We start from the raw sequence: 61,839 nt of genomic DNA, 5'->3' as shown, positions 1-61,839 counted from the left end.
GGAGTGATGTAAAGAACACCGCCACCGGACTTTGGAAATATCAAAATGTGTTCTCTGGAGTGATAAATTAGAGTTCTAGAAGCTGGAAGTCTGATAAATTGGGTTTGGCAAATGGCATGGAAACGCTACCTACCAAAATGTACAGTGCCAATAGCTTGCTAGAAAAAGGATAATGGTATAGGGCTGTTTTTTTTTAGGATTTTTAGGGTTAGCCACTTTGTTCCAGTGAAGGGTAAAATTTATGCTACAGACATTTTCAATAATTGTATGTGTGGCAACAGTTTAAGGAAAGTACAGTTTAATTTCCTGTTCCAGCATGACTGTGTCATCATGCACAAAGTGAGCACAGTAAAGACATTATTTCACAAGGTTTTTGTTGAGTAACTCCACTGATCTGCACATGGTCCCGACCTTAACCACAGTGATCACCATTGGGGTGAATTGGAACATCAACTCCAAGATGCAAAAAGAGGAGGTGAAGTTGCAAATTCATAATAATGTGTATGATTTTGGAACTGGATGTCTAACAAATGGGGGAATGATGGCTTATCATGTTCGCATCACACTTGCAACCTCCAGATACTCCAATTTCCATTTTAATTTGGGTGTCTTACTTTTGGCCATATAGAGTGCCTACCAACCATGTTTCTGGGAGAAGGGAACAAACTAGAGAAGCTAAAGGAAACCCACACAAATCCCACAATCCGAGCTCAGGATCAAAATCTAAACACTAAAATATTAACCTAAACCCTTCGTTTTTATTGCAGAATAAAACACTGAGTACAAAAATGCATTTCCATATTAATGTGCAAGACAAGAAAAGACTTTATAGCATTATGATTTATAGGAAAGCACTTTAGACTGTCTCTTAGTCACTTTAGTTTTCATTTAAGTTTAGTTTTCATCTGTCTTGTATAGTCTGTTTTGTCTTGTCCAGTCTGTTTTGTCGTGAATAGTCTGTTTTGCCTTGTAGTCTGTTTTGTCTTCTCTTGTATAATCTGTGTTGTCGTCTTGTCTGTTTTGTCTTGTCTTGTTTAGTCTAAGCTACATGTATATAGTATAGTGTTATTTATGTCTACGTTTGAGAGTCACAAACAGCTGGAATCAAATTCCTTGTGTGTGTCAATAAACCTGATTCTGAGGATCAGAATCAGACGATTATGATTATGATCTATAGGAAAGCACTTTAGAGGATTATGATCTATAGGCAAAGAGGCATTGTGTGAAGAAATTACGTCACACTTGGCTCATATCTGGCACAGACAGACCACAGATCCGCGCTAAAGCGAAACAAAAACATTCACGGAAGAGAAATGACTTTGAATTGACAGACGTGACACCCGATACTTGGTCTGAATAAATGAATCCATAAAGGATGACCCACGTGTAAAGAGCGGGCTGCAGGGTAACGCGATGCCGCCCCTTTAAAACGCCGCCCGCTTGTATAGAGAGCAGCGCGGATGCTGAAACGCACCTGCTCTCTGTTATCACACCTTCTGACCCTCTTTCATCTTGTCTCAGCTTTAAATAAAGCAGCTTGAAACACGTCGTTCTTATACCTTTCCACCCGTGCGGAAGCAGCAAGGAATTAACCAGGGTCTTATTTATTAGCCTGCACACGACACGCGTGCTGACACGGAGCTGTTTCTGGGGAAGCGCTAATCTTTAAGGCAGGATGCCTGTGCAAATTCCGGACGACGCAGATTTCGCGTCTTTCAAGGAGCAGTGCGAAAGCCATGAGTGCTGGATACAGCGTTACAACAAGTCTGGCGTGTCGGTGTGGTGCAGAGACGAGGAGACCAAAACAGTGCAAAAACTTAAGGCAAGTGCTGCGCAGGGGATTCTGGGTAACCTACATGCGCTGCATTGCGGAGTCACCAAACCTACACGAGGGATACCGTGTATCCTATACTGTACTGCGTAAAACATGTATCACACCAAGTGTTTGGTTGTTTTGTGGTTAATATTTACCGTTTCGGCGTGTTAGATCGTGAGCAGAAATATTCTACAGTGTATCAAAATCGGTCAAATATACCCTTAATTATTAGCATTTCCGTAAACAAAAAAGGGTGATAGACCCAAGGAAGCTCAATAAAATAAACCTTATTGTTCCTTATTGTGCTACACAGACCTCATTTATGTCTTCCTTAAAGTGAAGCAAGATGAATTTATCTATAAGGCAAATATCGATTTGATTTTGTTTGTAAGCATGCACTAGTAGTGACGTCATTATCTTACAATAATTCTACCTTTTCTGTAATGAAAGATAATTCATAGCGTGTCTTCTCTGTAGTTGTCTGACAACATCAAACTGTTCATCTGTGTAATCTTCTCACATCACACACCACCATAGTTTGAATGCACTACAGATTTTGTTTAACCATGATAGTTGAATCTAACTTCCTCAGATTTTGCCATCTATAGATGCCATCTATATATAAAAGAGAACAACCATAGTTCCCAGGACATGGTTCTCCTAAGCTTCAGTTTTTCTGTCCATCTCTTAATCATATAGGGATCCAATGAGTTCATCACATAAATCTGATTACTTGGCTGTGGGATATATTAAGAAATGCAGGAAGTGACTCCTTAAGGGACAGAATAGTCATGACATTTTAGAGACTATGGATAAAACAGAAGCAGGTTGAGTTCTGAATCATTATAATTAATCAGCGGCAAGACAGTGATGGGTGTTTATATACAAGAAAATTGATAAGTGGATGTGCACTGAACTGATAAAGTACTTTGCTTGAGATGCAAAGAGAAACCAATGATATAATTGACAATAGCTTAATTCTGCATTCAGTATCAATTTTCCCCTACAGTGTTAAAAACAATTGATTATGATAGTTTAAATGAACTGTCATTTGATTTGCATACCCTAATTTCATCCTAAACTTAAAATCTTTTTCCTGTGTTGAAAGTCATTACATTTCAACTGATGCAAGCACAAATAGGCTGTGCTTGGTGCTCCAGGATAAGAACTGTATCCTGTGTCAGAATGATAAGATGGAAAGTTAATGAGATTGTCAGGCGAGATAATGGGATTGTCAGACACACTATCATTAACCTTTTTGAATGTCCCGTCTTTCTGCTTTGGGACTTTATATTATCTCAGCTGTGATACAAAATGGTTCCCTACCCAAAAAGAATTATAGACAAACAAACACAAATATGCCCATGGTCTATTAACATTAGTAAAACAAAGTTCAGTGTATACATTTGCAAACAGGTCAGGCTTGACTGATTTAGCTTGTGCCACATTATCACAGATGAAAGGATCATCTCGCAGAGCCAGGCTGCACCCATGAGACACTCTGAAAAATTAAGAGTGGAAAACCGTGGTAACAGCAGGCTCGAATGAGGAAACTTGATTCCATCCTGCTGGTTTACCCAAGTCAGACTTTTTTTTGGACTTGCTTGGCTGCTGACCTCTGTGACTATGGCAGTCAGCCCTGGGAGAGTCACAGGCAATGAGGCAGCTTTCGAATGGACTGAGTACAGCCAAAAAAGGAAGGAAAAATTAAAAGATGACAGATCCCTCTTAATAATTCATTTGACTTTCCGGAGCACTGAAGTGCTCCTCACCATGAATAATTGAGATACTGAAGGCTTTGACGACATTTCATTCATAGACAGCAAATAGAGCTTGTTGTGGAAGCCAGTGGAAATGGGGAGGGCCTGTTCACACTAGGGTTCGAGAGGGGGTGTTGAATGAATTATTTACCTGATGTTAGGGGTAGAGTCGATTGGGTTACATGGTTACTTGCTTTCCAGGCACATGAAATATCTGATCACATTGCTCTCAACGCTCTTAAAGTCTTACATGACTGACAGACCTTCAGAAACCGAGTTAAGGAACAATAGAGGTGAGTTTAGACTAGATAGGTTTCATTGGCTCAAATTAGTTATTAATGCTCTCAGACCAACTATGTCCCAACATATTCAAGATCTGGCCCTTGGTGTCACTAATTCATACTATAACACGGGTCAATGGAAAGCTGCAATTTACTGGCATGATTTGTTAACCATTACAGATGTGTGGCTTAAATTAAACACTTACATTCACCAGAGGGAAAGCAAAAAACAGCAAATACAGAAAAATCTTTATGCAAACCTCTGAAAACAATTCTTCTTTCTAGATGAGTATTTTGTGCAAGGATGTCAGTGCAGAAACGCTGTATGATGTCTTGCATGACACAAGCTACCGGAAGAAATGGGACACCAACATGATTGACACATTTGATATTGCAAGGCTGACGGTCAATGCAGATGTAGGATATTATTCCTGTGAGTCACCACCGAATTTGCTTTCCTCTTTACTCCTCTGTTTATTCCTATTTTGTATTTGTCTGCTCAGGGGCTTACTAAAACATTCATAACTTAGTTTAACATCTTATCCTGGCCTTAAAGGAAAGGAACGGAATACAAATTGTGCACTTGGAATACACTGCAGGGTTTGTAGTAACACATAATTCTGTAATTCATTTGAAAATAGTACCAACAGACAGTTTAATGGCTGAAGTATTCTCAGGAGTGCTTGCTATAACTCAGTTGAGCTTTATCGGATTTCCATTGCATAAAAAGTACACATTTCAAAGGCAGATAAATATAAAATAGTGTTTGAGTTAGAATCAGTAAAAGTAGCTCTACATTATTTCAGCAAAGATTTATAAAAAAAAACCAAATACAATAAATTTGTAACTAATGAGTATTCTGTTATTGTGAAAATGTACCACACAGCATGATATAGCATAATTAATTGTAGCCTTTTTTAATTGTTGGATATGTATGATATAATTAAGATATAGGTGGTTTTAGGGTCAAATAATTCAAATGACTTTCTAATTCATTTTAAAGACTAATTCTGCCGGACACTTGATCTTACTTGACATTTAGTATAACATTAAATCATGTCTTTTCTGTTTAAAGGGAAATGCCCAAGTCCACTGAAGAACAGGGATTTTGTCACCATGCGTTCATGGCTCCCTCTTGGCAATGACTACTTGATAATCAACTACTCAGTCAAACACCCGGTATGTCTGCATGTGATCCTGTCTAGCCTGGGAGCAGTACAGATGTTCCTGCTTTATAAGTGGTTTTGGGAAATCCAAAGTTAGTACTGTGTATTGTGTAAGCTGGCATGTAGAACAGCTGTCTCAGCCTAGAGCAGACTGAAACAGAATATCTGACCCTTGGGAAAAGTTTGAGCTATCGAGTAAATAGTCGGGTGATCTAATCCCTGCGTCTTAATGAATAATTACCTGTCTTGTGTCCTGGGAAAATTTTCTTTGACCTTGGACAAAATTGTTACACTAATGAATTATGTAAACAGGTTAAATTAAACATATTTTGCATAATCTTTGTTGGTGTAATTGTTATTTTTATATTGATGAGCAACATTCAGTTTTTTTTAAATTTTTTTTTGAATAGACATTTCTATTCTATTCAATTCCAAGGGAAAGAAGATATTTCATTTTTTTATTTTCTTTATTTCAGCAATACCCACCAAAGAAAGACTTTGTCAGAGCAGTGTCTTTACTCACGGGATACTTGATCCAGTCTAATGGAGCAAACTGCTGCACTCTTTACTACTTAACACAAGTAGATCCGAGAGGTGAGTGTTTGTTTTTCATGTGCTTCTACCTGTATAATTTCAAACTGTAAATGTGAAGCATTTGCAGTAACAATACAGAGAAGTTGTATTTTTTTTTAAATGTCATTCATTTAAATTAATGAAACTAAACTATAAATGCATTACATTCTCTGGCCAGGTGATGTACATTGTCACTTGTACAGCTTACATAATACAGCTTAAATTGTATAAATATTGTTTTATGTACCAAGGAATACACTGGCCCTCCAAAAGTATTAGAACAGCAAAGCGTTTCCTTTTTGCCACATACCATGGGCATTTGTGTTTCAACTCAAAAGATGAGAGACAATGGATCTTATTTGAAGATCTTATTTTCTTATCCCCCCGATATTTGCATCAAAGTGTGTTAAACAACTTAACAAGTTGTGAACATTTGGTGGCAGACCACCCAATTTTTACGTGAAATTTGGTGGCATATCCCTCGCTTGCAAGGACTGCATCAAGCTGGTGACCTATTGACATCACCAAACTGTTGCATTCTTCTTTTGTGATGCTTTTCCAGGCTTGTAGCACAGCTTCTCTCAGTTGATGTTCTCCTTTGCATGCTCATTAAGGTCTGGTGATTGACTTGGCCTGTGTAAAACCTCCCTTTTGCCCCATTTTGTGTTGACTTTGGTTTTGATCATTGTCATGCTACATATCGAAGTTCTTCCTAATTTGACTGAATGCATTTCTCTGCAAATTGGCAGACTGAATGGTTTGACTTCTGAATTAATTCTGCTTCTACCCTCATGAGTTGAATCAACAATAAAGATTGCCAAACCCATTCCTGAAGCAGCAATGCATGCCCAAGCTTCCCCTTCATCTTTTTTGAACTTGGTTTCAAAAATTTTGTGGCTCATCTGGATTTTTTTATTTTATGAATTCCAATCTGGTTTTAGGTTCTTACTGCTGATAAATGGCTTACATCATGTGGTATGTCCTTTATAATTTTCTTTGAAAGGTTGATCGTGAAACCTTCAGCCCTTCCCTGTGGAGTTGTTGGTGATGTCACTGTTTTTTTGGGGGGAGTTTTCTTCACAGCTTTCAAAGTATTTCTTTCAACAACTGCTGCTGTTTTTTGCATTGACCTGATTAATATCTGGCTTTTTCAGGACGAATTATTGTATTGGTCAAGGCTTTTGCAATGGCGCTGTTTGATTATTTTCCTTCTTTCTCACCTTTAAAATGCCTTGCTTTTCTACCATAGACAACTTTCTGTTGTCAAATCCAATCTTCACACGCAATTCAATACTTTTTAAAAAACTGTATATCCTGGTACATGTCAGGGTAACTAGACAGCATAATTTGAATTGTTGTATTGTCTAAAATATATCAGTATATATCTATATAGAGATTTTTTTTTGTTTACCCTTCCAGGTTCCTTACCTAAATGGGTAGTGAATAGAGTCTCTCAGTTTGTGGGACCCAAGGTAAGACTATTGTGATTCTGATTAACATAATTCTGTAACTAAAACTTATAAACAACAGTTCTTTTAAGTATTAAGAGGTAAATAAACAGTGCGGTTTCTATAAGAAGTCTCTATGGTCCTTTGCTGTCATCTGCTGGCCACGAACCACAATCACTTCACTGTTATTGTTCAGTTTGGTCTTTTTCACTGATTCATGTAAAGCCTGTATTTCAATTTGTAATCCAGTTTTGAGTAAAATTGCAAATGGAGCTTGTAGGCATTTGAAATTAAATGAGGAAGATATACCACACACACACACACACACACACACACACACACACACACACACACACACACACACACACACACACACACACACACACACACACACACGTACAAGTTGACTTTACTACCATAAACCAAAATTTTGTAGGTACAAATGAATCTACATCAAATACTATGTGATGCTGCCATCTTTTGCTATAATGTTTAAAAGTGCAGTCAAACCTCCAAAAAAAAATATATTTTTAGTGTTTGCACATAATAATAATGGTAATTATAATAAAAAATAATGCACCTGGGTTAAGGCTGTGTTCATTAATTGTGTAATATTGAAGTGTGAAATGAAAGGATTAACCAAAATCCTTAAATGTGCTTACATAATTTACTTTACATTGAATTTTTACTTAAACTAAAAAAACTAAAAGTAAAAAAATACTAATGGTTCATTGTTCTCAGTAGTCTCTTTTGCTACTGTAACCCTGACACACCTTTTGTGACACCTAAAAACAATACCATAAAAGATTTATGAAAAAGTTTTAAAAAGTCTCACTTAATATTACAAGGGTGAGATTAATGTAGGAAAGCTTATAGGAATTTAAATTTATTGGATATAAAGAACAATTGGATATAAAGAACAATTAATAGTCTTAGACTCCAGAAAAATAAAACATAATATTCCTTCAAACACCCTCAATGACTGTTCAATATACACTAAGAATTTTATACCTCTAGCTCATCTTCATATAACAATTGGTGGGGAGAAAATTTAAAAATAACGATGATGTAGCAGGTATGCATCAACATAGCCTTGTTTCTGTTCACTTTCTTTTTTATTAAAGTCCATACAAAAATCTGATTTGCACTTTTAGGCCTCAGTCACTTTGGTTGGTTTTTAGTCTTGTAGACTTACTTACTGTATGACTCTGATGACCTTTGAGGTTATAAAATAGAAAACTTTGCCAGGATGCCTTTGAATAACAAACATGTTTGGTGCTCCACAGGCCATGAGGAAGATCTACAAGGCGTGTCTGAAATACCCTGAGTGGAAACGGAAACACAACCCTAACCTGAAGCCGTGGATGTATCCCGAGCAGAACACGCTACCATGCATGAGTGTTTCAGAGCTCACTGTCCAGAGAGCAGATTCCCTTGAGAACATCGATGAGAGCGGCTTGAATGAAGATAAGATCCAAAACCACAGTGAAGATGAGGAAACCTAAACCCTCAGACTTTGCTTTTTGATGAGTGTGCATGTATGCGTGGGAGTGTGAGGAAGTCAGTGCACATTGATTTACACCAGTAGTTCTGCAGAGTATGACTTACCTGTTTTCAGCTGCATCTTATGCATGCTTTGCTATGCACTGCTGATGACCATAATGGTGCTCCTTTCAAGGTTTTGACATATTAATGATCGTGATTGTTTGCACTACCAAACTTAATCTATTAGAATTGCACATATCATTAATACAAGTTTGAGGATTTTATTCTAAATGAGCTCACTTATACATGAAAACAAAGAAATTGGCACATCACAAGTTACATTTTAATTCTATTTGGCTGCAGTTGCAATGTTTTTAAGCCACTTCTTCTGTGAGTGAGCACTGGTTTGTAGTGTGTTTTATGGTTTCAACTCAAGTCTTTTTTCCCCCTGTTATTGCTCAAATCAGTGACTTAAATCAAATGTCCAGTTTCATTTGTCAGTTTTATCTGCACATTTGCAGTCTCATTTCCAGGGCAACCTACCTGTGAGAAGTGAGAGTTCTCCAGAACTCTGTGGCTGGCTACAGGGATTTTCACTTCAATATCTTTACCTATGCATCAATAAGATCTCAGGATTTGTTTAAAAAAAAAAAAAAAACAGTGCTGTCTGCCTTTCTCAAATATACACTGTGTGTTTCTATCTCTCTGGTCACTTTTACCTATTCATTTATGAATAAATATCTTTATCTTGTACTTTGAGAATGATTTATGCATCCATGTATTTGTTCTGTGTTATTCTCATAGTAGATTGGAGCATGCATGCTTTCTATAAGGCTCTGGCATCAATTGTCAAGCATGCTTAGATATTTTTATTTATTTGCATGTACCATTTATATCCATTTTCTGGCTTTTGTTGTACTGTTTTGTGCTAGTCTTGCAGTCTAATTCAGACTTTAAGCGTCTTGGGGGAAAAACTACTTTTTAATCACTTTCGATGACAAAGCATGAGAAGGAATGTTTGAGACTTTCTGGTACTTTGAAATGAGTGTGAAGTGAAACAAAGAGAATTTGCTTTTCTTTTCTCCTCCATTTGGCAAGAAAGAGAGGTCTGTGCCTGCCTCCACTCTTTTCCATCCAAAAGCCTACAGCTGGTCACCACTCCTCAAACTCTCCATTGTCTCGGACACTTCCTGCTTCCCATTTGGAGCAGTTCCTGCCTGCACCAGTCAGATTGTTCTGCAGGGAAGGAAACTGCACAAGTTAAACCTCTCTGGTCTCTCACAACACGCTCCTTTTACATTTACAGCATTTATTAATTTCATTACATCCTATTTTCAGAAGTTCTATTTTCTTAAATAATATGTATTTCCTATGACTGTGTTGTAATGCAGTACTTCTCATTGTTAACATTCGGTCAAATTTGTGGACGGATTTGTACACATTTATACAAAGTACATTTTCAAAGCTATGTGTTTGTGTGATTATCAGTTTAACCAAAGAATATAAGTACTTACTACTGATTGCATATCATTTGTTTGCTCCTGAATATTCTACTCCAAACACATTTACTGTGGTGGCCTTTTGACAGGAGGAAATAAATGTGTCATTTTGTCTAGTTTGATATCCGGCTACTACTTTATAGAATGTCATTATCTGTAGTATACCATTTTCTAACTGCATATTGTCATACTAAACCTTCTGATATCAGTGCCAGTGGGATTTAACCCTTGCATTTTCTCTTAACTAATGAAAGTGATGCAGAAGTGTTTCAGATCTTCAAAAGCAAAACCTGACCATTATCTCTTGTTTGAAAAAAAAGATGATGAAATAAATACAGCATCTTATAACAAATTAGCACATGAATCTTTAAGCACATCACTAATATATCAATCTAAATATTTTACTCTTTATGGGTTGTTTTCCTTTAAGGTCTGGAAAAAAAAAACAATACTTGTTTTAAACCCAAACCCATTATATCAGTGGTGAGAACTTTATATGATTAATGAAATGAACGTTTGGATAATTCAGGGTAATTTAATATTATAACTATATTGGTTCCTCTGCTTTTATGCGGATACAGAGATGACAACCTGCGCATGCGCACCTCCCTCTAGAGCGCACGCTAACAGCAGAGTTTGAGGAACAGCAGCCGATTTTACGCGACTTAAATTTGTGGATTTTGTCAAGTTCTACAAAAGCTCGGCTCCGAAAATGTAAAACGATCAAAGAAAATAAGGTAAGAGAGAAGAAGCAACTCTATCGAAGTCGTATTTTAAATGACAACAGGCGAATTGAGAAAACTGGAGCTGTGTGTATCGGGTGTTTTGATAGTGTCCCATAAAGACCTACTGTTTCTGACCTGCTTCCTTAACCCGTAATCTGAGATTTTCTCACGGTATTAACATTAATATGGGAGCTTTTCTTACAGTTTTATCTTTAACATTAATTATGTAAATGTAAATAGCTTGGCTTCTGTTATTTAGTTATTTAATTGTTGCTTCCCAAAATCTACCAAAACATTCAAAGAAAATGTAGTTAAATGATACAGGAATTAGGTTCAAGGGACATTATTAATCAGACCAGAATCTATTTACAGTTTATACATATTTCCAGCTTTGATACTTTTGTTGCCCTTTTCATTCAAAAGTCTTGACATGAGGGATTTGGTAGCCTAGTGCCAATCGGAAGGTTGTGAGTTCGATTTTCACGTCCACCAAGCTGCCACTGCTGGGCCCCTGGGCAAGGCCCTTAACCCTCAATTGCTCAGTTGTATGAAATGAGATAAAATGTATGTCCTGGATAAGGGTGTCTGCTACATGCTGGAAATGTGAATGTAAAAATGCACCATTGCTTTCAAGAGGCTTGTTTTATTAGACTGCTCGTGATAAACACTGACTGGTTGATGATAAGTAATTTACATGCACTGCAAATTCAAAAAGGTTGGATCACATTATGAATGCAAATTAAACCCTGTATACTAGACTGTCTCTTAGAGTACAGTTTGGCATCAGAGCTCAGAGTAGAAACCGAGGGATGAGGAATGTTTTCAGATCCTGCTGAGATATGACTCTCACAATGGATCACTGCAGCGGTTCTCCCGTGATAAGGGTTCGCGTGGAATAAACAGATCTGTAGGTCTCAGTGGAAAAAAGCATGAAGCTCAAAAGAATCTAATCATTTTCTGTCATCTTGACTTGAGTTTGAATACTTTGTTTGTGACATGTCACAACAAGTGTTTGTGTCAGGGTGTGTTCCTGGAGCAAGCACGTATTGCCATTAAATGTATTTAGTGGAAGCGTTTTCTTTATTTAATGTTGCATTTTAAAATGCTGTTTAATCTATGGGACCTTACGATACCCAAACTGTGGGCATCAGTTTTACACTCTTATTTTTTAGAGGGTTTGTTAGCAATGTCATGACCTCTTGCCAGACTCTTAAACCAGGTGTTTTGGCATGTTATGTGTTTTGAACTGAGATGTCAGTGGTTTCAATAAATTCCTGTTTGAGAACCTGTTCTTTAGAAATGTGTTGCAAGACACTTGAAATACAAGATGAAGATGAAATACAAGTGCAATGGTATTACATAAAAAGCAGACTGATGCTATTCGTATTTCATTGTACCAATATAAACAATACAAACAAACAATTTTAAGTCAATAACTAAATGTGTAATTATAAACCATTACAAATAATATATAGAATAATAATAAATTTTAAAAATTTGTTAATGCCCTCAAAACGTAATTTAAACAAAAAGAATTGTTAATAGAAATCTGTAAAATCTTATTAAATTAACAGGATGTATCAATATTCAATTTGGAAATGCCACCCTGTCTTCCAAGGAGATAACCAGCTAATGTACTAAATTTAAATGATAAACATAACTTTGTCACAGGTAGACACAAGCAGGAACATATTAATCCACCATCTCATGGTTATAGCCCAGGGTCATGCTCCCTGGGGGCCTCTAAATAAAACATAATATTAGCCATAATTGTATTGTCAGTATTGTCATTAAAATGATATTAATTAATTACATAAGCAAGGATGATTACAGCTGCAGGGTACCAGATAAATATTAACGATTGGGTTTATGTGGAATTTTCTTTTTTCACATTTTCTTTCTGTCTGTGTTGTTTCCTCCACGTTCTCCTGTTTTCTCTCACTTCTAAAAAGCATGCGGGTAGGTGGATTGGCAATGTTGTATTGTCCTTGGGTATGAATGAACGTGAGAGCTTGTGTAAACATGGTGCACTGCAGTGGACTATAGTGCCCCTTCCAGGGTGTATACCCACATTATGAACATTAGACTATAATAACCTACAATATGGTGGTCAGTGCAAACTGAATTTCTTTGTCTGCTCTGGTTGCACTGCTATAATGCTTCTCTGCTACTGTGCTGCATGTGCTAGCTTTCTGTTATCTGATAAATAACTTCTGCTTTGTTGTCTCAAATTGAAATGGCACTTTTCAAGTGCAAATGAAATGCAAGATAAACAAATAGTATGCATACCAAGTGAGTCAAGCTACACAAAGTTTTTATTTAAGTTAATCTTTTTTTTTGTCTTCTAAACTAATAAAAAGCATCGATTTTTAAAGATATTATGGTTCGAGGCATTTAGTGGCATCTTTTAAGATTTTTTCAAATGATGAATATTTCATAACATTTTACCCATATTTAAGAGTCAGGCTTGTAATGTGCAATGCTATAATTGTGCTACGTATTCAAATCCACATACAGTTGGTGTTACTATAAGAATGTGCAAACATTTTCACAAAGTTCACAAAGTCTTGCACTCACTGATCTTGCATATATGTCAACCCACCAGTGGTATGACACTCCTGGTCTGACTTGTTAAAAAGTGTGCTTCCCAAGCTGCTATATTTGGCAGCAGTTTTCTTTCACTTCCTGTCAACATTGTACTGTTTAAACAACATTATGTAATCTGTACAATTGGCTTGTAATTATGTTTTGATTAAGGGTATCCTTCATACACTAGTGTAGACCCCTGGTGTGTGTGGAAAGAGTGTAGAGATTCTATAAATATTCAATTAATAAAATAATTTAAAAAAAGGTTCAAAACCCTGGCTAATTTCCAGTAAGAGAATAAATATGTTATTGGGGGGGCACGGTGGCTTAGTGGTTAGCACGTTCTCCTCACACCTCCAGGGTTGGGGGTTCGATTGCCACCTCCACCTTGTGTGTGTGGAGTTTGCATGTTCTCCCCGTGCCTCGGGGGTTTCCTCCGGGTACTCCGGTTTCCTCCCCCGGTCCAAAGACATGCATGGTAGGTTGATTGGCATCTTTGGAAAATTGTCCATAGTGTGTGAGTGAATGAGAGTGTGTGTTTGTGCCCTGTGATGGGTTGGCACCCCATCCAGGGTGTATCCTGCCTCGATGCCCGATGACGCCTGAGATAGGCACAGGCTCCCCGTGACCCGAGAAGTTCGGATAAGCGGTAGAGAATGAATAAATGAATGAATGAAAGTATGTTATCTACTTATCAGTAGTGATCTGTTATGTAACCTTATACTGTTACTGGGTTTAGGACCAATCGAAAATTCTAGTTTTTGATTTCGACACTTTAGATTTAGCAACTTTCTAAATCTAAAGTGCCAAAATCAAAAACTAGAATTTTTGATAAGCTTAGATTTTTTAGATAGATTTTTTTGATAAGCTTCCATAATTCCTGGAAACATTAGCACAAGGCTATGACTATGTTTATCTCATCTGGTTACATCCTACAATGTATGTTAATTCAAGATTCAAGATTCATTTTATTCAAGATAAAAAAAAATCTTGAATCTTGAATCTTTTTGACAGAATCTCCTGTAAGGGTGTTGAACGATCAGAGTGACATGGCTGAGCAAAAGGCTAGCATACATACACACAAGTGTGTTCAGTCAGCTCAGCAGCGCTGCTTTGGCCAGATACGAACAATGACATATTGTGTTTCACAATAGTGCTTCACTGTTATTTATACACACCCCCAGCACCCTGCATCCCAAACGCCTCCTGTAGTCCTCCGTTTCAGCAACGACTTTGGACTCTACAGCTTCCACTAATTGTTCACACTGGAAGCCCTGCAGTGTTTGAATAGGATGTGCAAGAGGAAGATCTTTATGGATGTTTTTCTTCTTTCAGTTATTTGAGCACTGACAGCGCAGCAGCGTCAGGTTATATAGAGTATGCCATCTGAAGCATGTGAGCTTGACTCATTGTTAATACAGAGGAAGAGAAGACTGTGATTTATTTCACGTCTATGTGTCACTGGAATACTGGAGACCATGTCTTTGCCAAGTGTTTAGTGAAGTGTACAGTGAAGTAGCATCACTTTGATTATGTGACTCTATGACCGTCTTCTTATTTAGGACTGCAAAGTATTGTGTGTGATGACATATTGCAACATTTTTGATTAAACATATTAACAAGCCATGTGAACATGTTTACTTGGAGTTGACATGGTTAAAGTTTTGCCTGGATGCTGGGATACATAGCTATCTCTGTAGCTATGAAAACGTTTTCCAATATTAGAGTTTTTCCAAACGACATAAGTATTAATTGTTACTAAGATATTTATTATCAGATCCATTTTCTTGCCTTCCAAAAAAGGAAAAAAAAAGCTTTCTTAACCAGAGCTTATCTCGTAAACCCAGTGGATACACTATAATCCAGGTCAAGATAATGCAGTGAATATATGGAATGATGGACGAATTAGTACGTTATCTACAATATTGTTTATGTTGGACATTTTCTTAATTTGATAAAACATTAGATGAAGATAAACTGAAGTAAATAGAAATACATTAAATAAAAATATGCAAAATTGCTAGACTTGTGTAATGCCTTGTAATATATTAACGATGTGTAAACCCTTGATGTGTCATGGTTAAAGATTGACCAGGCTTATTTTGGCTAAATTTTTCATTTGTTGGATCTCATGAATGCTCTGATTCTTTTCTGCCTGCACATAATACTTAACTGGAATACTGATACCAGTATTTCAAAGACCAATTATTCACTAAGGATGAACAAATTACAGATGGTTAGCAAAGTAAAGAAAAAAAACTACACAGAGTGTCTTAGTAATGAGCCATGAGCCACCAGTTTTAATGCACCTTGGCTTAGCTTCTCTAGAACTTTACTGGAGGGATGAATAAAAAAAATCTCAAAAGGTGTGTTGATGGGGTGGAAAGTCTCTAATATCTCACTCCAAATACTCCAATAAACATTCAGTTGGATTGAAATTTGGTGACCGTGAAGGCCATTGCTGTGAATTGAGGGCCAATTGTGAAGGCCATGGAATTTGGAGCATAATGAAGTGTTATTTGGTATCTTTAAACCACTCCTAAAAGGATAGAAATGTTTCATTTTAGGGTAAAGATGATCAATCAGAAGTAATTTTGTAGTTATTTTCACTGATGCAGCCCTCCAAGGGTTCTCAAACCGTGCCATGTAATGCACTATATGGTATAACACAGCTGTTTTTAATTTCTTCCAAACACGTGTGCATCTCTTGCATCTCATTTCCTGGATATTACTAAGACTAAACAAACAAACATTTAGTAGTTATAAAAACTAGGTGGAAGGTTATATCTTTTCAAATTAAGAATTTGTGTAGAAAATTGTAATAAGATTTTGATTTAGTTGGCAAACCTTAGATTCACTCTTGTAATAAGGCGAATAATTGCATAGAAAATGGCACAGTGTACATTTTTCTCATTGTCTGTGCATAAATTAGAGACCACGTAATACCAACACTCATATCAGATCAAAGTAGTAAAGTGTTTTAAAAGTTTCCAGATTTTCAAATTTGTACTCAGCCCCTTCATTTCAAGCACTACAATTAAACTGGACAGTATTATCAGGCATACACAAATTTTCTTTCCTGTTGTTGTGCTTTGCTATGATAAGATGCTATTTATAAACAGATATGTAACTTGCAAAGAAAAGGGAAGAATCTGTGTATGGAGACATAGAGACTTGGAGACAAAGCCAGGCCTTTCATTATTGCTCAGACTCAGAGCAAGTGTCTGTTTCTCAGTAAAAGGCTCTTATTTGATGTAGTACAGTGGATTTAATGTGCAAAATAATGCTGGTTAGTTTAAAGGAGGGGAGAGGCTTTCTATATTTAGGGCCTGAGCACTGAATGGTGCGAAGCCCTAATGTTTTTGTATTTATTTATTTATTTATTTATTTATTTATTTATTTATTTATCTATCTATCTATCTATCTATCTATCTGTTTGTTTATTTATTTATTTATTTATTTATTTATTTATTTATTTATTTATTTATGCACACATTGGCCAATTGGGGTCCCTTAACATGCTCGAAAACTCTTGAAATTGGCACACACGTCAGAGTCATGCGACACTAGGCTCGGGCAAAGGCTGGAATACGGGCGTGGCAGGGGGGCCCTGTAGCGCCCCCTGTAATGCAAAAACAAACATTTGTGCACAGATCGGGCAATTATGTACGCACATGTACGAGAGTTGGTACGCATATAGATCTCATTGACCCGAACAACTTCCGCGCTCTATACTATGAGCTCCGCCCAACAGGAAGTCGGCCATTTTGGATTGTTCTATAAGTGCATGCGGTGACATCAAACGTGGTCAACATGATGCCGGGACGTTGCACTTGCTAAATTCCGAAGGGATTTTTGATTTCTCGAACGGTGCGGTGCTGCCATGGTGAAGCGACAGTTATGGCGAATTCAAAGAAACAGGAAGTGTCTAATACCTAAAGCAAAAAATGTCTTATTGGGATGAGACGCGGTGTGTATGTTCGGCCAAGGATTCCGATCGCATCGATGTGCCTATTGTGAATCTCGGACATAGCGCCACCAACAGGCACCAGGAAGTGTGTCAGTCACAACAGTTGCATGTGGTGAACTTTTAAATACTCCTCCTAAGACATTCATGTGATTGACCCCAAAAGCGGTCAACTTGATGCCGAGACGTTGCCCTTGCTAAATTGCGAAGGGATTTATGATATCTCGAACGGTGCTGCCTTGGCGAGGCAACTAAGTTATGGCGAATTCAGAGAAACAGGAAGTGTCTTCTATCTAAGGCAACAAATGTCTTATTGCGATGACACGCGGTGTGTATGTTCGGCCAAGGATTCCGATCGCATCGGTGTGCTTATTGTGAGTCCCGGGTATAGCGCCACCAACAGGCCCCAGGAAGTGTGTCAGTCACAAAGGTGGATTTTTTGACAGCTGCATGTGGTAAACTTTTAAATGCTCCTCATAGGGGGTTCATGCAATTGAGACCAGACTTGGCCACCATGACGCAGAAATATTAGAGATGCGAAATTGCGAACAGATTTTTGATACCTAAAACACTGTTGCCATGGCATCGTGTCAAAATTTACTTTTATTTCAAGTATATTTAAGTCTTTTGGCGTGCTGTTAAGTGTGGACAAAAAAGTCAGACAAAGGTGTGTCTTTCAAGTGGCTCACTAGCGCCCCCATTTGTCTAAAATGTGGGGTTTCATTTACCCACAGTCCCCAAATGGTTCAGTAACAACGTAAAATAGTCCACTGATATTTACCCACTTGATGCACTTGCCCACCGTGCATTGTTTTCTGGGAGGCACCGTATAGCGATAAAAAAACGTGCGAGGGCCAGCCATCGCTGTTTGCAGCTATATTTCTTTCTATTGTCATTTAAGAAAAAAATATTTTCACGACGTGAGCTGATTCAACGTAATAAAAGCGACAGTTCAGTGTTACATGTTACAAGTTTATATATTAGAATAATGGATCTCATTTGATAATTGATCATCTATTTAAAATCATCTTAAAACCTTGTCCTATGGTAAGTTTATGAAGATGCCTTGCACATGACAAGGCTTTTTAATGTCCCTGATGCAAACAGGTTATCTCTGTTACATTTTTCATTTATTTTAACAGGAGGCAATCATTCATTTATTTTTCTAGAAATTGTATTATTCATATTAGTGAGTAATAGCAAATTTAAAGGTGTCATGCACTTTTTTTTATAGAATTATGGTGTGTTTTTTCCCAGTGTAGCTGCACATCAGGGCGTTATCTCTCTTTCTGTAGCAGGAGAGGACCGGCTTAGTCTCTTTGAGGGACAGCTGTATCCTGTGTTTTCTGCAATGCTGAGAAAAGCCAGATTGCCTATTAAGATAAATATGGGTGGGCCGGGATGAGTAGGTGTAATCAGTGTTTATCCTGTAGTAACTCCAAATATCAAGCAGTATTTGGTGTTTATGGTCATTACACGAAAAGGTTTTGGTGGGTGGTGTGAAGATGGTGGGTTAGAATGGCAGCAATAAGGTTAATGTTGTTATAACTTTGTTATGCAAGCCAAAATACGTCTGTTGCCAATAAATCTTTCATCATTAGGCCAGAGCATGTCTTCATTGGATAGTCCTCCTTCTATGTTCCTTGTGTGCTGTCTGTGTAAGAATAGGTATTTTTATATATCTGCCTTTTCAGATAGCACTGTTAATATTTTCAAAGAGTGTGCACACTTTTTCATATAGGGATTTTCTAAAAACTGGATTAAAAAAACAAAACATTAACACACAAGCATTTAAATATTGCTGATCTAAAAATGTTTCAAACCCAGACTCATGTTTGAGTGTTTAAATCTGTTATTACATGGAATTCCTCACCCACCAACATTGATTGATTCCACGTAAGCCTGAATTGGTACACAGTTACAATAAACGGTTGTTTCAAACATTTCAAGCATTATTTTCATATTTAATCCTTTTATGGATGTTTTAAGAGCAAAAGTGTCTAATATAAAATAATAGATGTTCAATGACATAAGTTAAATATACTGACACTGCAGTATATGGCAACAATAGACAGCATTAATTTGCAGTGTATTAAATAACACTTTGCACAATACAGTACATGCTGAGTATCCTTTAATATAAAATCTAAACTAAAACAAAGAGGTGAGTAATGTGCTGTCCAGGCAGAAGTTGTGGTTTTGGATTTTAGTGATGTGAGGCTGTTCCCTATTATAAAACACTGGCGGTCTGAACCTCAAACACATTTTCCACTGCCTTTGTATACACGTATACATGTCCTCACTACGCATGTAGGCCTGATATCAGAAGGAGATATTTCATTTGGACACAACATGTGGTCTGGAATTGATAGGCTTTTGTAGTGATTCAGCCTTATGATGTGGTAAAGGATTGGTCAGTGGACAAAACAGAAAACTATGTGACTGTCTGGTTCAGGCTCTAGTGGCTGAAAGTCATCAGACCTTCTCAGGAACTATGTCTCTTTGCACATAACCACTTTTGATGTGGATAAATTCTTTTCAACAGTTGTTTACTGACAAGTATGTATTTTCACTTCTATTATGGAGAACGTTTGTCACTTTGTATTGTGACACAAAAGAGTACCATGTTTATGAATGATGTGTACCTTTGATTTGATAGACTTTAAGTAGGGAAACTTGTGCAATGCTAGTAAGACAGAAATAAGACAACACCCTGCCAGTGGCTTTTCCCAGGTCGGGCTTTATCTGCTTGTTTCATGAGCTTCCGGCCTGCTTGCTCTGAGCGGGATCCGGTGTATCAGAATTCCAGAGCCAAAGGTTAGCGTCCAGAGTGCAGACAAAGGAAACCAGGGATATGACTTATAGCCCTTTTTAACAGCCTCCTACCTGCTGCTATCTTACTCACCCAGTGCTGTCTAGTAGCAAAGAAAAATATATCCCACAATGTGTGTTCTTCTTGTCCTGAGAGATTTATAATGCAGAAATATTCCCTGCATGTTTTTTCTTACAAGGGGGCTTACTTTCATTTGGGATTCCTTCAAGGGTCATACATATCCTTTGTTTGTAGTATGACAAGTCTGAGTGGGGTTCAAGGCCTCCACCCTTGGATTAAAGAGAACTCGGCCACTGCGGAAGACTCCACCACTTGGCTGAGATGGAAGACACATGCTCTGTGTTTTTCCCTGCTCATGGTTGGCATTGTGCCACCTAACCAACCTTGAGATTCTCCTTAGTGTTGTGTTCTCAAGCAGCAACAACCTTTGGAATACAGAAGTTAGGGGAGTATCTCTCCAAACGCCTGAGTCCATTCATATTGTTTGCTGGAAGCATTTGCACAGGGGACTTTTTTGGAGTCATGCCCTCCTCATCACATAGCCTTTTCCCACCCATTGCAAAGCCACTTCCTGAATAGGCTGAGTTAATGTTTCTTTCAAACAGCCTGTTGTATCATAGACTTATGTGATATAAAAAAATACTAATCCTTGCTCTATATTATACTGCAGATATACCCAGACACATTTACTGCAGTTTTATTACATTTCCAGACTTTTAGACATTTTGCTTAGGTGCAGTTAAACATCTGAGTATGCCAGTATGACTTAACACACAAAATATGTCAAAAGAGCATTCATTTTCTCCACAGAAAATGTCAGATGAGTGACTCAATATGTGGATCGGGAGTGATTTAAGGGGGTGTTTTGACCTCTGTGATGTCAACAGACACTGGCTGGAAGCCCTGCTCCATTCCACTCCCATGACCTTGACTTAGACATGAGCTTGACTTAGGGATGGGCTCACTTTCTGTCAAATAAATAGAGAATATTTGAGTTAATTAATGTGAAGTACAACTACTAAAGGTATGTTTGACATAGTCAATATTATTCTTACATATATCAGGAATGCCACTAAAGTTCAGCTGAAAATTGTCAGAATCAGGAACGAGGATGAGGATTTTGGGTTAGGTGTTAGGGTTTGGGTTCGGGTTAGGGTCATTTTACACATAATGTTCATGGTGATAATTATTCAGAAGTGTTAAATGGACAGTTTTTTATTTATTTTGCTCTCCTGCACTCAAAGTCCAGAAAGAGAATGGTCAAAATGTGGACATGTGGACAACTTCGAGAGGGAAAAAAATATATACTGTTTTTCTTTTCTGTTTACTGTACAATTCTGTGGAATTACCTAATCACCATCCAGTTAACCTTTGAGATGATATCTCCTTCTGTAAAACTGATCTGGTAAAACTTTCCTTAAAACTGACCTGGTAAAAAGTCTTAGCTTCTTGTCTGGGTCTGGAAAAGTAATACTTTTTCTATAAAGAGAGGTTTGTTTAATTTTCTCACATTTAGCACTCAGACTAGTCATTTACAAGATGCTCCTTTGTTTGAGAAATGACATCAGTCTTTCATTCTTATATTGCGGTATTAAGAGGTCTTCAAGAAGGACCTCATCTAAATGCCATAGTGATGTATGACCTCAGCGTAAAGAAAAATGTCTTGGTGTCATGTGAAACATATTGGTAATTATTTGCAGTAGAACCATTGGGCACATTCATTAATTTTTAAAACATGCAAGCAAATGAAGGAACATTTGCCTGTGTAGCTGTTCTCTTATTACTACAGATTAAGAATGGTAGTGTATAGTACAAGCACACAAGCACTAATGGACTGTTTTTGTTTCCATTAGATGAGGAAATCCTCCTCGCCCCATGGCCAGCATTTCTGCTGCTTTGCATGCAGGCTAATCCCATAGCCCATGTACACTATGGCAACGATTGACGCAGCCTCAGATGCTCAAGACCTGTTGGCTTCTATTCACCTTGAGAAATATCTGAACCACTTCAGACAGGCAGGCTTTCTGCTGGCTCGGGACTTCTGTCATGTGGACAATTCTGCTCTTAACAGACTTGGAGTGACTGCCACCGGGCACAGGAAGCGGATCCTCAAACTGGTCGAGCACATTCAGCTGATCTGCCAGGATCATAGGAAGGGCACTGTGTTGGATCGCTGTAACTCAGAGTCAGCCATTCATGAAGCGACTTCTGATGGGCATCCTTCACCTCAAGGAAAATCAGACATATCTTTTGAAGCTATGCACAACAGCTCAGCGGCAAATTTGTCTGCTCTTGTGAAACGCTCCAACTCGGAGTGTAGTACTACCATTATGAAGCCAGTCCCAAAACCTAGAACTGTCTTTAACAAACAGAGGTTGAAGCAGCCTTCTCTTGAAGCACAAGAGGAAGTGCAGATCTGCAGAAGGTCCTCCCAGGATTCTGCCTGTTCTGCTATTCTGGAAGGCTCTTCTGTTGAGCTAGCCTTAAAAGGCCCAAAACAAAGCTTGAGTGAAGAGCAGTTAAATAAATGTATTTCATCCCCAGACATTAGTGGACCACTACCTCCAGTACCCCCAAGGATCACCCGTTTTCTTCCTCCATCCACAGTCAAGGGCATGTCAAGCCAGGCACCACACAGCACCCCTCCATTGCCCCCTTTTAATGACTTTTCTTCCAGTTATCAATGTTCTCCTTTCACCAGTGTACCTGGATCTCCTCCTAGCCCTCCATGCTCTGGCCTAGAGATGGTATCCAATGAAATCTACAGTGGCACTTTACCTGGCACACCACCCACTATCTGGAGCCGCTCTATACCTATGCCTCCGCCACGCCAAGAGCACAGCACATCTACCGAGAACAATGGGTAGGCAAATCAGCATCACTATTATAATCGTATTTTGGAATATGCACAATGCAGTCATTTTATGATTCAGTTGTCAAGTGCTAACCTTCATATCTGTATGTCTACAGCACTTTAATCCACAGCTCATCAGAACTGTCTAAACGTTCATTTGGTAGGTTCATTAGATTTCCTACCCTAGTTAATGTCATAAATGCATAGTACTCTCTCTGTCCATATTGCATATTCTTTCTTCATTAATAAGTAGCAGTTTTGTTTAACATAGCTCCTGCTGAGGACCAAGATGAAATAAGTCCATACTGTGAAACTGTTTTCCATAGCAAGTGGCAAAATCAGCATCTTGAGGTGAGCATAGAGAGAATGTACAGTAGGTATTGAAGGACATTAAACTGCTTCTGAACCTATTTCAACATGTTTTTTTTTCTTTTCTTTTTTTTTAATTAGGAGGAAAGGTCTCAGAAAAGTGGGAATAGGACTGGTGCCAAAGATGATAAGCCAGGAGATGATCATGGGTAAAGACATTTCTTGACAGTGCAAAAAGGAATTTATTAAATAAAACTGACAATTTATAAGCTGCCAGAATAACACACTTTCTACTAATTCATTTAAAAGCATTCACAGGTAATTACTTTCATCTCCTTAATGTGAAAGTGCATATTGGTCTGATTGGTGCTTATTTCATTTCTCATAAAAGGTTCTCTGATACAAACATTTGATGTCATGCACCTATGCAAGTATAATGTGCAAGTCTCGTCTGCATGATCAAATAAACAGATAACATGAAGTGAATGCCATCTTCAATCGAGAAATGCTTAAAGATCGCTATGAAACCAAAACGAATTTCAAACAGTGCTTGGTGAATATAGTCATAGAAGGTACTACAGCATCTTCCTAAAATATCAGCACAAAGAGTTGCTAGCAACAAATAGCAGCATGCAGTGTTACAGCAAGTGCTTTTCTAAAGTGAATCTTCTTCACTGCAACCTTATTCAACCTATATTTGCTAACTGGATAATGCATTTGTATTAAAATTGACTAGCTACAGTAATTTAAAAAAAAAAAACAAGGAAACAAATAGAGCTAAATAAAACGTGCTTTTTATGATTTATACAAAATAGGTCCATATGTTTTAGTATCAGGATCAGTACTAAAATACATGTACATATACTTATGCATTTGTGTTGCAGGCTGTTCTGTGAACAACAATTTTATGATTTATACATAACTGCCTACTGCTCTCTCTCCAGGCATCAGAGCCAATCTGGTCTCAAGCGGCTGTCTTGTGGCAGTCCTGGTGACTCCCCAGGCTACAGCACAGTTGGTGAGCTCTCTACTGCCTCACGTGCCTTCTCCCTGCCTCCACACAGCCTTTACCCAAGTGAAATAGATGAGGACCATTTCATCTCCCCATATGCTAGTTTCACCTCACTATCTGAGAAGCCTGCACTCGTCCTCAGTGGCTGGTTGGACAAACTCTCCCCCCAAGGGTATGCCCTGTCGGGGCTCCTGCTCTCTTCCTGTCACTGCATTTCCTCCCTTCTTGAGGGCTGTCTCTATCTCCTGTCCGTCCTTTCCTGCCGGTTTGTCTAACCTTTCCAGAAGCCTTTCTTTCCTCTTTTTCCTTAAGCCTGTTGTTTTCTGACTGTTTTCCTTGCCTGTACCAAGATTATATTTTTGTTTATCTGTTTTAGGAATTACGTGTTTCAGAAGCGCTATGTAAAGTTTGATGGAAAAAATCTGATGTATTATGGCAGTGAAAAGGTATGTTGCATTCATAGGTTGTGATTTTGTCACACTGAATACAGCCTGAATCCTCTGTGTTTGTTCCTAATGATCCAAAATGATAAAGTACTATTATCTGACACTTAAATAACCTAGGATGCCACTAATTCCCTGGAAACAAACTTTGTTTTAAATTTGAATGTTCCCCACACAAATGGCTTTCCTCTATTGTTCTCAGGACATATACCCAAAAGGTGTGATTCCTCTTGGTGCTATACAAATGGCCAGAGCAGCCAAAGACAACAAATTTGAAGTTGTGACAAATCACAGGACATTTGTTTTCCGTGCAGACAATGAAGGTAAACACATCATCCTCAAGGCTATCCTTTTCCTCTAATAAATTTCCTCAGTGTGTACAATGTAAGATATCCCTCTTTCATGTTTCTGTTTGCATGCAACATCTTTTATACCACCACTGCAATCTTATGTCATGACTAGCTTAGAAACGTGAATGTTGATGAGGCTAATTTTTTTTTTCTCCTGTGTCCACAAAATTCTTTGGATGTGGCTCTGTCGTCACTATCCACAGTTCAGAGGACTAAGTGGTGCAGTATACTCCAGGAGTGGGTGAAGGACCAGATGGTCTTTTACCGACCTCGTTTTGGGCCAGGGAGCCACTGCCAGAAGAATGGGTTCTTAGAGCTCAAAGGGATTAAGTCAAAGATCTATGCTGCAATTATAACTGAGCAGATTTGGCTGTATAAGAATGAGCAGGTGATTTCCAGTTCATCACATTTTCAGCACAGTTGTGGTGTTCTAATCTGTTTCCTTCCTGAGTTGCTCAATAGTTGCTCAAAGGCCGTAGAAAAGGGCTTGTTGTGCCAAAGTTGACATAATCTACAGTAGACTAATCTTGTGATTGACCTTTTTTTCAGTGTTTTAAGAATGGCATTGGAATCACTTTAATTGAGGCCAGAGGCGCTACAATCCGAGATGGAAAGAATAAAAGCTTTGACCTCATAACTCCTTACAAGGCCTTCAGGTAAATTTTAACCATTGCACTTTTTTTTAACCATTGCATTTTTTATTTTTATTTATTTATTTATTTTTATACAGTTGTTCCATTTAAAGTGTGTGAGAATTGTGATCTCTATTCTCGGCCAAATAGTCAGGATTCCCATTTAATAAAAAAATTTTTTATAAAGGTTTTCATGTTAAATCATTTAGCTGAAAATTAGGCCATTTGTTTTGTTCAGAAGGGTCCCTTGTACATGAGATTTATAGTCACATGAAAATAAATATATATATAGGAAGAGAGCACAGATTTCAGTGTCTGTCTTATAATGTTCCTCAGCATATTATGATTCAACAATACTGGCAAAACAAGGTTAAATTCATATTGAGTATCACATTAAGGATGTCAAAATATACACAATTTCAATAGGGGATTATTGCTCCAAGATTAGGAAGATTGGCATGATATAGTGGAAGTTAAATCTAAAGAGTATTCCAGGATGAAGCATGAACTGGTTTTGTAGAGGTAGTTGTCCTTTTTGTCTCTGTAGCTTCACAGCTGAGTCAGAGCGGGAAAAACGGGAGTGGATGGAAGCTTTGCAGGAGTCAATCGCCGAGACACTCTCTGATTACGAGGTGGCTGAGAAAATCTGGTCTAACCGCTCAAACAGGGTGTGTGCAGACTGCAAAGCCATCAATCCTGATTGGGCCTCCATCAATCTCTGTGTGGTCATTTGCAAGAACTGTGCAGGTATGTCAAGCTGATGGCCAATCCAAATCTTAGTTGTCTTATCAACTTAATGGATTGTCTGACAGTGCCTTATTGTTCAACTAATCACTAAATTTGTCTTTTTAATTTTGTTAAATTGCTTGTCATATATGGTATTATGTTTTTGCATCATGTAACAGTCTTTAACCAGTTTAGTGACTTGGAAAATTGGCATTGGTTTCGAGAGCTCTAGACTTTATATCCCACTGGGTTCTTTGTGTCAAACACTAATGATAAGAGGTGGCTTGGAGGCAACATATTGGGAATCCACTAAAGGCAAACAGAGTGAATGGAGCGTGGCGAGTGGTGTGTTGACTCTTTTGTTGTGTCTGCCTGCAGGCCAGCACAGAGGACTGGGCACAATGGTGTCCAAAGTGCAGAGTCTGAAACTGGACACCAGTGTTTGGAGCAATGAGATCGTTCAGGTGGGGGTTGCAGGCAGAGGACACGGGTCATGACACTAGCTTTTGCTTTTGAAGTTTTTTGCATGCTTCGTCTGTAAAACTATTCCCAGAGCTTTTGAAAATGTTTTGGTAAATAACACCAGCAAACAATGATTCTTGCTTTTCACACAACAGTAATCTCTCTAAAGATTAAATTGGCTTTCAAAAAAAATTTAACAGAGTTTATTGTTAAAATAGTGTTTACTGATATGGATCATGCAAAAAATATATTCTGAACATATAAGCCTAGGAACTTGCAATGATGTTTGCACATATGTATATGTTTTAGCTTTTCATAATGCTGGGTAATGACCGAGCCAATGAGTTTTGGGCTGCCAGGATGCCAGCAGCTGATGAAATGGACTGTGATGCATCTCCAGAACAGCGGAGGGAATTTATAACCAAGAAATACAGAGAAGGGCGTTACCGCCACCCTCACCCCAGCTTTAGCACACAGGACGAGTTACTAAAGGTGAGAAACGGACAGTGAGTATAATGCACTGAAGAGTGAATGAAGCTGACAGTCATGTTAAATGTGTTTTAGATATATTTCATCTTATTCAAATGGCATCATTAGTTCTGAAAAAAAAAACAGAGAAGTGCTGTGCACATTTAAAGGATAAACAGCATCTTTCTCAATCTACCACATCTACACTGTTTGTGGAATTACCACAGACACCCTTAACAAGTGTCACTTGTTCAAAGAAAGCACACTTATAAGGGAAGTTCTTGCTTCTCTTCACTCAATATTCACAGTATGCTACATTTCTGTGTAGCTCAATCCTGTTATTTAACACTATAGCAAGAAGAATCAAGTACGTAATGTAGTTACACATGCCTTGTGTTATTCATTTTTGAAAAGCTGAACTCTTAACACATTACATACTTAATTTCCAAATTTATTTAGAGCTCTTAGGGCCAATTTACAAATAAATATGACTTATCTTATGTTACACTGTGCAATAATATGCATTTCTCATGCGTTTTTATTTACTGATGTAGCAACTGTCTTTCAGTTTTCTGTCAATAGGTTTCCTTTCTTTCCTCACATGCTACAGGATGATGTTACACAATAAGTCGAGAGTGTGCTCTGATCTGCAAAATATGATGATTAAATGGCCAGAAGGAATATCATGTGACTGAACATGCTTTATATTGATGTATTTTGGTGTTTGGTCCTGCAGGCATTGTGCACAGCTGTGACTGAACAGAACCTCTTGAAGACAGTCACACATATATTTGCAGAAGCAGAAGCTGCTCGACTTTCAGACTCTAACGGACATGAGAAACATCTGTCTCTGCATTACTCTTACACCCAGGCTGCAGGTTCTCACTATTTACTATATACAAACACATACTAAAGTAGACACACAACTATATCAGTATAAAACATAGCAGTTGTTTTCAGCCATCAAATCACCACCATAGCATCATATGTTTCACTAAACACTAAGCCTTAATAATAATGTCATTTCAGAATTATTAGCATGTACATCCCACAGCGGTAGTACTGTAATCAGCAATTCTATATTCACTTCTGTTTTGTTGCAGATTCCTCTGTGTATGATGAGATCATGCAGCCAGTTCTGTATTCTGGCTACCTCTACAAGTCAAGCTCCATGAACAAAGGCACTTTATCCCGAAGAACCAGAGACGGTAGGCGTCAATGTGGCAAACAAAGCAGTTGGCAGATGCTTAGGATCAGAATGTGTTTCTTCAGAAGATGAAAGATAAAAGGCCTTTCAAGGCTCACTTCACTTACAAGCATATTATTATATATACAGATATGATTTTTGTACTTGTCCAGTAGATTTACTTACCATGTAATGACCATCTCTGTGCTGCTTTTTTTTTTTTTTTTTTTTTTAAGATTTCCAAAAGTATTGGTGCTCGGTCGAGAAGTCTCTTCTGTTTTATGAGTCTGACCGGTGCCGTGAACCCACCATGAAGATAGAGGTCAAAGACATCATCTGTTTAGGAGTTAGCAGGCCAGACTTATGCACCAACAACAATGGCTTCATTGACAGGTATATGGCAAATCATCTATAGCAATCACATTCAAAATGCCATTAAATCAATAAATGAAAATGGATATACAGTGATCCCATAAAAATGTCACTTCATCAGCCATGTATACAAACACTAACCAATGTACATTATTAACAGCCTGTATTCTTTTGTAGTTTTTTACTTTAACTATTTTCTCATATTTTTCCAATTTTTAAATGTTAGTAAACATCTAGAGAACATTTTCATACTAGCTGCAATGAGCAAAAGGATTCAGTCCAAAGCACATTTAAATAAGAACTAGTGTATATTTTACTTACTTTCTGATAAATTTTTTTCAGGTATATCATTTCTCATTTGAAAATTCTGAACACTGTTGCATTAAAATTTCAGAAGTAGCTTTCTTTTTATCTCTGTTTTAGGTTTCGATACACTTTCGAACTCTACCTGACATCTGATAAGATTGTCCAGTTTGGCTTAGAAACTCCAGATGCACTACACAGTTGGGCAAAAGCTATTGGAAAGGTAAACACAAAAAAACAACAAAAAAACATAAAAGTGTGCACCCTGTATATGACCATAATCATGTGAACTGAGGGATTCTAAAGAGCTCTTGTCTATTCAGGCTACCACGCCTCTGAGCTGCCACTGCTTACTGACAAGGGAGTTTGAGCGTGTGGGCATGTTGCACTATAAGGCTATGCTGGACCCACGGCAGTGGAAAGAGGGATTCTTTGTTCTTCAAAAGTCCAACCTCTTCATTTGTCCAGGAAATGATGGAGCTGCTGAGGACATTATTAATCTGAAACGCCTGCAGGAGCTCAGTGAGTATCTCAAGCACACTTCTGTTTTATGCTTTGTGTCTCTACTACATGCTAATTTGTGGTTGTTACTTCTCTGTTTTAAATGCTCAAGGTATAGCATCAGAGACAGACAACCATGAAAAGAAAGACATTTTGGTTCTAGTGGAAAAAGGAAGGTGAGCTTTGACTTTGGAAATTTGAAGTCATTTACAAATTTATGAATTCAGGCAACCAAACAAATCCACAAATGGATCTTGATCAAAAAAAAAATTATATATATATATATATGTATGTATTTAGGACTCTGCATCTGCAAGGCATGGGGCGTACAGACTTCTCTCTATGGTATGCAGACATTCAAAAGTCAGCGGGAGGCAAAGCCAACACGCTGAAGGACCAACAGCTGAGCAGGAATGACATCCCCATCATTGTGGACAGCTGCATTGCTTTTATTACACAGTATGGTAAGGACACAGGAAGTGTATATATGAATATACTCTTTGTTTATATCCACTCTGGATATAATTCAGTTATAAGGCTGAATTACAGCCAAGTCTGAATTTATTTCTTAGAATTACAATTATATATCATAGTATAGTCTTAGACATTCTATTCGGGAATGAAAAAAAATCTGGAATAGATCAAGTCTGAATTTTTGGACAGGTCAAGCTGCACACTGATGTCAAACAAACATGACAGAAAAAAATAGCAGGCGATTTTACATTTAATAGCAGTTAAAAGCATAATGACAATATTTACTACTTGCTGTAGTGCTAAACTGTGTTAATCTCTTTGTGTAAAACTAATATTGGCAAATTTCATGAGTCAAAAAATAGAATTTTGGTATTGTCAACTTGTAATTAATGACAGAATTTCAGCTAAAAATGCAATATGTAAAGAAAAAAAGTATTTTACTGGTGCATTGGTGAACTTTTTGTTTTCCCATCAGAGGAAATTTCTTATCATGCAGAAAGAATAAAGTATTGCTGTATTTCTGAAGATCCTCGATAATTGTCTCATATTTCTAGGGCTGGGCCATGAAGGGATCTACAGGAAAAATGGAGCTAAGTCCAGAATCAAGCTACTGATGGAGGAGTTCCGGAAAGATGCACGGAACGTGAAGCTGCGCATTGGAGACAATTTCATTGAGGATGTGACTGATGTCCTGAAGAGGTTCTTCCGGGAAATCGATGACCCCATATTCATGGCAGATCTGCACCCATATTGGAAGGAGGCTGCCAGTCAGTAGTTTATCATGCTTTTAAAATTTTATAAGTTTTATATACTTATTTGTTTATTTTATAAGTTATGTTGCTCCACACACCAAAATATCAGGGATGTAGTTTTACTGCATTATGGCCTCATTGATTTCTCTTAATGTGCAGAGATATCTAATAAGACGCAGAGATTGGATAGATATAAAGAGCTAATCCGAGGTTTGCCGCGAGTCAACCGCACAACTTTGGCTGCTCTCATCAGTCACCTATACAGGTTGGCTATTTCAAAATGTACTGTTCCAGATTTAATCTGTAAACATGCTGATGGCTTGTGAAATTGTATTTGTCTTCTTGAAAATACATTTTTCTTTGTATATTTCTCTCTCTCAGGGTACAGAAGTGTGCTGACCTGAATCAAATGTGCACAAAGAACCTGTCTCTGCTGTTCGCCCCAAGCCTCTTTCAGACAGATGGAAAAGGAGAGCATGAAGTAAAGATCGTGGAGGACCTCATTGACAACTATCTATATGTATTTGATGTGAGTAGAGAAATTATAACTCAGTGGTCTCTCTGTAAGATGGTCTGTACCATCTATAATGTTGTCTGTGTGTTACTTGAATTTAATCTGCCCACGGATGGTATTCTTATGGCAGTCATGTGATATCTTTGTAGTGTAGTTTGACACAATGCTTCATATTTATTAATGCTTATTTTAATTTCTTTAAAAGATTGATGAAGAACACAAAACTCAGATTGAACTGGAAATCAGTCTCATCACAACCTGGAAGGACACACAGGTTCAATAATATTTCTGTCATTCACTAACACCTTCTGACATAAAACAATAAAAAAGTTAATTGAAGTAGTATGCACAACATTAATATGCTGTGTATTTTTTGGATCCAGCTCTCTCAGGCAGGAGACCTGATTATCGAGGTCTATCTGGAGGAAAAAACACCGGACTGCTGTATCACTCTGAAAGTAAGTAGGTTAAAATGTGTGATTTTTTGCTTTGTTGGGATAAGATGCAGTTTCACATTATGAACACTTGGTGGCATAATGTCACTGCACAAGCCAACAACTGCTTTAAGTCTGTGTTTATTTTGTCATCTGCCTGTCTGTAGGTTTCACCCACTATGTGTGCCGAGGAACTGACTAACCAGGTGCTGTATATGAGGAATGTCCCTGCAGGTGAAAAGGATGTGTGGATGACCTTTGAAGCCATTGATGATGGGGAGCTTGGTAAATAGATCTGCTCAAGTAAAATAGCACTGAATCAAATGTTCGAGGAAATGAATTGATATTATTTTGGTTTTTAATACGTGACAATAAAGTAACACAAATTTGTGTAGTGTTTTAGGACATTCTATATAATTAATTTTATTTTTAGAACGGCCACTTCATCCAAAAGAGAAGGTTCTAGAACAGGCACTTCAGTGGTGTACTATGGCTGATCCTAGTTCTGCATATTTGTTGGTAAAGAAGGTGCCTAGAGGAGAGGTGATTGACATCTTTACAGGTGATTTAATATAATTAATAACTGCTGTAATACAGTTGCATAACAAATATATTAAAAAATGAAATCAGTAAATAGCTAAAGGACAATCATTCACAGATATATGAAATTACAATAAATTAAGAATTCCTTTTTTTTTTTTTTTTAAAGCTTACAAGAGTGAAATTGTGAAGTTTGGAGTTCTGAAGTGCCGAGAGGAGACACCCAAACTTCTGCAAGGGACCAAATTTCAGGAGCGTCTGTTCCAAATCCTGGATCACAAATTACTCTTAATGAAGGACAAGAAAGTAAGTCTGCTTCTCATCATTAGCCTTTTCAGATTCTGATTCATTAAAAAGTTAAAACAATCTGGAGGAATTTAAATTTTCTTTATTTTAACTAGTCCAACAAACCTGAAAAGGAGTGGCTACTCAAAACTATGAAGATTTACATTGGAGTAAGAAAGAAGTTGAAAGCTCCAACAAAGTAAGATATTTTCTTTTTGCATCTCTGTTACATGTCTGTTTCAGGTACAAATATAACATCCTTGTTAACTTGTGTCAAATTGCAGATGGGGTTTTACTGTGATGATAGACAAACATCAGATGTAAGTTGGTCCAATTGTACTTTATTTCATCAGTCTTATACAGAACACAAATTTAGGCATCATGTTGGTATGCTTGCATAATGGGTAGTAATCAGTTTCTTTACCTTGACAGGTATCTCTGTTGTTCCAGTGAAACTGAGCTTTGGGACTGGATCACCAGTCTCCTGAAAGCACAGGTATCAACCTTTACATGGGTATTGTTTCTTTGATACTAACTTGGGTATATCAGATGCTAGGAGGAGTTCATGTGATATCATTTTGGAATTGCTAATTGGTAACTTGAAGCTATCAGTACTTGGCTCATATTGTTTCATCTGTTTCTCAGAATGACGACTTGCGGCCTCCTGTGATGAGACGCCACTCCTCATCTGACATCTGCAAGCAGAAGTTTGGCACCATGCCCTTAGTGCCAATCCGTGGCGAAGAGAGCAACACCAACACCAACTCCACCATGCTTTCTGCTAACCAGACACTGGTAATGTATATCTGCTATTGCACCCTCTAGTGTCAAATGTTTTGACTTGTTAACATTTTATTCTCACCGGTTGTTTTTCTGGTGTGTTTGCAGAGGAAGCTTCACGATAGGAGGACACTATCAATGTACTTTGTGAGTATGTTTTTATATCATTACTCTTCTTTTAAATCTTTTAAAAATTGCATGCAAGATTAAGTGCAAAATGCAATCGTAAATCTGTTTTTGTATGTTTCTTGTTATGACGTTAGCTAAGCCTATCAAATGTCTTTTGTGGTACACAGTGACTCTTTTGCAAAACAGTGTTTCCCTAATTGAGGAATTCCATCAGATTTCCTCGACCCTCCCATTCCTGTTGGGACCTGAGGTTTCCTGATACAACACCATCAGGATGTTGAGCTGACTCAGTAAAGATAACAGGATGCACGGGGTGGAAGAATTGTTCCACTGAATTGTTATGTGACCCTAGCCTTGAGGGCAGGCTGGGGCCTCTGTCCAAAACCCTTGTGTTTTGGGAATGGGGTGGAGGGATAGGAGGGAATCATGTAGCCTCTGGTAGCTTCTGGGGACTCCTGAGCCTAGAGCATTTGCAAGCAAATTGCTGGCTTTTTTCTTTTGTCTTCAGTGTATTCATCAATTATCCCGAGGTTGTCACTGTGATTCTAAAACAATGGTTAAAATCAATGAAGGAAGTCTCATGGAAAGCAATTTGAATGCCGGTGAAATCAGAACACTATTTGTAAACGTACAAGTAACCACAAATAGAATCTGATAATTGAAGATAATCATTTAGATTGCCAATTGCTTTTGAGAACTTGAAACTAGGCGTTGTTAATTTAGGGTGTGGTCTCTGTCTTGTACCTTTCCTAATCAGATTATATTGTGGTAGGTGTTGTAGTCATCAGGAGTATATTTAGTGAATCCACATACTGTAATACGCATTTATTTATTTAGAAGACCTGAAAAAGATATTGAAAAATACTAAAATGTCTAAAAAGTACTAAATACTAAAAAGTTTTTGGAAGATGGACATTTGTTGATTGGGAGCCCAAAGAATAAATTCAACACCTCTTAGTCATGGAAAAATATTTTTTGGGACATTTTTAGTCCTGGGGAAAAACCCACCAAATATTGCATTTTTCAGTTGTGTTGTATATGGCACAATAGACAATTTTAATGGACCTGCAAGCCAAACTGACTAATGAATTTTAAATGTATTTTTTCCAAATGTTGAAGTCTTTAACATCTCTAACATAGACATGTGCTTGGCTTCTTTGTTCAGCCCATGAAGGTGCAGCAGGACTCATTGGAGGAACAAGATGAAAGCCCAGAGCCACTCTACGAGGAAGTTGGTGACTTTGGCCTGCAGGTGCTGAAGTCCCTGGAAAGCAGCTTTCTATCCAGTGGCCAGTCCAGGACTCTGGAGGTGCCTCCACGTTCAGAAAGCCTCAGCCAGGGGAAGAGCAGGTCACTGGAACGCACTGTTGTCCCAAAATTGACCCGATCTAGTAGAGGAGAGGGATCTCTGGACACGTTGGTGCATGAAGAGGAATCACATGCCTCTTTGGAACGCAAATCCTGTAGTCCTTCAGAAGAGCTGCTTTTGCATGAACTCTCAACACTTTTTAAGAAACCAGAAGATGATGAACAGTGATCTGCTGAGAACCTGACCTAAGATAACCAGTTGCACCTCATTTACATCCTGAATGAGGAACTGGTATTATATTCTGCTGTCTGGATGTGCAGTTTGTACTTTTTAAAAACATTTAAATCATTATTTCCTGTGAGGAATTTGGGCATAGTTGTTGGTCAAATGGTTGTATTATTTCACATACATAAAACTAGGCAGTATTATAAAGATAGGACATTTTGTTTCTTATGTCTAATATTTGTAATTTGTTTATGTGCTCTGTATATAACTGGTATGTAATAATCATATATATATGACCTGCTTGTTTTAACAAACCTGAATTGTTTTAATTGGTCTTGGAAGGCCAAAAGATCTTTCATTTAGTTCAGAATTATGTTTTTAAATGTTTTTTTTTAGACTGACAAATTCATTTGTGTTGTACATAAAATGAAGTCTTTATCCATAGTTAAATCTGAATACATTAATCCCATTTAATGCTAAAACTGCTTTTCAAAATTTTCTTAAAATTGCATTTTTGCATCTTAAATGGCAAATCAATTAATGCACAGTGTACTTCTTTCATTTCAAACTCTGGGACTTTTTTCCACAAGTACATTTTGTATTTATTAATTTATTAATGTTTTTTGCAGCATTTCTTAGCATTCTGATACTGAAGGATTTAATGGAGATGATATTTGAGAAGCTTGTGTAGGAATTCTGTCCAGCTTGCTCCTGGGGACAGTAGATGGCAGTGTAGGCTCAGCATATGAAAGCCTGACAATCATGACACGTGTAATGTATTCTACTTTTCTACAGAGATTTACTGATTTTGCACAGTAACCAACAGGCCCTTAATTAAACATATTTATGCTACTGTATAATTGTAAAATTATCTGTATGCAGGCACTTTTGTTTGACTGCCATTCTTTGCTATGGAACACAATTTGCCGCTTACTCAGTATTCTGGAACATGCCACCAAACACTGTAAATGTTGAGTACTAACTGCAAAATGTTTTGATTTTGCACAATATATTTCTTTTTTTTATTTATTTATTTTTTACAGAAACTGAATAAGGACATGTATTGGAATATATTTAAAATAGAATTAGTAATGTTCCATAAAACAAACACTGGCTGTCAGGACATGCTCAATAGATAAAGTAAAGAAATAATTTGCACTGGATACATTGAAGCATGGGTGGGGTACATTAACTGCAATAAAAACTATTAAAAACTAGTTCCACATTATACGTGGGCTTGAAATATAGTATTTTTACCCAAACTTTTTCTTCAAATATTGGTGAATAAATTAAAAAAAAATAAAAGAAAGATTCAGACCCTCAGTATTAAGACTTCACATAATTGCAGAAGATGGTACCTCAAATGTAGACTATATATTATAAGGTTCTGTCTGGGTTAAAAAATTAGAGATAAAACCTTAACACAAAGGACATTAAATGTATTACTCATCCTCTTTTCCTTTTCCTTGTTGCTGTAATGGTAACAAAAAGTACATCTTTTAGGCATTATGTATTTTTTATGATAAAGAAACACCAAATAAGACACATGCAATATAAAGTTACAAATGTTTAGTATTCTTGACTCAAGTGACAAGGAAAAGTACAGTTTGTTACTTTGAGAGTGCATATTGATCTACAGAAGTTGTAGATCCAAAAAAAAAAAAAGACAAAACAATTAAACTTTAACAAATGCCACCTATGCACAGGCCTAAAGGTACTAAGGTTGTCATTCAATTTTGTGCTGAAAGTTCCACTTAAATTCTTGGCACACACACACACACTTTGTTTCAGATCAAACAAGTAAATGAAAGGTTTTATTATTAAGGGAAAACAAAATCCAAACCTACATGGCCCTGTGTGAAAATGAGCTTGTCCCCTAAACCTAATAACTGGTTGGGCCACCGTTAACTTGCAACAAGTCTGTTACAGTCCTGTAGAGGAATTTTGGTCCATTCATCTTTGCAGAATTGTAATTCAGCCACATTGGAGGGTTTTCGAGCAAGAACTGCCTTTTTAAAGGTCATGCCACAGCATCTCAATAGGATTCAGGTAAGGACTTTGACTAGGCCACTCCAAAGTCTTCATTTTCAGGCATTCAGAGGTGGACTTGCTGGTGTGTTTTGGATCATTGTCCTGACCCTACCCAAGTTCGCTTCAGCTTGAGATCACGAACAGATAGCCGCACATTGTCCTTCGGGACTTTTTGATAGACAGCAGAATTCATGTTTGCATTTATCACAGCAAGTCTTCCAAGTCCTGGAGCAGCAAAACATCCCCTGATCATTACACTAGCACCAACACATTTTACTGTTGGTATGACGCTCATTTTCTGAATTGCAGGGTTACCTTTATGCCATATGTAAAGGGACACACCTTCCAAAAAGTTCAACTTTTGACTTGTCAGTCCACAGAATATTTCCCCAAAAGTCTTGGGGATCATCAAAATGTTTTCTGGCAAATCTGAGATGAGCCTTGATGTTCTTTTTGCTCAGCAGTGGTTTTTGTCTTGGAACTCTGCCATGCAGGCAATTTTTGCCCAGTCTCTTTCTTATGGTGGCATCATGAACACTGACCTTAACTGAGGCAAGTGAGACCTGCAGTTCATTGGATGTTACGGGGCCGTTTGTGACATTTTGGATGAGTCATCACTGCACAATTGGAGTAATTTTGGTCGGCTGGCCACTCCTGGGAAGGTTCACCACTGTCCCAATGTTGTCACCATTTGTGGATAATGGCTCTTACTGTGGTTTGCTGAAGTCCCAAAGCTTTAGAAATGGCTTTATAACCTTTGCCAGACTGATAGCTCTCAATTACTTTCGTTCTCATTTGTCCCTGAATTTTCTTGGATCTCGGCATGATGTGTAGATTTTGAGGAGCTTTTGGTCTACATCACTTTGTCAGTCAGGTCTTATTTAAGTGATTTCTTGATTGCGAACAGGTGTAAAAGTAACCAGGCCTGGGTGTGGCTAGAGAAATTGAACTCAGGTGTGATAAACCACAGTTATGTTTTAACAGGGGGGCAAACACTTTTTAACACAGGGCTATGTGGATTTGGATTTAGTTTTCCCTCAATAATAAAAACCTTCATTTAAAAACTGCATGTTGTGTTTACTTGTGTTATCTTTGACTAATATTTAAATTTGTTTGATGATCTGAAACATTAAAGTGTGACAAACATTATATATATATATATATATATATATATATATATATATATATATATATATATATATATACAGATGATCTGTGGATCATCTGTGAATGTAGAATGCCTCAGATCCTTCTGTCTCTTCATGTAATCCCAGGGAAATTTGATGATGTTGGACCAATGAGACATTGGTCTCTGATAGTTCTGCATGATGGATAATTATCTGCTTATGTTTTTCAGCATTGAGGACACCATTAAGTCTGACCAATACTCCAACTCCATTTGCAAAATACAGCACCAAACTTCCAAAGAACCTCCACTATGCTTCACTATCGCCTGCAGACACACATTACTGTACCGCTCTCCAGCCATTTGGCAAACAACATGCCTCCTTCTACAGCCAAATACTTCAAATTTTGACTCATCAGTCCAGAGCACCTGCTGCAATTTTACTTCACCTCAATTAATATGTTCTTGTGCATAGTTGTTGCTTAGCCAGACAGTAGATGGGTGTATCTGGGTTCCACTGGTTTCTGCCTGTGCTTTGCAGATGGCACTACTGGATATCTTCTGATGTCAAAGAGAAGTAAACATGATGTGTTTTTCATCTACTTCATTAAGTTCCCTTGGACGACCAGTATTTCATATTGAAATAGTAAAAAAACCCCTGAAATACCTGCACAATTGACTGCTTCTTTGTAGCTGATAAACTTTAGAAATATTTGTTCTAGGTTTATGAGCAATGTTGCATATTTTTGGTTAAGTGACTGTGTTGGAACGTACAGTTGGGTCCAAAAGTCGACAACTGGTTTTCATTTATTATTTCATTTATTGACTAGTTTTATTTAATGGATTTTATGTAATACAAAAATGCTGTAATATCCATGACAAACCAAATTTTTTAAAGAAGAGAAATATTCACTACTATAAAACTCAATTCAAATAAGTTCATATTTATAGAATGCTACAGTATACCAGCAGAAGGAATCAAAGTTGTTTTGTGTGTATGAGTGTTATTATTTCAGTGAAATATTAAGCAAATGGTGTTTAAATAGGAACTAGATATATTTACAAACAAGATATATTTATACAATAAAAAATGACCATAATGCTTTCTGAAAAAAGTATTACTAAAATATTATTTAATTAAAACAGTTCTTGGTAGATTTTTGGATCCTGATATCATCTTTATTAATGAAAACATCTCTTGAATTAAACCAAAAATGATGCTTTGCTAATGGCAAGAGGATTTTTTTGTCATTTCAACCATATATAGCTGACACAGTACACAGTGAAACAACGTTTCTCTAGGACCATGGTGCAACAAAAAATGACATAAATCTACATAAAAACAAGACAAAAAATAATCTAGCCACATACAGTGCATGTGCAACCTAGTGCAACAGTGTGAGACAAGGACAGTTCAGACAGACAATACAAAACACTACAAGACAAAATACAAAAAGTACAGAAAATAGCATTGACCAATGTGCATACATTATTATAAAGTACATTGTGCAACAATTGTAAACATATACAAACTTATGTAGTAGCAGCAGCACTGAGAATCTGTTTTTCAAAATGTCCTGATTCCATCTGTCCAAAATCAATGCAAACTTGCATTAAAAATGCCTCAAATGTTGTATGAGGACTGTTTTTTTTCCTTTTCTGTTTTTAATTTCCTTTAAAAAGCAGACTGGGTGGGGGGGTGGGGGGGGGTACTCTTTGAGTTTCTTTGTGAGGCTGGGGTCCTAGGGAAGGAGGGAGCGTACAGACAAGCCCCAACAAGAGCTTAGGGGATTAAGTTCATTCTCACTGCCACTTCATCACCTCCTTGCTGCCCTCTGCCAGGGCTCTCAATGTGCTTCAGTGTTTTGTGATGGCTGATTCACGCCACTGAACAATTATAAGAACCATCGACTTCTCCAAAAGCAGCAGGAAAAATATCCTCAGGGTTGTACTCGCTCACGGAGAACAAGGGCAAAAAAGCTCTAAATCATGAGCTGGTGTGTGAGATGCTTGGCTGCCAATGAACACTGAGTATAAGAGCACCATAGTGTGCAGTTGCCCCTGCAGTCTACATGAACTTTCACATTCCAAACTATTTTATAGGCTCAATTTTGTAAAGGCTTGTTGTATTGAATTGGTGTATTTGTATTACAGAGTTTCTGAAACATTGGAGCAAGGATGTCTCATGATATGCCAGTAGAGGTGGATAAGTAAAAGAGAATTTAGAGAAAACAGAACAATTAAAAGCAATTCTATTTGGACACAAGTACTGTAGCACTTGTGCTGTCTTGTCTTTGATTCCTTTAAGATTTACTTTACAAAGAAACATGTTGAGATGATGGACCGTTGTCAAGTGAAGAAACAAAGTTGGGCCTTCTCATACTAGGCAACCTCTTGTGAGCAAACACTTGTTAATTCTGCCTGTGTATGAGTACCCCAGCTCTGAAAAGCTTCATTGAGTCCATGGATGAGTAACCTCACACACTTTGTGAACTGCCTGTGCTGTCTTCAAAAGGATCCACTGCTGTCTCTTTAGAAGCAGACTCCTCAGCAGCAGCACTCCACACCCATTTGACTGTATGTCAGGAGAGAGCCTCACACTCAACGTGTCTTATCCAATAGGGACCTAAAATAAGGTGACAAAACCACAGGATTAACACCAAACAAGATCTCGTTTCAGTCATGACGAGGTCAATGGGAGATAATGGGGCCCTGTCTAAGTAGTATATTAATATAAAAGACACGATGTCATCCCAGAAAACCTCCATAATAACTGTGCTTTGGCTTGACAAGGTTGAGATTCAGACAAGGAATGAACCATTCCTTGACCCTCTTAAGCTGACACAATAATGTAGGGTTACGCGTCTTTTTAAATTACTTTACTAACTTTACTATAGTTCCACAAATGCACATATATTGAAATAAATAAATGTGATACAAACTCATATGTACTCATAATTCTCATACAAACACATACAGCAAAGGATATTTATGCATCAACTCAAATATGAGCTGTTCTATCAGATAGGATGTCCTTAAAATCTAAATTTAGCTACAATATAATGTTTGAATGCTGTACATACTTGATTTGATATCACCAAGGAAAATAAATAGATTTGACCGTATAGATCTAAAAAGGGTTTGAACTAAATCCACAGGCCCATGTGTTATTATTCTTCCTTTGCATGTATTAATGAGTGTATGATTTGTTCCTAGTTAGTTGCACAAACAGTTACCCACTTAGACAGTAATTGCATCCTGTTGGTTGGCCCAATTATTTAAAACAACTTGGGTCTGATTAGATGAGATTGAGTTATGCAAATCTGCTGTGGACTGGCATTGTTGCACACATATCCCAGGAGAGGTGCCCCTGTAAACACCATGGAGGCATTCTTCTCCTGTCCCAAATATCCCCCCAGCACCCAGTCCATAAATAAAGGCTACGTTAAAGGGGTCTAATCCTCGGGATGACCTCACTTTGTCACATCACCTCTACAGAGCTGGGGTGTGTGTGGGGGGAGTTAGGACAGAGGACAAAACCGCCAAAAAAAAAAAAAAATGGGGAGAAGCACTCCACATTAAATCCACAACACTGAACAACTAAGCTGTCACCTCTGTAAATGACCTCAGGGTTCAAACAGGGGAAGATGGGAGAAAAGGATACACTTTATAACTTTTTTTTAGGATAAACTTGAGACTTGGAAGGTCCCCTTCTTGTATTTTGGCTATGCGGATGGTTGTTGGTGGCTTCTTCTTCATACATTAATCTTCAGGACCCCCCCATCCATCCCCACACACACCCAGTGTGCCCCATCTCTTCTTGGCTGGCTTGTTCTATTGTAGCCAGCCTCATTGTAATGTGAGCCTGACTCCATCTCTATGCACCGGCAGGCAGGACTGTCTTTTCCTCTGTCCTGCAGTCCTTTCCTCCCCCCTCCTTCACCATTACCCTGCCTTAATTGCCTCAGACCACCAGTATGTAGCGGCTGCAGATGTCTCGCTCCTTAATTTGCGTAGAGAGCACAATCAGCCCCATCTGCTGCAGTTTTTACTTTCCACCATCAACTCCCCCCTCTACACCACCAAAAAAAATCACCTCGGCACTCCCTTAAATCTCTGCAGTAAGTCCCCACTCCCCACCCACCCCTGCACGATCACTAAAAAAAAAACACAACTGCTACTCCTCCCAAAGAAAACCTTGTCAGTGGGGCTGGGATTGAAAGCCTATCAAAAAGCTATAGAAGAGTGCTTTGGTTTGGAAGGCCACAATCGAGGATTGGTGCAAAACGAAGGCCCCCTACCAGTTTACTGTTTGCGGCAGTGCTCCCTGTCAGGATTCTGAAAAGAGGCTCAGGCCACAGAATCAGAGGACAGATGGGAGGACTTTTGGGAGGAATAATCAGGCTGCAGCACAGCCGATAAAGGTAACGCTTTTCGCCGCTGTTTATACACAACAAAATAAAATACATAAGCAGGAATCTCTTGAATGGCCTATGGCAGCCTCCCCTCCCACAGGGTCTGTGACTTCTACTGTGTAAAAGAACATATTAAACTTCTAGCCATCATACATCTGATATATGTGGTTTTCTCATATTCTGCATTTTTCACCAAAACAGAGTGAATCAAATATATCTCTATTTTAAATATAGTAAAACTGAATGTGCAATTTTATAAAACTCTTACACAGACATAGTCCAAAATGATGGATACAGCAATTACTCTTAAAGTGACACATGAACAGGATGGGCATTTGGATTGATGTCTCAAGCTTTTAAATACCTTTAGATTGCATCAGGCTTGAGACTGAGGCCCAAGGAATGATTGATGGTGCATTGGAAGGAAAAAGAACTTCTTTTTGGCTCATTTTCATAATTTGGACGGGTAACTTTTGTTCTCTCAATCCCATTTCTTTCTATTTTTAAGCCTTTGTCGACAGGCCAAAATAAGGCAGTGAGACAAGTAAGGCCACTGACACCCGCTCCAGCCTACATTGTGGAAGCCTTAATGAGTATTCATGTTAATTCATGTGTGTACTTATCCAACTTTCTTTCTTTTCCTTTTTTGTCCTACTACATTTTTGACTACCTTGAAAAACTAAGAATATATGATAAATTTTTTTAGCGATTAATAATAATTAATATAGTGTTTTCTTGATGTTTAATAAACAAGATTGTAATGTAATACTTTAGCTACATATTATGTTCATGACGGAAAGTTAAGTAAAATTTGGTGTAGTTGGCGGTGGATGTCCAAAACAGAACACTTGTGCATTTGATCCAAATATCAAGTCTAGACTCTTTTTTAAATGTGATAATAATTCACACTGTAGAACAAACTGAGATGTGAAAAAAGATGATCACAATTGCTCCCTGTCTGTGTCGACCGTAACAGTCCATTGACTGTGAACTGTGTGTGCTAAAGGCAGTGAAAGGCCATTGTGGATGTCTGTTTCGCATGTTATCTGTGGCAGCCTCTCATGTCAGTCAGCTGCCCTGAAGAGCACGAAGAGTCTCAGCATCAGGGGCCCAGAGCACGCCTAGTTACCCATCTCTCAATGCAGCACCCACAGGAACTGGAGTGCAGCCCGCTATGGACCGCCGTCATGCCCCTCTCCAATTCAACGACAGTTTGTTCTCAATTACATTGCTTTGTAAAAAGGTGAATGCCTTTTTTTTCTAAATTCCTTGCTGCCATCTGGGGAGGGCTTTCATGGGTATAAAAGATGGCATTCGTAGAATAATACAAATACAAATGATTTGTCTTAAGTCCCAATCCTTATGTCTAAACTTGTGACAAAATACAACTCCTAGGGGAACAAACACAGAATTGTTCAGTCTCTTTTTTGTTCAGGGGATGGAACTTTGGAATGCTAGAATGGTGAGATGTGTACAAATTGCAATCAGATGCACTATTTTGGTATCTATACTGACATTCACTAAACCGTTTAGTCTGGCACACCAGATGGCACTGTTTAATTTCATACTCCTTCGTTTATGCTGCTAAATAAACATCTAATTAAATTCCTACAATATTATTTGTCATCATGGTCATTTAATACTTCTTATTCTCTTATTCTTGTTATTTGTTATTCCTTTCATAAAACAATAGATCTGAAAAGATAGTGAAGTTGTGTTGTGTCTGTATTTTTTGAAGACTTTAGATAACTCTAGCCATTCTTTTACCCTCAAATAAGTTTGCATGCCAGGCTAGCCAAATAAATGTCGCGCATGTACGTCTCAACAAAATATATCAGCTAAAGTTTCACAGTGCACTGACATGAGAATTACTGTATGTTCTGGTTTTCTGGTTTTGTTTTCTTCAATTTGATGTCCTCACATAGTGGAGAGAGAAATGGATTATCATATACATTATGTACAACAGTAAAACTAAAATATTAATGATGCAAAGATATGCAAACACATATTTGATCATGAGATCACAGACATTTTAAGGATTTGTTTCTCAGCTGTGTTCTACTGGGAGTCATTATTACATGATCAAGGTGATAATTGTACCAAAGCTTCTGGATTCCCTCTGAGCTAGTGGCAGTCTGGCAGGTGACTGTACACTCCGTATAGGTGAGACACCAGCACAATTGTCATGGGGTTCCGGGCGCCTGGCCTGCTCTCAGGATGTGAACCCCCCACAGAGCATGCTTTGCTGTGAAGCACCGCCTTTTGTTTGCCATTTGTTTACCTTGCTTGCCCAAGCCATAGTCGTGAGCACAATGAGGTCTAGATCAACAGCTTCTTGAATAGGCAGTGGCTTTTTTATCCTTGCTCTCAGAACACTGGTTACCTCGGAGAGGCAGTGATTAAGAGCCCGACGGGCTATCACCAGTTCAAAAGCACAAAGGCACTCCACTTATCCAATAAAAAGAGTCCAGCACTCTGCACCCTGATGCTGCATGCCCTCAGAAAGAGAAGCATGAGCACCGTTTAACAGAGTGTAATTTTGGATTTCACTAACTTTGCCTTGAGCAGCATGAATGTAACTGCATTCTTCTCTGGGAGCAGGTATGAAGATGTCTAGAAATAGATAGGAAGATTTATTTGAATGGTAAACTGCATGTGACGAAATTTTTTTCACTTTTGTGTTGTATCTTTGTGGTTTTAGGATTCTGATTGACCATAAACAGTGAGTTGTATGCAGCCTGAATTTGGGGGTTGGTACAGCTACATGGGGTTGAGAGGAGGTTTGGGAGCGAGATGCCAAAACCAGCTGCATGGCAAAAAACACCGCCCCTTCCCTGCTTTACGACAAAAGATGAAAGCATATCCTGCTGGGTGGCATACACTACAGGTGACTAGAGCAACCTGATGGGTGAAGCCAGGGGATTCCTAAAGCAGAAAAAAAGCAAGATCGAGTTGTATGGTAGCCATTGATGCCTTCTAAAAAAAGGGGGTTGGTACTCCAGCCTCTTTAAACACCAGCACATAATCCTTTCCTTCACCAAACACACAAAGGGGTGGTTTTAAGGTGGCACCTCTGCACCCTTATCCTAACAAGGCAGAGAATGCTGGACCAATGCACACAGATTATGTTTCACTGGAGAAATCAGGTTTTTTGAGGGCTGCCTATCTGACATTTTGTCTTGAGTTCATATTAAGGGAGAAGACACAACTCAACAGTCTGTTAGGATACACTGGATCATCATTAAATGTTATAAGATGCACAAAATAAGTGTTTTGTAGTATTTTAAAATATTTCAAATTCTATATACGTCAACTGTAAACAGTAAAAGTAACATTATTATATGAAATATATAATGTTATTTTTATAACGATAGATAGATAGATAGATAGATAGATAGATAGATAGATAGATAGATAGATAGATAGATAGATAGATAGATAGATAGATAGATAGATAGATAGGAAAAAATGTTTTGTTTGGTTACTCTAAAGCTTGGCACTAGAGGGCTTGATTTTCCTTCCAGCACAAGTGAAATAAGCTTTTATGTTAACTGCAATAAACATAATAAGCCAAACAATATTTTTGTGATTAGAATGCAGTTTGTGGTAAGAGAAATACAAACTTTATTTATTTTAATTTTAATAATTTTCCCTGATGCTACAAATAGAGCCCTAAATATAATAGTGCAAATGAATCAACTTTTGAATCAATAATGCTTACAAACTTTCAAGAACAGATACAACTCAATTTAAAGGGAAGGTTTTAAGAGTTATGGGTAAGGTGAACAGCAGACTTTTCTGTTGCATAAGTTGTGTTGTATGAAATCCAATGAAATATAATACATTAGATTATTAATTTTAGATTATTAACATTAGATTATTAATGTTTGACTAAATTTAAACTTTGTTATTCTTTCCTCTGTATGATATAGACATCACCATATATTCACTATATCTTAAGCCAGTTAAACATCCTTTTACATTTACAGCATTTAGTAGACACCCTTTTCCAGAGTGACTTACAACTGAGCATTAAGGTTCTTGCTCAGGGGCCCAGCTGTGGCAGTTTGGCAGACCTGGGGTTCGAACCCCTGACCTTCCGATCAGTAGCCCAACACCTTAACCCCTGACCTCTTGGCAGCTTACTAAAATATTTATTATAAATATTTATTTTAAAACAAATATAGGGTGTTGTTCTTAAATTTATTACCCACTAATAGCTAGCTGGTAATGTCACCAATTAATAATTAGTAACTAATAATTCTAATGCTAGTTAGTCATTGAATCAAGTAACAACTATAATATCTCTAGAGGAATTCTGGGCTACAGCTGTGGAGCAAATTTATATTTCACTTTTATAGGAAACGTAAATCTTCCTGTTTTTTGTTGTTTTTTTTTATTAAAAATTAATCATAAACCTATAAACACAGAGTGATCAAATTGCTCTTAAGTGTTTATATCTCAATTACAACAATATATGTGGCTACTAAAACATTAATTACTGCTAAAATATAACTGTTTTCATGAAGGCTCTGTCTAATGTAAAGAAAACAAATTAATTATGTTACATAAACTTAATTTATAACATTCCCTAAAATCATATCATTTTAAGAGCATTTTAGTTTAAAACCAGTTAATTTTGGTCCTTTGATTTTATGGGATAAAGCATTTCAATAGTGTTGATATTTACTATACCACTGGTACATTTCATTGTTTTATATCACTCTGCTTGTCTGTGTTTACTATATTAAATTCCAATTATAACAATAGTTCATTACATTGAAACCGTTACTACACTTACTCTGGTTTGACAGTCAGTCTGTGTATTGCCTGGCAACTTACTTAAAAAAATTAATAATAGTTTAGAAATGTTTCACTGTTAGAATGGGTATTTTGAATTTTTTGTCTTCTTTGCTTTATTTTAGCCCATAATATAATATCTTAAGAAAGGTTAATAAATTGATGACATACAAAACAAACAAAAAACAAACAAACAAACAAATAAAAGCAGTAATAACTACCATGCCTTCTTACTCACTCATGACTGGTGTCCACCAGCACATCCTAGTGTTACCATGATGAAAGGCATCAACAGCCTTCTGGCCAAAGGTTCTTGCAGCTACCTCAAAATCCAAATCAAACCAAATCAAATTTTACTTGTCACATACACGTACATACACGAGTACTACAAGCAGTGAAAATTCAAACATAGACAGATGGAATTAAGGATAAAAATAAAACCAAAAGGAGGAAGATAAACAAAACGTATAAACTATATAAAATACCTTTATGATTGAGGAATTGATTAGGGTTCATTCAAAATCAATCCTAGTTGTACATTCATATTATTTATACATATAATTCTGTCTACTACGTATATTATTTGGTGTACTGTTTGTTATTGATTTGTACTGCCTCGTTCATGCTCCAGTCAGTTAGTGGATTTAAGCTCTCATTGTCGTTGTTTTCTGAATTTCCCTTGACTAGTGTGTCTGTGGCTAAGGTTATTTTTCACTTTAGATAGCATCAGGACACTGCCATACCTGCAGTGATTTACTTCAAGGTACCCTCATCAGAGAGAAGTCCATTTGGAATAAGTCCACCTTCCCGGCACGCTGATCAGATTCAGGTAAGCCACCATGTGTGGAACTGACTACTTCTGTGGATACCAGGATTCATTAAGGCAGTCACTGCAGCTTTCTGATCAGCAAGTCATTCTTTGCCCTGTGATGATCAACAGTTTTCATCAGAATTTGTGCAGCTTTCATAGTCAGTATTGGTTATATTCTGGTGCTTGATGTAATTGGACAAAGCGGCCATCAGCTAAAATCACATCAAAATTCTTTTAAGTGGACTTCAAGTTTGTTAGTGGTCCAGTAGATGGAATTTCTGCCCTGTCAAAGTAAAATATTAGATTGATATACATATATATATATTTGCCAAACCTATTTTATTGCTAAAATAGAAGTTATGGTCAAATTGCATTGTATTAATAAATCAGTTCAGCTCACAAAGCAGTATCGGTAGAATGATTACCTGAATCCTCCTCATTCTGTAAAAGAGTACTGGCAGATCTACTTAGGTTTGGGGGAAGCATAGCTTCACATGTTAATCATTCTCTTGGCAGAGCTATGGTAAGAGCTGACAGAAAATCACCCAGTGACAGCTCTTCAGGACTAATGATGAATGCTTGGCCCACTCCAAGCCTGCAGGAGAATGATCAACGATCTCCCCTGGTAATACAATAATGAGCACAGGAAGTCCAATCTGCAAAAGAAGTGTTACACTGAGAGCGAAGTGAGCTCCTCAACCATGAATAAGAAAGAGTGTGGGAAGGATTGATCAGCAGTTATTGATCACTACTCCCACTGCTTCTCCAGACAGGAGGCATCAGAGGGACAGCTGAGACACTTCACACTCGTCACACCACAGGTAGAAACCACTCTAGTATTAACAGTATTGAAAACACTGTTAGCTTGTAGGGGCTGAAAAAATCATCAGCTCAACAATTATATCATAAATATGATTGACCATTTTTATTTTTCATGAATGACCACCAATGCAATTCGTTTTGAGTATCATATATATATATATATATATATATATATATATATATATATATATATATATATATATATATATATATATATATATATATGTGTGTGTGTGTGTGTGTGTGTGTGTGTGTGTGTGTGTGTGTGTGTGTGTGTAGTGATGCATTTTTCATTCTGGTGAACACTATTTGCCTCCTTTATAGCCCTGTGGCACTAGTCAGCCTCCTCACTTGCTACCCTGCTGGCATCACAAGGCTTGCAATTATTTCAAATTTTCTAACTTCCCCTGGAACTGATGTGATAAAATAAAAGAAAAAGGTGCAAAATGGAGAGAGACGTCGCCCAGGGCAGGATAGTCACCAAAAGGTCTAAGCCAAGGCAGCAAGTTCCTTTTGGAGCTAATGGGATTTTCAGGGGCTTGCATTGATCTCCTGCATGCTTATTCAGGCACTCCTTTTGCAGCCGAGCGGCACACTTCGGCCCCCCAGATTTCCTGGATACCCGCAGAGAGCATTCCACACACAGAGCAGCAAGTTCTGAAGATGCATCTGCATGTGATAATTACTGACATGGAAATGTCATTAAAATTGAGTTTTGACCTGTTAATGGAAAAGCAGTGCGATTCAAACTGCTGCTGATCTACTACCAGACTGCAAGTTTGATTACAATATCTTTTAAAATATTAAGAATGTCATGATGTCATGACTTTAATAGCTGAGTTTGACATTTTGTGTATGAACTGGATTTGGACTTTATAGTTCTGTCACAATGATGTAATACAACAAATATCATGAATATATAAAGAATAAAATAAAGTAAATAAATTTATCATGTGCAAATGATCATTCAGATTTAGTTTTTTTTTTTTTTTTTACAAAATTCACATATTAAGGATGTTTTTAAAACATTCTTCTTCAACCTACAGACATGAAACCACAAGATTTGGGATTAAATCTACAGTCATTATGCTCGCCCTTTTTGTTTGTACAAAAACTGTACTGTAAAAAAAATTACTGTATCAGATGCACACACTTGTTCAGTCATCTCTGCTGCCATCTCTATTACAATACATACTGTATACTGACAAATGAGTGCTTACTATTCAATGAGGGGCTTCTTTGTGTTTCAAACGGCTAGAACACACAGAGACAGAGAGAATGAGAGAAAGAGCTCCAGGGCTTGATTTGAGGGTGGGCAAATCTGACAGCAAGCTTTGAGTCGTTGGGATGAGGAGCGAGGAGGGGAAAGAGGGCCAAAGCTCTGTCAGGCAATCTTCAAGTGGCAAAGCTTTTCAAAGCTTTGTTATCCACTCTGGTTTGCCCCTTCTGACCTTAGAATGGACGCGCTTAGCCCTTCAAGGAAATGGAGAGGGGTCTTGGGCATGCTGTATTGTAGTGCAGGGGAAGCAGGGTTCAAACGCACATGACCAGCATTCCCCAAGGAACGGTAAGGGTGAAGACCCAGCACAAAGGTGAACCAGGAGATTCGTCATTGGACACACGAGAGAAGCATAGATATGGAGAGATTTAATGTCCACAGATGACCTCCTTGTTTGGCAAGGCTGTAATACACAGTTCCTTTTCTCTCTTTCTCTTTGTATTACTTTCCCTTTAGGGCCAGATCTTGCCTTCCATCGTATTCTTTCTAAACAACGACAAGGCTTTGGAGAATTGCACCTGCATTTTATGCTCATCACATATCTGGAAGAAAATTGGCCTTTTAGAATTAGATTAGATTTATTCTAATCGTAGTGTGCAGAAATTGTCTAGCTTTTTTGAATTAGTGTTAGACAGAGAAGTAAAAAACAAACGAACAAAATGCATCTCCTTATGTTATATGTTATAGCTAACAGTATCTTCAGATTTTTGAAGCTTACTGCTATTTCTCAGGACAAGAAAGATATATTTCTCAGAGCAAGAAACCCCTGGGAATGGTATAACTCATGTACAAATCTGAAAACCTGACCTTTGTGTCGTTAAGTAACGTTTTTACTGCTATGTCATGTTGGAACAATGGGATCTTTTTAATCCACCCAAATTGGTCTAATTTGATTAGTTTAGCTTTTGCTTGCCTGAAGGTACTGTCTTATTTGTAAGCTAAACAGACATTCCAGTAACAAAGCTTGCCTTGTAAGTTTCCTTGTTTTTCAATTTAACTGTTATTACTCATTTATTTCAGACTAGAGTCTGCCAATGTACAATGGCTTCACATTTTATAATCCATGCTTTATAGCAATACATACTTATGTCCTTAAGATGCTAGTAAAAGTAGAAAAAAACATTAGATAGATTGGTGCTTAATCTAACTACTTAGTCCAGATAAAAATAAGAAAAAACCTTGTATACATCTCATCTTATCTTTGACTTAACCTTTGCTTTCAGATACAGGCTGGTGTATGGCTCATTTCTGGCATAGCTGTGACTGAATACAAAATGCAATTAAAGGAAACTGGCTTCTCTTATGCTGTCCCAGACACTTTCACTTTAGGCTTAATCTAAACCCCCAGCTCTAAGACCTTTATGTGATCCAGGACACACGGCTTCTATTCACACCGCTTCATCCCGCTCTTTTGTGTTCTTAATCGTTCCTTGGTATTAAGCAGTGTTGGCAGCCCAATCCCCTTACTAACACTCAGCCATGGCGCTTTGTTACGGCTAGGCCTCATCTCCTCTGTCGCCTCCAGCAGTGGAGCTGTACACTATCCCACTGTTGTCTTTCTCTCGCCTATGAGGCGCTTTATCACAGCTCAACCCATGTTCCTTCACGTGCCAGTTGTGTACCAGCACACACTGAGCAGGGGACCTGACACTCAACAAAATCTCCTAATATGGTCCTCCTCATATGGTTGTTGCCCCTGAGTCATCACATGTTGATATATCATTCTGGATCATCAGAAAACTTTTAGTGACATAAATTACAATGCAACTTTATTAGATAATATTTCAGATGGCTTACATCTAAATCGGAACATTATATGGGAACAGCAGCAGCTGATTTGCTCAGGATAAAATTATAATCTGCATTGAAATTAGAAAATTGTTACAGTAAAATTAAAACATTTTTCAAATCAAATTAAATTGTCTTTGAATCTTTAACAATACCACTATAACTAGAGATGCATTGATAATATACACTAAAAACTCTTAAAAAAAAATGCTCCAATATTAGCACCCAATATGAGATGTAATGCGATTGTATACAAGAGGAAATGACAGCTGAATATATTTTAAGCATTAATGATGGTAAACAACGCAAAGCAGACTTCAAATTGTCAATATTAAAATATTTAAAATATTAAAAAAAAACATTTTAAGAGGAGGAACTTCTGTAACCTCCTACAATACGTCCTTCCATTCAAAGTAATCAAATGAAACATCATAAGAATAAAACTCAATATGATGAGTTCGCTAATAGTGGCATGTAACGACAAACATATAAAATTTTTGTTAACATTTTAATCCTATAAACATGAAAGTAGCACCCTAACCCTACCCTGTAAAAAAAAAAAAAAATACTGCATCAGCCAGAGAAGCTCATGCCATTGGTCTCAGTAAATTAACAGCAACAACCTCAAAAACAAAATCTAATAAGAAATAATAATTACAGATGACTGGACATTTAGAACTGATCATAAATCATGGGCGTTGTATATTTAAATAAAATATAAGGTATCAATAATCCAATATGCAGCAAAAAACTATACAATACTTAATGCAAAAAATGTATTAAGAAAGTCTATGAAATACTGTTTTGTGTAAATTAGAAGTCTGAAATATAAACACACTTCTGAAAATATGTTCTTCAAATGGTTGTAGTCAAATTCCACTTGATTACAAACTGTTGTAGAAAGAACATTATTTACATTTACATTATTAACTGTCCATTGTCACCAAAATGAGTATAGGTTCCCTACTGAGTCTGGTTAGTCTCTAGGTTTCTTCCTCATGTCATCTCAGGGAGAATTTCCTTGTCAACCTCACCACAGACTTGCTCATTAGGGATAGATGTTTGAGATAAATAGTACTTAATTTTAAACTTTTAATTTTTTATTCTGTTTCTATGCTTCTGTAAAGCTGCTTTGAGACCATTTATTGTTATAAGTACTGTACAAATACATTGAATTGAATTGAATTGAATTGAATTATACTACTGTAACAATGGCTTCTTTTTCTTCTAATCTGCATACAGGGTCATGCTTTGTTATTAAGATCTGAGTGTGAATCCCATCAATCCAGCTGCCATTTGTTTCTGAACCATAGTTCAGCGCTACTGGACATTGTACGCTCACACAAAGGACCGGGCAGTGTGAGATCCTTTTACTGTAAGCCCTCATCCTTCTGATGAAACTATAAGAATCAGACAGTAAGTGCGTATTGGCCACAAACTAAACTGCAGAAATTAAATCAAACAAAGAGAGAAATTGTGTTGGTTCCATAAGAGAAGGCTTGCTAGAAATCACCTGCTGCATTAAGGGACATATTGTCTACCTGCTTCAGAGTCTCTATTTAAATGTGACTGGCTGTCTACACATTCCATGAGATAAAAACGTACAATGTGCACATTACAATTTTTCTGTTGCACTTGGTAAATGTAGAAAGTGTTAGTGTTTTTTGTTAGTACATAATACTATAAATGCTTCCTCATAGTCTGCAAATGAATGACACCTTACAGTAATTTTCTGCACACAAATGTGTGAACGCATACCCACACTTCCCCACACGTCCCATTCCACTCTTTAATAAGTGACACTGAAATGCCTTGGATAAACGGATCAAACACACACACACACACACACACACATGCACACGCACACATACATCCATACACACACACACACACACACACACACACACACACACACACACACACACACACACACACACACACACACACACACACACACACACACACACACACACACACACACACACTCACTCTCTCTCTCTCTCTCTCTCTCTCTCTCTCTCTCTCTCTCTCTGTGTCACTATTTACATCCACAAAACATAAACAGAGCTAAATGTTCATTTTCATTTGATACGCGGCTGAGATTATGTGAACTTTTCGAACTTTTCATGTTTACAATTCAGAAAGGTTTTATGTTTATTTCACCTAGTTACTGTTAGGTCATATCATAAATTCTGTAAAAGGCAGCTTTAACCCTGCAAATCACAGCTTAGGGATATATCATAAATATTATTTTAAAATGGCCTTTAGACAACCATGCAACTTCATATAAGCTCTAATACTTATTTGCACTTTAATATGCTTTTATGCATACCCAAACTAAAGTGACCTGCAGACAGGGTTTTGAAGCACTGTTTGTTTCACTTGTTATTAGTTCTGAAGTACTAAAATGCATTAAAATATCAAAAATAATATACATTTGACAAAATCTTTACATTGCAATAGCACTATGGTGAAACAATAGTGTTCAGAATGAAATTATACATTTTAGCAGTATTAAAGTTAATATTCCACAAGACGAAAATGACAATTATGGAACCATCAGTTTCATATATGATTGTTTAATTTTCAACAATAAATTGAGTGATTTGGGAATTTATATCATTGTTGAAAAAATGCCATTTTGAATTTTTAAAAATCAAAATGCTTTCTAATATTTTATTTCTTATATTTCTATTTTTAAAATTGTAGGCATATATTAGGTAAATTATAAGATTATGTTCTGAAGGTATGATGCACATTTTCTGATAATAAGACTATGATATTGAATAGTGTGCAGTGCATTACAATGCTAGTAATTTCTTTTTCTCCATTCTGATTTTTGGAGAGTTGTTAACTTCAACAAGTAGAAAAAAACCAGAGGACATTGTAAATCTCATTAAAAGAATATTTTACCATGTCTTTGTTTTTACTTCTCTCTGTTTGAGTGTTCTCAACCCTGCCCTGATCCACACAAACAGATGCAAATCGCTCTGAAAACTTTACATAATGTAACTTGGACCCATTTTAGCACTGCAGCTGAATGGCTTTTAAGGGGGGGTCTAATTAATCTAAGTATAGAGGCAATGGGCCCACTTGGAATTTTTTCACTTCTTTCTCTAGCCAAAAGGAAAGAATGGGATCAAGCCCCCCTTTTTTGTCCAGAGAAAGGTCCGCCTCATTCCACTATTTATGTAACATTACACAGTTTTATACCCCTGTGAGTGAAGGGAATCAGTCACATTATCTCACTCCTCGCTCCTCTTCAGCTTTTATAAAATGTGTGATAAGGAGTGTAAAGGAGTAATTCCAGAGGTATAAGGGACGTAGAGAAATATTCACCGTTATTTCAGGCCTGCACTTTTTAAGCAGCTCCATAAGCCTGGTACTAGAGTTGTCAGGTGCTTGGCTAACTAGGCAGAACAATAGGGAGAGGAGAAGCAGAAGGCTAGAGATGAATGCTTTGGGTAAATCAGTAATGGAGCTAAAGGGCATACGCCTGTGGGGAATTTGCTGGCTTATAAAAGAGCTTTAAGAGGCCCTCATTCATATGGACCCAAAGAGATTTGAATTGCCCCCTTCACAATCACTTGAAAGGCTGAGCTCAGGGTGTTCCGAAACAAAGTGGAAATCACGCTGCCTTTCAATGGTTCTAATAAGCTTTTAACTATTTTACATTATGGCGTTACCCTCTTCTTCTCCGCTCCACAAGGCATTGTTTGGCCATGCAGCAGGCCAGTCTAAATGTCTGATTTATACTTTTCTTCATGGTGAATTTAAACCAAAAAACTTTCAAAAACTGAAAGAGAAATGAATAGGAGGCATTCACAGGTTTTATACAAGGTATAAAATGGTGTTCATTATTGTTGATGTTTGGACTTGTATAAAAAAAGTGTGAAGATGGAATATCTTTTTATATTTCAAATAAAAAAATAATAACGAGGCTTGATAAATCCCTGTTGTTGCATATTTTTGCATAGTTGATTTTTAGAGGGGAGTTGACTATTATAGTGACTATAATAGAGTCACTATTCAGATACTGAACTGTATAATATTTAGTTATTCATGTCACAGGACATGACACCATGAAATAAATAATGTTTAATGAATCCACAGAAATAACTTTTAAAAGATTCTGGTGACTTCATGACAGCATCTTGGTTGCCATGGCTATTTTTACTGCCCTGGAAATTGCTGCCATGCGCTGGCTGCAGGGGTCATGAGTTCATCAGTAACCTGCCTGCACCATCTACTTTAGCTCAGTGGGGCTGAGTGTGGGGGTGGAGAGGAGGGGAGAAAAAGAGGCGCACAGCCAGATCCGTCGCCCTCTGGATGACACCCCAAAATTTTGGGAACCCTCAGCAGTGTGGACACTAGGAATTTCATGGTAATTGTTGAAGACAAGGAGGAGGGCTTGACCTTCTTTGCCCTGATTAAGTTCTCATGAAAAAAGTCATGGCCTGGCCCCAGTGTTGACCCAGACAGTAAAACTGAGATGACTCCTCTGAGGATGGTGAGGCAGCAGGCACTAGTGGCAGTAGACCTCCTGCATTGAGATTACTGTTTGTACTGGATGATAAATAAACTTATACAGTATCATAAAAACAGTTAGGAGCCCTATAAAAATTATACAGAGTATATAGTAGAATGCACACTGACCCACATCTGCTTACAAAAGGACAACTTAATAACCCGCTGCACACTATGAGAGGCTATTTAAACTGGACAACAAAACATCCTAACAAATTGCATGCACGATCTTAATTACCATTATACCAAAGACACATAAAAGTCACATGTGAAAAATGGATTTACTTATTAAATTTATACCTAATCTATTATGTCCACATTGTTTACATCATGCAAGATTTCACAATTAGAGTATTTGTTTTTATTTTCATGTTTTTTTTAAACAGTGATTTGATTAAACAATAATTGTTTATTGTACTTTCAGATGCTTTCCCACATATTCACATTATCACATATAAAACACTTTTAATCGCATCAAATGTATGTGCTTGTTATGTAATAGTAATCTGTAGGACATAAATTTTAATTCTGCAAGTGATATGTTATTATTGTCTGCTCTTCTTCAAATGCATCTTAGCATTAACCAGCTAAATCCTTCTCTAGATCTTTTTCTTTTCTTTATTCTCTCTTTTCTTTATTTTTAATTCCATCACACAGTAGAAATACACGGGATCTTGTAAGTAACTCTCTTTGCCTGAGTGGTCAGTTTTTGTAATAGAATCAATCAAGTGAATATTTCTCTGTCTGTAATTATAGGTCACAAGAGACCAGTGCAGAGGGGAAGCCATGTCATCAGTCTTGTTGCTAGTGGTGTCGATACAGGTGCAGAACCACTGCAATATGGAGAGAGAAGGGGAAAAGGTTATCTTGTTTTCCAGAGAAAGAGATAGATGGATAGAGAGAGAGAGAGAGAGAGAGAGAGAGAGAGAGAGAGAGAGAGAGAGAGAGAGAGAGAGAGAGAGAGAGAGAGAGAGAATCACATCTGTTTGTCCAAAGCACAAGCTTGGATTGAATTTCCCTGATTTTTATCAGCGGACTCTGAGGAACTGCTTCCCTAGAGTTAGAATTGGGTCAAAAAAGCCTTTTATTTACTGGGGCATCAAAGTCCATATAGTGTGCATAAGGGGCATCTGCATGGCTACCCTTTTGATTGACACTTTCCTGCCACGGCGAGTGCTGGGGCATCTGCTTGTTCCTTTTGGCCCTGGAGAAAGGTAGTGCTAGAGGGGGGAAATATTGGTCTGAGGTGACAGTGCATAGCGATCCAGGTAGATGGTGCTCCACCTTTGTCAGCAGCCCTACACTCCGAGCCACTCCAGGCTAATGAGACGGCACTTAACATGCTCCATAGCACTTGTAACCTGCTGCCAACCACTTTAAAGGCACTTTTGACAAGCATCCGTTTCAAGTACACACACACACACACACACACACACACACACACACACACACACACACACACACACACACACACACACACACACACACACACACACACACACACACACACATGTTGTCTTATTATCATTATCCTTGTGAGGAACTGGCATAACTAAGAATTAATCCAGTTAATAACAGCTATGCCTTCAAATAAAGCTAATCTTAATCTCAGTAAACCAAAGTAAGTATTTAGGCACATATAATTGTTTAAATAAATGTTGCAGTTTTAGCAAATGTCTTCATAAGTGGTCAAAACTTTTGGGGACACATATAGTTGCACACAATACAATTAGATTAATCTGAAAAATGAAAGCAGTGTTTTACAGTGTTGAGGCATTAATATGTGTTTTACTTGTGATCATTGCAGGGGTATTTTGCTCAAGACAAAATAAAACAATAACAGTAGATCCCTTTTCCTTTTCTTCACACACAGTAGGTTACCTATAAATGGGGCATACACAGGCATGGGCATTTATACAAAGGAAAAGTTGAACTATTGAAATGTGTGTTTGTGTGAGAGAGTTAGGAGGCGGAGGCTGGCTGTAGGTGTGTGTCAGTGGCTTTCCATTACAAATGAAGACAAGGTATCTTTACATACTGCAGGCAGCCACTCGGAACAGGCTGCCCTCGGGCAAGTGCCCTCTGTCTCTTTGTCTGCCTCTCGTTCTAAAGTGGATATTTTTAAGCCTCAAACCAGAGGGTTGGCCTCTTCCTCAGGTTATGGATGACATATGCCTAATCTGCTACACAGGAACATCTGCACTCACAGTACAGGTGGATGTGCTTCTCAAATGACTGAACCAGTGATGCAGTAAGTGGAGCAATGCATTTTGGTGTAACTAAAGGACCAGATACACATAATCAAATCACATTTCAGTGCTCAGATGTCTAGAAGCTAACACCTGGCAAAAATGTTAAACAACACAAACCTGCATACATTACAAATAATGATCCATGCAATGTCGTTTTACAACACAATATGTTTTAAGTACATATCTTCCCGATATATCTATTGATAAATCACCTTGTATTTTGCCACCCCCCAACTTAACAATATTTGTTTACTAGTTCATTTGCAAATTAAAAAGACCTTCTCTTATTAACATCCCAAACTCTCTCAGGAAATTGAAGAGCATGCAGCACACCTTAGGCCAATATTCAATTAAATTCCCCATTCAATTCATTTGTATAGCGCTTTTAACAATTGTCTCAAAACAGCTTATGAAGAAGCAGCTACAGAAGCATAGAAACAGAATAAAAATGTTAAAGTTTAAAATTAAGTTACTATTTATCTCTAACATCTATCCCTAATGAACAAGCCTGAGGTGATGGTGGCATAGAAAAACTCCCTGAGATGATATAAAGAAAAAACCTTGCGAGGAAACATATGGTATCCACCTTCAGCTCAGAGCAAGGTGTAAAACACTAATTGACACATTTCCACCTTCTCACACACAGCAAGCAAGGACAATGAAATCTTGACTGTCTAAGTTGAAGAATGCAGATTAGGGGGAGACTAGTGGCAAAAGAGGAGGAAGCCCCTGTCATCCCACTGAAGAGACCCAAGGGGTCTTTACTCTCAACATTCCTGGCACACTGTGGTTCCACTGCATGGTCAAGAGAGCACACAAAAAAGGTTGCTGTATCGTAAAACTGACTGTAGGAGAGTTGTGAAGCAGGAGGGACTTGAGATGAGGGCATCTTTAGTTCTATCAGACAAAGAATCTAAAGTGGGTGTACAAATTGAGAACAATGTTAAGGAATTTACAATGAGATCAGTACTGTTCTTTTGTGCAGACTGAATGAACATATTAAAACCCCCTGTAATGATACAGTTTGTACCTCACATATTGGAGAAGATTTCTGGAAAGAATTCACGACACCACTGGGCATATTTCTGATATACCAATTACTTAATGCATTTTTCTGTTATTTTGTTCATATTTCTAATTTATTATTTATTCATTTATTTTCACACATCATTCAAATTTGTACATACATTATATAAAAACAGTTAATTGCTTGGGTAGTGCCAAATAGTATGTGTCAGCTGTATACCCAATTACACTCGAAATAAGCCTCTATTTCCCCAACAGATCATTAGTCACCTTAATCACTCTGCACTGCTGTCAGAAGTTCTTTCAGGTCTCTTCAGGAGTCAAGGTGTAAAGCTTTCTGTTAGCTAAGGGGAAGGATTGTACTGATCTGAAGGTGGATTTTGTCTCGGGCAGGTCTAGGGAGTTGTCAGCACTCAACGACTAATCCTGTTTAAGATAAAGCCAGAGAATTAGGCTCAGAAAAGAATCCAGGCATGCCACTGTTTCTACTGTCATCTAAAGTACAGAAATGTCTATTTGTATCAGCCATATCCAAATGTCAATAATAAAAAAAATAAACAGAACAAAAACACTGACACATTGAGTCATAGATGTTGAATCATAGATTTACTTTATGCTTTCTTCTGTATGGTCTTCTACGGGACTTTCAGGGAGTCTACACACATCCCTTTTGCCCCTACCATCCCACCTTCTGTTGTTTATTAACTTGTGGTTATTGTTTAATTGTTTTTTTCCCCCATTGTTATTGGGGCTGTCTTGTGGCAGTCTGGGTGTCCTACAATTGCTCAACCATCTTCTGTCAATTTGTTTTAATCTCACAGAAAGATGCATTTTCAGGCCCAGAACAGTGGCATGCTGTTCTCTACATCCGTGACTGAACGACGTGGAGGAAGACAACATATTAAAATCATTTATATGTAGTTGCTAATTCAGAATTGTTGCACCATAAACAGTGAATATATTAAAATGTCAAAAGAAAATATAACTGAATATTTTACTCATTGTTATACTATAGCTAAACATATAATAATCACATCTTCATCTGTTATTTTGTGAACAACAGTAATATTTGGGTACTTGCTGAATAGGTCAAGTCTGTATAGATCAGATGAGCATCCCAGTAATGTCAATGACTGAGTGGGAGGTGTAGTTGTATGCTCATGGCTGTACAAACATGAAGGACGTTTTGATGTTTTTATGCCCATTGACATGAAGGCCATCTCCTTGGGATGTGAGAGGTCTCTTGCCCCTAAATGACCTGTGACCTATGTGAGTCTTGCCACACTGATACTGGTTTTCAGCCCTGAGGGGATGAGTGGCCTGGAACAATGCACGGTTATGAGACTCAATCGTAGGCATTTTATTACTCTTTCAACATTAAAAATTATAAATGATTATTTTAAATGCTTAAGACTGTAACAATATACAAATAAAACACAGCACAACCAACCTTATCTAAATAATATTGAAATAATAATTCTGGACAGAAACAAAGTGTGAAACATTTGTTGTTGTTTTGCCTTAAGCTGCCATGTGCCATGACCAGCATTGGCCAGTACAGTATGTGCACTTTTTCTAATGAGCGTAGTTTAGTGGGCTGGTAATAACGTGATTGCAGTGGATTTAATTCATGCTGCAAATTATTATGGCCCTGTGCCCGGGAACAAAGACACAAAAAGCTCTTCAATAAGGTCTCACTTTTATCACCACGCGTCGCAGTGATACACAAAGCATTATTATGGAGCCTGAAGTGCGGTGGGAAA

At 37.6% G+C, this 61,839-nt stretch overlaps 2 protein-coding genes across 2 annotated transcripts; both read left to right on the top strand.

The window, feature by feature from the left end:
• Positions 1–1,285: 1,285 nt before the first annotated feature.
• Positions 1,286–9,280, top strand: stard15 (StAR-related lipid transfer (START) domain containing 15). The gene is made up of 6 exons (XM_027135481.2): positions 1,286–1,822; positions 4,143–4,290; positions 4,933–5,036; positions 5,500–5,617; positions 7,016–7,068; positions 8,331–9,280. Exons 1-6 carry the CDS (start codon positions 1,676–1,678, stop codon positions 8,547–8,549), a joined length of 789 nt encoding a protein of 262 aa, XP_026991282.1. The 5' UTR covers positions 1,286–1,675; the 3' UTR covers positions 8,550–9,280.
• A 1,338-nt stretch (positions 9,281–10,618) lies between these two features.
• arap3 (ArfGAP with RhoGAP domain, ankyrin repeat and PH domain 3) lies at positions 10,619–36,427 on the top strand. The gene is made up of 34 exons (XM_027135457.2): positions 10,619–10,765; positions 21,993–23,002; positions 23,110–23,153; positions 23,265–23,344; positions 23,444–23,511; positions 24,247–24,486; positions 24,691–24,760; positions 24,960–25,080; positions 25,311–25,495; positions 25,657–25,763; positions 26,287–26,486; positions 26,844–26,929; positions 27,237–27,419; positions 28,132–28,273; positions 28,499–28,603; positions 28,818–28,974; positions 29,377–29,479; positions 29,580–29,778; positions 29,870–29,933; positions 30,058–30,221; positions 30,786–30,998; positions 31,143–31,248; positions 31,365–31,512; positions 31,703–31,771; positions 31,881–31,955; positions 32,099–32,216; positions 32,365–32,493; positions 32,641–32,777; positions 32,873–32,955; positions 33,041–33,076; positions 33,189–33,252; positions 33,402–33,551; positions 33,645–33,683; positions 34,831–36,427. The coding sequence occupies exons 2-34, from the start codon at positions 22,062–22,064 to the stop codon at positions 35,200–35,202; spliced, it is 4,998 nt and encodes a 1,665-aa protein (XP_026991258.2). The 5' UTR covers positions 10,619–10,765; positions 21,993–22,061; the 3' UTR covers positions 35,203–36,427.
• The last annotated feature ends 25,412 nt before the right edge of the window (positions 36,428–61,839 follow it).

Source organism: Tachysurus fulvidraco, chromosome 17 (genome assembly GCF_022655615.1).
Source record: "Tachysurus fulvidraco isolate hzauxx_2018 chromosome 17, HZAU_PFXX_2.0, whole genome shotgun sequence".
Taxonomy (NCBI): Eukaryota; Metazoa; Chordata; class Actinopteri; order Siluriformes; family Bagridae; genus Tachysurus; species Tachysurus fulvidraco.
The sequence above is the reverse complement of the archived record's forward strand: the minus strand, read 5'-3'. Positions and strand labels throughout refer to the sequence as shown.

What these genes read in the sequence shown, in the direction of transcription:
- stard15 (XM_027135481.2), top strand. Translation starts at nt 1,676, where the DNA reads ATGCCTGTGCAAATTCCGGACGACGCAGATTTCGCGTCTTTCAAGGAG. An exon ending in AAACAGTGCAAAAACTTAAG is followed by an intron (nt 1,823 to 4,142) that starts GCAAGTGCTGCG and finishes TCTTCTTTCTAG; the next exon opens with ATGAGTATTTTGTGCAAGGA. An exon ending in AACACAAGTAGATCCGAGAG is followed by an intron (nt 5,618 to 7,015) that starts GTGAGTGTTTGT and finishes TTACCCTTCCAG; the next exon opens with GTTCCTTACCTAAATGGGTA.
- arap3 (XM_027135457.2), top strand. Translation starts at nt 22,062, where the DNA reads ATGTACACTATGGCAACGATTGACGCAGCCTCAGATGCTCAAGACCTG. An exon ending in AAGCCAGGAGATGATCATGG is followed by an intron (nt 23,512 to 24,246) that starts GTAAAGACATTT and finishes CTCTCTCTCCAG; the next exon opens with GCATCAGAGCCAATCTGGTC. An exon ending in CATTGATGATGGGGAGCTTG is followed by an intron (nt 32,217 to 32,364) that starts GTAAATAGATCT and finishes TTTTATTTTTAG; the next exon opens with AACGGCCACTTCATCCAAAA.